At 59.2% G+C, this 66,076-nt stretch overlaps 4 protein-coding genes across 9 annotated transcripts; 2 read left to right on the forward strand and 2 right to left on the reverse strand.

Moving 5' to 3' along the window:
- The first annotated feature begins 15,305 nt into the window (after nucleotides 1-15,305).
- On the forward strand, nucleotides 15,306-23,625 carry PPP1R26 (protein phosphatase 1 regulatory subunit 26). 4 transcript variants are annotated; one of them, XM_061434168.1, is made up of 3 exons: nucleotides 15,306-15,395; nucleotides 17,318-17,438; nucleotides 18,251-23,625. In XM_061434168.1, the coding sequence occupies exon 3, from the start codon at nucleotides 18,686-18,688 to the stop codon at nucleotides 22,205-22,207; it is 3,522 nt and encodes a 1,173-aa protein (XP_061290152.1). In that variant the 5' UTR covers nucleotides 15,306-15,395; nucleotides 17,318-17,438; nucleotides 18,251-18,685; the 3' UTR covers nucleotides 22,208-23,625. The 4 variants fall into 4 exon arrangements, with proteins under 4 accessions (XP_061290152.1, XP_061290155.1, XP_061290154.1 ...); XM_061434171.1 differs by lacking the exon at nucleotides 15,306-15,395 and adding an exon at nucleotides 15,676-15,765; XM_061434170.1 differs by lacking the exon at nucleotides 15,306-15,395 and adding an exon at nucleotides 15,689-15,775.
- Nucleotides 23,626-27,267: 3,642 nt separating this feature from the next.
- On the reverse strand, nucleotides 27,268-33,623 carry PIERCE1 (piercer of microtubule wall 1). Of its 3 annotated transcripts, none has more exons than XM_061434176.1 (3): nucleotides 32,658-33,623; nucleotides 31,630-31,708; nucleotides 27,268-27,569 (listed from the first exon to the last, which is right to left on the reverse strand). In XM_061434176.1, exons 1-3 carry the CDS (start codon nucleotides 32,798-32,800, stop codon nucleotides 27,459-27,461), a joined length of 333 nt encoding a protein of 110 aa, XP_061290160.1. In that variant the 5' UTR covers nucleotides 32,801-33,623; the 3' UTR covers nucleotides 27,268-27,458. The 3 variants fall into 3 exon arrangements, with proteins under 3 accessions (XP_061290160.1, XP_061290158.1, XP_061290157.1); XM_061434174.1 differs by lacking the exon at nucleotides 27,268-27,569 and adding an exon at nucleotides 28,342-28,742; XM_061434173.1 differs by lacking the exon at nucleotides 27,268-27,569 and adding an exon at nucleotides 28,342-28,745.
- Nucleotides 33,624-33,721: 98 nt separating this feature from the next.
- Nucleotides 33,722-36,943, forward strand: MRPS2 (mitochondrial ribosomal protein S2). The gene is made up of 4 exons (XM_061434172.1): nucleotides 33,722-33,846; nucleotides 33,939-34,034; nucleotides 34,459-34,588; nucleotides 35,896-36,943. Exons 1-4 carry the CDS (start codon nucleotides 33,807-33,809, stop codon nucleotides 36,509-36,511), a joined length of 882 nt encoding a protein of 293 aa, XP_061290156.1. The 5' UTR covers nucleotides 33,722-33,806; the 3' UTR covers nucleotides 36,512-36,943.
- A 16,193-nt stretch (nucleotides 36,944-53,136) lies between these two features.
- LOC133257779 (lipocalin-1-like) lies at nucleotides 53,137-56,481 on the reverse strand. Its single transcript, XM_061434177.1, has 7 exons — nucleotides 56,273-56,481; nucleotides 55,835-55,965; nucleotides 55,363-55,433; nucleotides 54,846-54,956; nucleotides 54,165-54,263; nucleotides 53,967-53,993; nucleotides 53,137-53,300 (listed from the first exon to the last, which is right to left on the reverse strand). Exons 1-6 carry the CDS (start codon nucleotides 56,354-56,356, stop codon nucleotides 53,968-53,970), a joined length of 522 nt encoding a protein of 173 aa, XP_061290161.1. The 5' UTR covers nucleotides 56,357-56,481; the 3' UTR covers nucleotides 53,137-53,300; nucleotide 53,967.
- Between the last annotated feature and the right edge of the window lie 9,595 nt (nucleotides 56,482-66,076).

Below are 66,076 nucleotides of genomic sequence, written 5' to 3' on the forward strand. Positions count from 1 at the left end.
GTCAAGCTAAAGTGCTGCAAAAGATATTCCTAAAGCCAAGGTGACTTCAAAATTGTCTTTCAGGAAAAACGCTGCTGCTGTTGCTGCTAAGTCGCTTCAGTCGTGTCCGACTCTGTGCGACCCCATAGACTGGACTATGCAGCCCACCAGGCTCCGCCGTCCCTGGGATTCTCCAGGCAAGAACACTGGAGTGGGTTGCCGTTTCCTTCTCCAATGCATGAAAGTGAAAAGTGAAGTTGCTCAGTCGTGTCCAACTCTTAGCAACCCCATGGACTGCAGCGCAGGACAAATGAGTGCTGCCTAAAAAAAGAGCCAGAACATGGGACTTCCCTGGAAGCCCAGTGGCTAAGACTCTGTGCTCCCAGTGCAGGGCCCAACTTCAGCCCACGGTCAGGGAATAAGATTCTACATGCCGCAGGGAAGACTGAAAATACCACATGCCCACAACTATGACCTGGGGCAACGAAATAAATCCAAATACATATATATATATTTTTACTTGAAAAGCATGAGTTTGAGCGTTTTGCTATGAGAATGGCTGTGTAAACCAGAATTTATGCCTTTGTCTACCTAGGTATCACGTTAAAACAACAAGATCTTTTTCAAAACTTCATTTTTCAGGAAAACCAGGAGCGAAGTGTAAAGCACAGGCTTTGAAAATACATGTGGGGAGGGTAGACATACAGGCAGGAGGAGGGCAGCTCCGCGGCAGTGGGCAGATCCCAGAGTGCAGGAGCCCAGAAAGCGCTGGCAGAACGCAGCCCTCGGCGGTGGAAGGGGGACAGCTGCGTGGAACCAGTGTGGGAGCCACAGGAAGAGGAGGACGTCCAGGGTGGGTAAAGGCCCCCACGCCCAGGCTGCTTCGAAGGAAGGGGACACGCATGGAGCCGCAGACCAGCTGTGTGAGCAGGAGAGGTGCACAGCAGAGGAGCAAGCCTTGGGCTGTGAGGCCGGGAGGTCCACTGAGACTCCTCCAGAGCATCCGCAGAAGGAACAGGGCAAAAATCAACATGAGGATGGCGCCAAAGGTAAGCACCCAGCAAAGGAAACCATCCACAAATGAGAAGGCAACCTCCGGACAGGGAAGGAAGACGTGTAAACCATACGCCTGAAAAGGGGTTAATATCCAACACAGATAAGGAACTCATACACAGTAGCAAAAGACTATCCAAATTTTGAAAGGCAGAGGAGGGGAACTGAGGTTTTTCCAAAGAAGACGTTCAGACGGACGAGAGCTCCATGGCAAGGTGCTCCACATCACGAACCACCAGGGAAACGCAAGTCAGAACCACAGTGAGCGTCACCTCACCCCTCAGGACGGCTGCCGTCAGAGCAGCTAGAGACGGCACGTGCTGGGGAGGATGTGGAGAAAAGGGGGCCTCGTGCACCGCTGGTGGCAGGCTAAACTGGAGCGACTGCTGTGGAAAACTGGGTGGAGGGTCCTCAAGAAGCTAAAGAGGCTACAGTGGCTCAGCAGTCCCACTCCTGGGTGTCTGTTCACAGGCAATGAAACAGGATCGAGAGGAGAAATTGGGTTGTACCTGCAAACCCAATTTTATGCTGCTCACAGAAATACATCTAAAATTACCGTCAAGTTTGAAAATAAAAGGTTGCCAATGGCATGTCAGGAAATGGAAAAAAGCAACTGCAATTGTGTGTTAGAGGATTAGATGTTAAATACTGTCTACAGAAAATGAGGAATAAAGTTTAATATGTAGAGTTATAACAATAAAGGGAATACTAACACAAAAGTTCAAACCTTTCTAAGTATCAAGGCTACTCAAATGGAGGAGGAAGAGATGAAGAAAAACGAAAATGGTAAATATGCAAGCAAATGTAAATGAACGTTAGATGCATAAAACAAAAGGATCGGAAAATACAGAGGGGTGTGAGAGACACAGTGGATGGGGACAGAAATGCACATTTCACTACGACCCCAGCAGAGGAGGAAAGAAAGAAAGAGAAGAAATAGTCAAAGAAGTAATGGTTGAGAACTTTTGCAAAATTGATGCAAGACATCATTCTATAGATTCAAGAAAACTTGTGAATCCCAAGGAGAATCCATCACTTCCGTTCAGTTGCTCAGTCGTGTCTGACTCTTTGCAACCCCATGGACTACAGCACACCAGGCCTCCCTGTCCATCACCATCTCCCAGAGTTTACTCAAACTCATATCCATTGAGTCAGTGATGCCATCCAACCATCTCATCCTCTGTCGTCCCCTTCTCCTCCTGCCTTCAATCTTTCCCAGCATCAGGGTCTTTTCCGATGAGTCAGTTCTTCACATCAGGTGGCCAAAGTATTGGCATTTCAGCTTCAGCATCAGTCCTTCCAATGAATATTCAGAACTGATTTCCTTTAGGATGGACTGGTTGGATCTCCTTGCAGTCCAAGGGACTCTCAAGAGTCTTTTCCAACACCACAGTTCAAAACCATCAATTCTTCAGTGCTCAGCTTTATAGTACAAATCTCACATCTATACATGACTACTGGAAAAACCATAGCTTTGACTAGATGGACCTTTGTTGGCAAGCAATGATTCTGCTTTTTAATATGCTGTCTAGGTTGGTCATAGCTTTTCTTCCAAGTAGCAAGCGTCTTTTAATTTCATGGCTGCAGTCACCATCTGCAGTGATTTTGGAGCCCCCAAAAATGAAGTCTGTCACTGTTTCCACTGTTTCCCCATCTATTTGCCATGAAGTGATGGGACCAGATGCCATGATCTTAGTTTTCTGAATGTTGAGTTTTAAACCAACTTTTTCACTCTCCTCTTTCACTTCATCAATAGGCTTTTTAGTTCCTCTTCACTTTCTGCCATAAGTATGGTGTCATCTGCATATCTGAGGTTATTGATATTTCTCCTGGCAATCTTGATTCCAGGTGGTACTTCATCCAGCCCAGCATTTCCCATGATGTACTCTGCATATAAGTTAAATAAGCAGGGTGACAATATCCAGCCTTGACATACTCCTTTCCCTATTTGGAACCAAAATCAGATTGATTATATTCTTTGCAGCCAAAGATGGAGAAGCTCTATACAGTCAGCAAAAACAAGAGTGGGAGCTGACTGTGGCTCAGATCATCAGCTCCTTATTGCCAAATTCAGACTGAAATTGAAGAAAGTAGGGAAAACCAAGAAGAATAAATCAGAATAAATCTACAACTAGACATTCACAGTATAAACCTCTTTAAAAATCTGCAATAAAGAGAAAATCATAAGAAGCCACAGAAATAAAGAAGGCTGTTGGGTTTTCACACAAAAAACAATGAAATGGTGCCTTTGAAGTGCTAAAAATAATAATAGTAACAGTCTACTAGAATTTTCAGATAGATGAGGTGGGTATTAGGAAACTATATACTCTTTACAAGAAATGCACCTAAAACATAAATATACTTAAAAGTTGAAAGTAAAGAATAGATAAACAGCATAAAATACTAATCGAAGCAAAGCTTGGGTAGCTATGTTAATATCAGAAAATAAACTTTAAAGCAAAAAGCATTACTAGACATAAAAAGAAACACTTCATATTGATAAAGTAACCCATATATCAGGAATAATAATAATTCTAAATTTTTATGTACTTAATAAAGTAGCCTCAAAATACATAAAGCAAACACTTTCAAATAAACGAAGAAAAGTAGACAATTACACATCATGGGAGATTCTGATACACTCTCTCTGGGTAATTAAATAGAGCAGTCGCCTGAAAGTCAGTCTGGATATATAGAATATTTTATCAACATGGCCAACAAAACTGAGACTTGGTTGCTTCTTACAACGCCACACATTCTTCCCAAACGCACTGAGTATTTATAAAAATTAACCATATACTGAGCCAGAAAGGAATTCTCAAAAATGTGAAAGGGCTGACATCATGAAGGGTAGTGAAGCAGATTGTATTAAAAACAAAAAAAAGCTACAACAGTATTTCTGTCTAAGATCACCCAGAACCTGTGAAGAGGTGGAGTCCGGCTCCCCTTACTTGGAACCTGGCAGGTCTTCGCCTTCGAGGACCAGACCTGGTGGGACTGGTGCCGAGACACCCGGGGCTGGGTCGCAGAGCTGACGCCGCCCAGCTGGCTCCTTCTCAGACCGTCTTGCCCTGAGAACCCAGCCTCAGTGTCGTGAGGAAGCGAGGACACGCTGCGAGGACACGCAGCGAGGCCCCGTGACGGTGTTCAGACCCAGCTAAGGCCCTGACTGACGCGTGAAGTACTAGCTGTGCACGTGGATGAGACTTCAGACAATTCCGGGGTTTCCGTGGTGGCTCAGTTGTAAAGAATCTGCCTGCCCATGCAGGAGACAAGGGTTTGATCCCTCGGTTGGGAAGATCCCCTGGAGAACACGTGTGCTGAGTCACTTCAGTCGTGTCCAACTCTTTACCACCCCATGGACGGTAGCCCTCCAGGCTCCCCTGCCTATGGGACTTCCCAGGCAAGAATACTGGAGTGGCTGACCATTTCCTTCTCAGGGGATCTTCCCAGCCCAAGAATGGAACCCACGTCTTTTATGTCTCTTGCCTTGGCAGGCGAGTTCTCTACCACAAGCGCCCCTGGAGAAGGAAATGGCAACTCACTCCGTATTCTTGCCTGGGAAATCCCATAGGGATTGGACAGAGGAGCCTGGTGGGCTACAGTCCTTGGGGTCGCAAAGAGCACACACATACGCACGTCAGCCAATTCCCGCCTCACCCTGGAAAAATCCCCACAGAGCACGACCTGAACTTCAATTCACAAGTGAAATAAATACCACAACAGTTGTCATTTTAAATCTCTATGTTTTGGGGCGGTTTCTCACAAAGCGATATGTGACTGAGACAACTTAAGCTAGAAATCAATAACCAGAAAAATTAGGAAACTTTCATGCTTGGAAATTACCATTAAATTATTATGAGAATATTTTAGAATAATAATCAAATTACAAATTAATGTATCATAACTTGTGCTTAGAAACAGATAGCCTTAAAAGGTATGCAAAATTAATAAGAAATGCTAAAAATTAATAGTTAAGCATCCATCTTAAAAACAGAAAACAGAGAAAGAATAGTAAAGTAAATCCAAAGAAAATGGAAGGAATAATACAGGCACAAACTATTTGCCAAATGAGCAGTGTCCTTCAAAGAGATCACTTTTGTAAGTTTGCTTGAATAATGCTGCTTCGGTCCAGAGGCTTTTAACTTCTCTTTCAGAAATAAGTGCAGAAACAGTTTCTAAGTTGCACTTTGATGGTAACCCAACATGGAAGTGACCCGCTCAGTCCCTCCATGCCCTTCACTGGACTTGGCTTTAAAGCACTCCTAGCTATTCCCAAAATTTGAATCCAAAAAATCTCCAAAACATAAGGATATATGACTACTGAACTTGGCAAAATGCATCCAAGGCACAGAGGCCAATTCCAAGAGTTTCAAAAATTACTCACAGCTGTGTCATTGTAATAAGTGAATGACACTCCACATATGAAAAAAAAAAAAAGAGTACAGCTCAAGGACTTTTCGTGAAGTCACCACCTCGGCAAACATCACGTTCAGTGACTTTTAGTGAAGTCACCGCATGGGCGGCCACCACCACGGCTGACTTTAGGACTCAGCAGCACAGCACCCCAGGCCCCTCAGCCGTCATCCTCCCCCTGTCCCCCAGCTCCCCACCGTGGCCCCCGGCAGCCACCAGTCTACCTGGGTCACTGTGGATTTCCCCATAGGCGACTGGCTGCTTGGCTATTTTTATCCGCTTTCTGAATGAGTGCTGTCACTCTGCCAGGCCCCCCTGGGTCTCCCGGGTAGAGGCAGAGGACGTGCCCTCTGAGCCTGGACACTCCTTCCACATGGCCCTGCTCACACCAGGAGGTATGCCTTCCAGATTCTCGTTGACAGAGGCAGAGCCCACACCTCCCGGGTGTGTCCTCCAGAGAGTCCCAAATGTTGGTCATCAACCCACCCTCGGAAGTCACCATGGGGCAGTGTCAGTAAAGAAGTAGGTGGTTTGAGCTACTCCAGCCTGGCCCCAGAGGTCAGTCATCTGACCAGACAAAGGCCACCTGGCCAGGTTGCATCTGCTGCCTGGGGTAGCTGGGGCGTCTGAGGCCGAGGCCAGACTGGGAGGAATCAGCAGAGAAGGCCTCTCTGCTGGTCACCCAAGCTCCCGGCATCAGAGTGTTCCGGCCCAGCATGGAAGAGCGTTCCCCATAAGGGACTCTCACTCTTTAGATGTCACATCTCCTTGACTTTTTCTCCTCTACTTTGACAGCTTTATAGAAAACCCAATTATTTTCCGACTCTTTGCAACCCCGTGGACTGCAGCCTGCCAGGCTCCTCTGTCCATGGAATTCTCCAGGCAAGAATACTGGAGTGGGCTGCCATGCCCTCCTCCAGGGGATCTTCCCGACCCAGGGATCGAATCCAGATCTCCTGGACTGCAGGCAGATTCTTTATCATCTGAGCCGCCAGGGCAGGAGGAGAAGGGGGTGACAGAGGATGAGATGGTTGGATGGCGTCATCAACTCAATGGATATGAGTTTGCACAAACTTTGAGAGAGAGTGAAGGACAGGGAAGCCTGGAGTCCCGCAGTCCATGGGGTCACAAAGAGTCAGACACGCCTGACAGACTGAGCGACAGCAAGAAAGGAGCAAACGAGAGGGAAAGAGGAAGCGTGGATCCCGAAGGCATGTGGCAGGAGCCGCAGAGGGGCACGTCTGGCTTCAGCTCAGCCCTCAACATGTAGAGCGCTGGGAGGCCATCACCCCATCCTCAGGACGAGGAAAGCTGCACACACAAAGCAACAACTCTTCTTCCATCCCCTGGAGGACTGAGATTCGGGTCAAACGGCCACCTCAAAACCTGCAGAGATGGGAATTCAGAATGTCAAAGCCCAGACACCTGGATGAGAAGGGGCCCCAGCCATGACTGGGGAGGGTGCTGGGATGGGGATGTGGGGGGCTGTGGTCAGAGGAGCATGGGGTCCTGAGTGAAGAACTCCCGGGGGCCACAGGCTGAGGGGCACATTTTCAAGGGCTCTCACTCTAGTACCCCACCAGATGCTCCTGGAGAAGAGCTGATGAGACCCCTGGAGTCCTCAGGGTGGGGAGGAGGGACACGCCAGAGCTTGCTCCCAAGCTGCCCTCTTCTCGCAGCCGACTGGGGAAGACTGGTCTCCCGGCCAGGTTCTCCGCACGCTGGGGTGCTGCCGGCCGCTTCCTCCCTGCGCTCGGTCAGCCAGCCTCCATCCAACGAGTGGACCCCTCAAGGTGGAAGTCTCCATCCCCTCAGCCACCCTTGGGCACAGAAGGTCTGAACACCCCCTCTTAGGAACCAGTGGCTGCCATCCCCATTAATCCCCTGGGAGCTGCAGAACGATGATATACTGTTGGCTCCCCAGGGGCAGAGTTCACTCGGGAAAGGCAGGAAAAACGCTGGATTTCTCCTCTTCACATCCTCAACGTATGGAGCTGATTCTTCTACAAAAGTGACGATTTGGGCTATTTAGAAATCTTAGAGTGAACTCATGGACTTTGACTTATTTCCAAGTTCTACTGAGTTGTTTTCTTTTTGAGTGACCAGCAGGAGGGCACCCGCAGCTGTCCCACCGGTGAAGGAAGACGGCAGGTCCACGTCCCTCAAGGCAGAGGACCAAGTGGGCAGCTCCTGGGTCTGGGAAGGGAGGCGGGTGGGCAAGCGCCCGGGCGCCAGCTCCTGTGAGGGCACGTGGAGTCCAGAACCAGCGCAGATTCTTCCTTTAAAATCGACCCTCGCCTCCCAGGTCAAGGTCTCAGGTTCAAAGGTCAATGTTATTCTGTCCACTTGAGGTCTCCAACTAAGTCTCGACACCAGTGGTGGGAAAAACGAGACGGTACTGTCAAGGTTGAGGCTGCAATACATTTACTAAAATTTTAGCGTATTTACCGAGATGGATGAGTCTGGGTCTTAGACGAAGCTCTCTCTGCCTCTGGCCTGTCCTTAAAGCCTGCGGTCTCCAGCCCCCTGAGCTGGGCAGCCCCAGAAGCAGCCCCGTCTTGTCTTCAGGACCTCCAGCTGAGAGTCGGGGTCTGCCCTCGGACCCTTCTCTGGAAGTGACCTCCGGCACCGAGCCGCTCAGTCAGCTCTGGATTCTTCAGGATAATGCCCCCCAAAGCAGCTCTCTCCTTTTCCAGTCACAAATGTTCCAGCCTCAGTTCCCTGGTCTTTGAGGCCCAAAGCGGGGGTCCCCAGACTACACGGCGGGACACTGTCCCCAGCCATTGCCACCACCCTCTACCCCGATGGCAAGGGCAGCGTTGGGCATGTCGGGAAGATTTAGTCTGCTCATCAGAGACCTCTTTCTCCTCCAGGTCTCGGTGCAAAACCAAGCTCCACCCTTTTCCCCTGAAGTTCAGCCAAGGGCACAAGAGACGACTCAGAGCAGAAACCAGTTGTCAAACATGTGTTCTCTCCTGGGCGTCAGCTTTAAACGCCTGGGCTCCTCCTTCAAGGTTTTAGGTTGAGTCCCTTCTCCAGTCGGCCTGGCGTCCAGGGTGGCTGTCAGAGCAGGGCTGTCACCGTAGAGCCCATGGCAGCCCCTCAGCCCCGAAGACCTCAGGCTGTGCCTGTGTGTTCCATTCCAGGCTCCCAGAGCAGAGCAGTGGCTTCTTAGTCAGAGGGTTTGTACAGCGCTCTGGGCCCTTTCTGTACCTGGGGACGGAGGCTGCAGAGACAGGCAGTGCTGGGGATCCCCTGGGGCCTGGCCGCCCACCCCCCGCCCCAGACAATCCGCTCTGAGCCTGCCTCCAGTGGTCAGACTCCTTTCCCTGAATGCCTTTAAAAGATGCTGAGCTAAACCGAACACGCACACGTCTCCACCATGTCTGTGTGCATTCAGGATGAAGCTAACCCACCGTGTGTGCGGTCGTGTCCAGCTCTGCGACCCCACGGACCTGCCAGGCTCTTCTGTCCTTGGAATTTTCCAGGCAGGAATTAGAGTGGGTTGCCATTTCCTACTCCAGTGGATCTTCCCGACCCAAGGATCAAAGCCGTGTCTCTTGCATTGCCTGCATTGGCAGGTGGATTCGTGGTCGCTGGGAAGCCCAACGCACTGCATCCTTAGGCTACAAGCAAGCGGACTGCCGAGGGTGACAGAAGGTCACCTCTGCCCGTGTCATTCATGTAACCAGCCAGCCCGGCCCCCAGCGAGTCTCTGGTATAAAACCTCAGTGGTGCCAGGTGGCCCAGATTAAAGCTTCCTTCTCCCTGGCTCCCACTCTAAGAATTCTGGTGAGTTTTATGTCTGTCTTACTGGTCAACCTCCTTCTGCCTCCTAGCAGAGGAAACCCTTGTTTGTTGTAGCTGGAGACTGTGGTTTATGCACGTAGGGTAAAGTGCATCAGCTGCTCTTCAAAAAGTGGCTCGTCCTGCTTTATAAACAGAGAGGAACATGCTGGGGGACCTCCTCTGCACACTCGCCATGGTGCCCACCAGCTCCCCCCACACACGCCATCTCCATGGGGGTGGGGAGTCTGCTCGCCTGGCCTGTCTGCTGCCTGGGCACTGCGTGGCCTACAGATGACCTCACCACGCCCCGTCAAGGCTGAAGAACAGGCACACTCAGTGGTCACCCCCAGGGCAGTGAACCATTGCCACTCTAGAAACTAAGAAAGTAAAATCCAGGCTCCCAGGGGAAAGCTGAGTCTGATGCTCTGATTTCAGGGAGGGAAAACTCTGCACTGCCCCCAGCTCCGTGCTCAGCCCAAGAGCCAGCCGACTGGAGCCACCCTCCCATGCAGCTGCTGTTCACCCAGGGGCACTCACCTCACCCGGGCCCCTCCCAGCGGGTCTCCACCCACCAGCAGAGGCCTCGTGTCCTTTCCCCGGTCTGCAGGTTCCTGACATTTTTCCCAACATGTCTATCGCTCTATATACTCCCAAGATGGGCCACACAGGGTGTCGTGGAGGGGATGTTTCTGAAAGTGGCTTTAGTGTGGAATTAGATGGTACCTTCTGGAAGGGGGTGGGGGTGCGAGGGAATGCCCAACTGTCCTCTGATGGCACCAACTAGCTGGGGCCGAGAAACCAGGACACCAGGATCCTTCCTCAGCCTGAGGACACACGTCCCCTCCCACGTCCTAGGAAGGGAAGACGTGATTCAGGACAGAAGGAGATTTCTGTACCGAAAAAGGTCGAGTTTTCCATATTGCCTTTCCCAAACTCAGAGAACGTGCAGTAGGTTCCTCTTCTTTCTGCCAAAAGAAAGCTGAAATAGAATCATTTTTGCAGACTTGGGGAGATTTTTGAGACTGAAGTGTGAACTCTCCCATTTTTACTCTGCGCCAAATCATCTCCCGGGAGCACAGAGGCGTCCTCGGGACAAGCTCCGCCGGAATCGGTTTCCTCTGCGACATCTGCCATCCTGCGCATCCTGACGTTTAACACTCCAGTTCAGATCTGCACGCCCCAGTCTTACCACCTCGTCACCACTTGACCAATTTGGAGCAGCCTCCGCCACTGAACAGAGCTGGAATAAAACTCCTATAAGATGTAACAAGTTAACTGACCCCTGGCCGGAAGCAGGGACAGGCAGCCATGTTTCTGATGTACGGGATTCGAGGAGTTGCTTGTGCAGACACGGAGCCACCGCCCAGATGCCTTCAGGGTGGAGGTACCAGGAGGGGGCCTGCACTGGCCACGCTCCTGACCGAGGTGCCCCCTCCCAGGGGCCCCGTGTAAGGAGTGTAGAGGCCCAGCTGCTTCCTCAGCAGGCACTGAGGGGTCATCTTGCCCCCGGCCTCCCTGTACGCACGTCACCGCCAGCTCCCCTCACCCAGGCCTGTGTCCTTACCTCTGAGTGGACCGTCCTCAGGGGTCTCCGGCCCAGAGCACAGCTGGACCAGAACGTCCGGCTCCTGCCAGCCTCCGTTGCTCTGCCTTTGCCCAGCATGTTTTCCTGCTTTTAAAGGGGTCTCCCCACTTTAATGCAGCCTGAGCCCCAGTCCGACCACCTCCCAGCACCGTCCCGGTGCCCCGAAGCCCCAAGGAGAGGCAAAAGCAAGCTTCCCAGAGTTGTGGAATGAGGGCCTTCATCCAATTTATTTTCTGCAAAGAATCAGAGACAATATCTTTTTTCTCTCAAACCTGGGGTTGGAAATACCCCGCTCTTCTGAGAATAAATTGGAGGTAACATGTCTTCATTCCATTTGGGACAAGCACTGTGCCCTCAAGGGGCTCATTTCTGCCTAGTTTAGCTGCCTTATTAAGGGACAATCTTAAAGTCAAGTTGGTCACTAAGATGGTAAATAATAAATTGGGTGAAAATCACACCAGGAAAACTCTTAAGAAATCTGACACTTGAGAAACAAACTGAATAAAAGTCATTTCTGAGGCAAGAGACTTTTTAATTAATTTTCACTGGAGTTTAGCTGCTTTACAATATTGCTCTAGTTTCTGCCACACAGCAAACTGAATCAGCTCTGTGTATACGCAGATCCGCTCTTTTCTGGTTTCCTCCCCATTTGAATGACTACAGCGCAGAGCTATACAGCAGGTTCTCACCGGTCACCTATTTTATACGTGATAGTGTGTATACGTCAGTCCCAAACTCTTGAGGTGAGTGATTTTAAAACAGTTTTACAGAAAGACTCTCCAAGGCTGAACTGAGTGGGCAGAGTTATTACACGGACCTGGTCTGGGTGCTGTGTGTGTGTGGCTACACTCACACACATGAACTTTCGCACAGCTCCATTCCATACGCTACGAGTTGGTCTTTGTATGTACGAAAGCAATGCTCACGATCAAAGCTGGAACAGTAGGAAGAGGTCAGCAGGGAGCCCACAGCACCCCGGCCAGCCCCCTCGCGGGCCGCTCTGCAGAGGAGGCCCCGCTGCTAACAGTGGCTGGCGCATCCCGGGTGAGACGCCACTCCGTCATCTCTTCTGCTGGCAGGCCGCCCCACGGCCACGGGGAGAGTCCGCCTAGGCTCCATGCAGCCCCGCCCCGTCCTCTCCAGCAGAGGCTCCAGGCGCACTGCGGTCAGTGCCCCCACCCCTCCTAACAGCCGGAAGGCGGGGGTTGCTTTGCTAAATGAAGGATCGTCTTTGCGGCGATTCGCCTGCCTGGACTGTGACGGCAACCTCGGGACAGAGTCCTCGAGCGGGATCAGCAGGCCTCGAGTTTCCGACGTGGCGAGGACACGCCCATCATTGTCACACCAGCTGGCTAGAGTGCTGCATCCCAGGGGCTGTCAGGGCTCCTGGTGTGGGCGGGGGCCCGTGCCTCCTTTCATTTGAGTTTCTCTCATCGTGAAGGCGCTCTTCACTCTTTTAGGGAAAACAGACAAATAAGGGGGCGTCTGGCTTCTGCCACTCGCACTCTGGCCCCAGGGCCCCAGCTGCCTCCCTGGAGGTCACCTCCGTGCGGAGAATAACAGAGACGTCTCTAAGAACTCCCTGCTCCCCTTGACAGGAGGACAAGGGGAGGGCCAGAGGCCAGCAGTGACCACGAGGGGCCCTGGGGCCCGACCAGAAGCCCAGCCACTGCCCCAGCCCCTGCTCCCACCACTCACCCACCTGCGGGACAGGAGAGCTACTGGCTGTCCTTCTAGAAGCATCGGACTGGGCTGAGCAGAGCTGCTCGGGGGGCCCCTGCCTTGGGGAAGGGAGCCTTCACGGTGCCAGGTGGGTCCATTGCAGGAACTGGGGGAAGGTGGCCTGGGGGCTGATCCCAGGAGACCCTGAACCCGCACAGTGAGAAGCCTGACTGGGGAACTAAACGCCAAGCTCGGCACCTCTTACAACAGGAGTTTCGATAAAACCAGCCCTTCCTCTGATGATGACCTAACAACACGCAGGAGACAGAGCTTCCCAAAGGTTAAAGTGTGAACGCGCGCACATGTGCTCTGTGCATCCATACACGTGTGCCTGTGTGTGTGTGTGCACAAGCCTGCGTGTGTACACAGGTATCTGAAGGTTGGTGGCTTCCAACAAGAGGTGAGGAAAGCCTCTCCCTTTCCAGAATTTATTACCTGTCACATCTTGGGCTTCTGATGGCCACAGGAACCTGTAATTCACACCCTCCAGGTCTTCAGTTCTTATTTGTAAGTTTAGCCATTAAATTGGCAAACGGGTTAGGAAACCTCAGCGCGGCGATAGCCGCCCTGGGTCTTATCTCCAAGCTCGAAACCATAAAAGCAACTTTGACAGGTTTGGCTACACAAATTGAAAACTCAAGCATTACCAGCAAAACAAACCAAAAGCTGAACCCAAAGTTCAGAGGAAAATGACAAACTGAAAAATAAGCGTGTATATGATGGAGACGGGCTCAACCCTAATGAGGAAGGCGCTGAGCAAGAAAAAGACACGCGCCCCAACAGAAAAATACTTAAAAATGCACACAGAACACATACCGGCAATTTTCCAAATGGCCAACAGTAAAACGAAAAGATGCTCTATACCACCAGGAGGTAAAGGGATTCAACTCCGAGTGGAAAGGCTTGTTCTACCTGTGAGATTGCCAGAGACAAAGGAGGGCTCGAGCCAGCCCCGAGGGCGGGCGGCACTCAGCCGGGCCTCTCCGGAGGGCATTTTGGCCAAAATACATCCCAGTCCTTGGCCCGGCAGTGTCTCTTCTAGGAATTTACCCTTGGGAAAACTGAGCCGGCTTCCAGGGACACATCAGCAAAGATGTTCATCATGGCAGTCGTTAAACCTGTGAAAACCCAAGCCAAATTATGTGGAGTCCCTAGTTCTGGCTCATTAGATACTTTTCCCAAACTTTCAGTGATAAAGTATTACTCTCCTAATGGGAAGACAGCGTTTATTAAACAATTTACTGAAGGATTAATTCAATGTTTTCATGGGTTTCTTGACACTTGGCCCCAAATCCCCCAGGCAGATAAGAAACAGCCCCCTTCTATCCCTGTAGGAATAAAGCCTCTGATTTGTTTTCTCCTGTCCAATTTCTGGCACTTTCTAGACAGGAAACAAAACCCCAGTTCACCCTGAGAGAGGCCTAGGTCGGGGCCACAGAGGCTGGCACGGGGACAGAAGCACAGTGCTAGTCTTCCTTTCAATGTGCCCCTCGCACGGGTGAGGGTGCCCCTCGCACGGGTGAGGGTCCGCCCCACCAGCCCCAGGACCCTGAGGGGCAGTGGGACACCCCAGGCCTCGAGTGAAGATCTCTGAGCTGTTAGAAAAATCACTCAAACCCTGAGAGAACTTCAGGGCCACACGGTCAGTGAGGACCAGAGACCACCTGCCTTACTGCTGGGGGGGTGGGGCAGGGGTCCTAGAAGACAGTGCTCCCTCCCCCTCTCCAAACTGGCCAATGACAGTGTGTCTGAACAGGCTTCCTCCTGCAGGGACGCCCATGCAGCCAGGCCCGGGGTACCCCAGCCTCCACCCGGCCTCCCCAAGGCCAGCCGGCGCAGACTCAGGTGCTCAGAGACCCTGAGGGGCAGGTGGGCCCTGCCCTGCCCCACCCTCTGCTGCTCTGGCCCTGGGCTTCCACTGCACAGCAGGCCTGAACCCTGCCACCCAGCTTCCCTGCAGCAGGACTCTTGCCCCTGGGGGACTGCTTATCCATCCGCGGCCCCTGTTCCTTCTCCCGAACGTGGAAGTGAAGCAGGAAGCGCAGACACAGCGGCATTTGGCAAAGGCAGCTGGAGGCCTGGGCAGCTTTCCTAGAGAGAAGGCTGGACGCGCAGCCCAGAGCTCGGGGTACTGGTAGGGGCGCAGGGGGCGGGTGAGGGGACGCAGAGGGGCCAGTGGCTTCCCGGGGGCCAGACCGGAGCTCTGTGCAGATTCAAGGAACCCCCTCCGCCAGCCCGGAGGAGGAGAGGGGCACGGTGCTAGGCACACAGCGGCGCCGGGCCGGGCAGGAGTTTCCGGTTACGGCACTGACCACAGGAGCAGCAGCAGCCCCAAAGCAGCCCATCTGCGCGCCTGGCGGGGGCCCACACCCTCCCGGCCTGAACTTCGCACCCGGGACCGCGGAGGCAGGGCAGTTTCTGCCTACCCGGCCACCGACTCAGCGCCCATCAGTTGGGGGCCCCCGGGGAGAGGGGCTCCGCAGCGCCGGAGGGCCCCGCCTCTGGCCGGGAGCGGACGGGGGTCAGACCTCAAACCGACTACTCACTCCAAGCGCCCCGGCGCACTTCGGGGGCCGGCCGGAGACGGGAGGGGTGGGGCGTCTCCGGAGGCTCGGGCCGCCTCCAGGCGGGGCCGGCGAGGGGCGCGGGGCGCGGGCGCCGGGCGGGCGCGGGGGCGGCGCGCGGCTCCTGCGGCTCCTCCGCGGCGCGGCCGGCAGGTGGGCGCGCGCTCGCCGGGCGGGGGTCCGGCCGGGCCGCGCGCCTCCCCCGGAACTCGGCCGTGCCATTCCCATGATGCCCAGCCACCGGGCACGGCTTCCGGAGCGCGGCCGCCGCCGCCCCGCCGCCGCCGGTAGGTCCGGGGATGGGGCTCCGGGGCCGCCCCGCCCTGCGCGCGCCCCGCCCTCCCGCGCGCCCCCGGCGCCCGCTGCCCGCCCCTCGGTCCGGGACCCCGCCGCCTCCCCGGGACTGACGCGGGCGAGGGCTGGGGGCCGGCGCAGGGCCGAGTGGGCGGCGGGGGCCGGCCGGAGGGCGGGCGCGCAGGCCGCACCGCGGCGCCAGGCCGCCGGGGAAGGGGCCGCCGCGGGCGGCGTGGACTCGGCCAGGGCCGGCTAGTCACCCAACCGCGAGGCCGGGGGTCGCGGCCCCAGAGGCAGCTCCTGGCCCGGGCCCCCGTCAGCGCGCGCCCGCGTTCCTCGAAGCCGGCCGGGCGCGGGGCCCAGGTGAGGCCAGGTGAGGGCCGGCGGCGGGGGGGCCCCGCGCTCAGCCCTCCCGCAGAGATTGCGCCCCGCGTCCCGCCCCACGCAGCTTCCGGGAGGGTCCCCCCCGGCTTCCCGTCCAGCCCCTCGCCCCCAAACCACGGAGCCCAGAATATAAAGCCGGGGCGCAGCCCAACCCCTCCCTGCTGGAGGACCGGGTCGCTGCTCCGGGCGCAGGGATGCCTCCTGGCAGAGGCCGCGCTGTGAGTGAGCGCCCCCAGGCCGGGAGCTAAGGGCGGGCAGGGCCAGCCGAGGGTCTCGCCTTGCCTGCGGCCCGCCAGGCACAGACAGCGGCCATGCAGCTTTGCTTGGAGCCGTCCTTGCTGTGTTGTCAAGCCTCGCCTTCTGGCAAGCCCGGCCGAAATTCCAGCCCACGCCCACTTAAGGCCGGCAATCTGGAGAGGCCCTCCTGGGCTTTGTACCCTGACCCTCAGCTCCCTACCCTAGGGGACCAGCCAGGGGTGCACAGCATTGTGGGGAACCCAGAGCTGTGCTGGGCATCCGTGCAGGGAGCCAGGCTTGTCCAGGGATAAGCATTAGTGAGGTTCTGCCCTCCTGGAGACAGGAGGTGTACAGAGAGGCCTAGGGCCCCCCTGCACGGTTCAGACTCTGGCACCACGCGGCTTTGGGGCCCCCACAGTCACCCTCCAGACCTGGTTCTGGGGCTCTTGGGGTGCAGGCTGGCAGTCTGACAAAGTGGGAGCCCCCTGGCTTCAGCCCGGAGTCCCCCAAAGTACAGTTGAGGGGAGTCTTCCAGAATGATTCATCTTATGTAGACCATTGTTTTAAAGCCACAAGCCAAGTTGTCGCTGGAGACACCCTCTGAATTTTTAACCTCATTCTTGGGCTAGATAATCTTGACAGTTCAGAAAACCACTCCCTGGGAGTCCAAACTTGAGACAGCATTTAGAAGCAGTGACCACAGTCAAGGTGAGGAGTAGAGAGGAGCGTTTTTCCCTCCCACGCTCTCTGTTGCCTGGAGTAGAAGTCACTGCAGCCAGGTTCACTGGGATCCATCCCCAGGCTGCTTCTTCAGATGGCACTGCTGTTCAGCAAGTTAATATTCCTGATCTAGACTCTTGAGAAGGCCCATGGGAATGTCTTGTGTGCTGTGTTATTTCACCAGGGCAGCTTGAATAATGACCACAGTGAGGTGGGCACAGGCGGGTGGAAGAGCCCTCCCCCTCGGCGTTGCTGGCCCCCACTGTCCTTAGCAGGGGATCTCCTTGGAGGGTGGTGTTGCGGGAAAGACCACCTGCTGTCGTGGGGGCTCCATCTGAGGACTCTGAAGTGGCTTCTCACGTCCCCAGCTATGCATGTCCTGGTACATCAGACCAATGGCTCAGGGGAGTTGGAACGATTAATTGTTGTGGTTAACTGTATTTGGCCTCAGGGTAAGTTCTTCCAAAATTGAATTTCGAGCCCTTAAATTAATGCACTTTCTTTCCCCCCAAATATTTACCAGCTATAGTTTCAGCCTCTGAATTAAGTCTCTGATTCTCTTTAATCCTGACAGTCAAAAGTCTGTTTAAAAAGTGGGCCCAAGATGCTACAGAGTACACGTAGGGAGATGAAGACCCAGTCCTTGAACCGTTCTGCCAACATTACACTGAACCTGGACTTGAAGAGAATCACAGGTAATTGTAGCAAATCCTTTGACGTTGAAGTTTCACTTTTTGAGCGTAAATATCCATAGCAAAGGACTTCCTTCTGAATTGGTCACACCCTCTGGTTAATCGCTGGTCACACCTGTTTGGGCACGTCTGTGCCTAGGTGGCCGGGCCAGGCTTTCTTGGAAAGGGCTGTGGTATGTAAACACGGGATTCTATGCGTGTCAGGAAGGAAGCTCCTCCGGGAGAAGGATCTGCAGGGAAGCAAAGCAAACCCCCGGGCCGCTTCCGGCCACCCCCACCCCCAGGCTCCCAGGCAGCAATGGCCTTGCCCGGCACCATTTGGGGCTGGAACTCCATCTCCCTGCTTCCGGGAGCGCTGCCAAGCTCTCCTCTTGACTCTCGGTCGCTTTGCGTCCCAGTTTGTGGGGGGTCAGGAGAGGTCGGAGAGACGTGTTCGGAATTGACAGTTAATGGTGTATTTTGCGTCTTTCTGATCCGCTGTGTACAACCTGCGCTATGTCCCCTCCGTGGCAGTGGTCCCAGACCTCCCGTGTAAAGGCCTCTGGGAGCAAGTCCTCACTGTGTTCCCAAGGGCAGCCCAGCGCTTCTGCCGGCCCAGCCACGTTTGGACTGAGATGCAGAAAGCAGAGAAGCCACACACAGTGAGGAAGGGCACGTGACTGGGGCAGTGTCTGTGCTAATTACATGCAAATAGTCATACGGTCCCCTGAGATCATCCGGCAAATACACACTCAACCTTTTCCAATAAAAAGGCTTTTGTGTAAATAACTCTCCAAAGGTGTTAGGTGCTCACGTCATGTAACTTCTCTTTCCAGAAGCTGCTAGTTCGTGTCAAGAGCCAACCAACCCGTGATGTGCCGCTGAGCCTGACTCCCAGTAGTCGACAGTTCCACCCGCCCAGAGGCTTTGCACCTTCGTCCCGTCGCCCCCTCTTGACGACTTCGGAAGGTAAACCCCCCCTCTGCTCCTTCGCCGGAGAAGATGGACAGAGGGATGACGGAAGAAGGACACCCGTGTCAGCTTCCACGAGCTCGGCCCAGGGGACTTGGAAGCATTTTCTCATGAGTCTCCTCGGCCACCCGCCCTGTACAGCTGAGGAAGCTGAGGCCCGGGGGCCCACGGCTGGCCGGACATTCGCCAGGCCTCCGGCTCCCTTGTGACCTGACCCGGGGCACCCGCCCGGCGTGCCCCCTGCAGGATGTGAAGCGGGCAGAGAAGCAAAGCCCCGCCTCTGCGCACTGCCTGCTAGGATGTTTCTCATGAACGCACCTCCTGTGCTGGCCCTGCGGTCCGCGTGGGAGGCCTTCGGCCCGCCCGGGAGCTGTAGGTTTCCCCGATGCTTCTCGGAGCCCAGAGAGGGCGTCTCGAGAGTGGCGGCGAGCGCCCAGGTGCAGATGGCCATCAGCAGGCTTCAGGGTGACGGGGCAGCCCTGGGCATGAGCGGCGACCATGCCCGGCCGGGAAGCCAGAGGGCAGAGAGGGGCCGGGGCTCCCTGCCGACTGCCAGCCCCGCCTTTGCGGCCTATGGTCTTGCCACGGGTCTTGATCCCAAGCGGGAGGAGGAGGAGGCCTCCAACCTCGGGCCTCTGGTGCCGGATTCAGACAGCGACGACTCGGTGGACCGGGACATCGAGGAAGCCATCCAGGAGTACCTGAGGGCCAAGAGCGGGGCCGCCCCGCCGCCTGCAGCCGGGGACGCGGCCCGTCGGTGCAGACCAGAGCCAGCTCTGAGCGGCGCCCCAGCTGCCCCGTGTCCCCCAAACCCTGCAGCTGGCCCCAGCCCTGTCCAGGGCTCCGCCTCCCCGCTCAGCGTGAGCAGTGATGACTCCTTCGAACAGAGCATCCAGGCAGAGATCGAACAGTTCCTGAGCGAAAAGAGGCTGCACGAGACCCAGAAAGGTGACCTCCCTGCTGACAGAAAGGCAGACCCCGGTGACAGCTTGGCCAGAGCGACCTGCAGGCCTGGCAGAGAGCCACCACTGAAGGCACCACAGCAGGACCTGCCGGGCACCGGCAAGGAGTTCGTCTTCCGGAAGCTGCCCAGGTCAGCGAAGGCCAGCGCACTGCCCAGAGGCCTCAGGTGCAAGGTCACCGCCGAGCCGGCTGCTGCTGCCACTGCGGGGCCCCCTGCAGAGGCCGCACCCGGTAAAGGCAGGGTCCGCAGGGGCGCGGGCTCCGCACGGAAGGGCAGGCAGCCGAGGAGCGTGGCCCTGGTACACGAGGAGCCCGACTCGAGCAGCGACGACGGCATCGAGGAGGCCATCCGGCTGTACCAGCGGGAGCGGCGGAGGGAGCTCCGGGGCCACCAGGGGCCCCTGCCAACAGAGGAGAAGGGGCCCGTGGCCCCTGCTCACAGCCTGAGGGGCCCCTGGCCAGAGGCCCTCAGCAAAACCCCCAGCAAGAAGAAGCCAGCGGCCCCCAAGGCCACAGACCTCGGCCCGGGCGGCCCGGACTCTGAGCACCCGCCCAGGCCCCCCAGGGAAACCACAGCTCCCGTGCCTCCGGGGAGCGCGGCTGCTGAGAGCCTGGGCGTGGACGGGTCCCCATGCCGGGCAGACACGTCTGCCGAGCTGATGTGCGCCGAGGCCATCCTGGACATCTCCAAGACCATCCTGCCAGCCCCCGTGGATGGTGGGGAAAGGCCCCCACCCACCAGCCCGCTGCGCCAGGGCCCCGACGGCAACAGCAGCGCAGTGGACAGTGACGACAGCATCGAGCAGGAGATCCGCACGTTCCTGGCCCTGAAGGCGCAGTCGGGGGGCCCGCTGCCCCACACGGAGACCTGCGCCCGGCCCGCCCACAGCCCGCCACTGCCGCCCAGCCTCAGCGCCCCAGCCCCCGACACTCCAGACCCGTCCCCGGGCTGCAGGAGGCGGCGCAGCAGGATGCCCTGCATGCCCAGGCGGCCCAGAGACACGGCCGAGATGCAGGACGCCCAGGACGCCGAGCGCGGCCAGGGCCGGGTGCAGCCTGGCCAGGGGCGAGCCCCCGAGGCCCCCAGAAGGGAGAGCGAGAGCCGCGGGCCGCCTCTCCCCTTCAAGACGGGCGGACCGGGCGATGAGCTCGGGGCCCCGGACCCGCTGGGAGCCGCACCGCCAGGCCCCAGGCAGACGGCCGAGGGGAGGCGCGGGGATGTGCAGGCAAGCTCCGAGGAGAAGAGCAGCTCGCTAGACAGTGACGAGGACCTGGACACGGCCATCAAGGACCTGCTGCGCTCCAAGCGGCGGCTCCGGAAGCGGCACAGGGACCCCCGGGCCGGCTGCAAGAAGAGGGTCCGCTTCAGCACCACAGAGACGCAGTTCCTGGACAAACTAGGGGGCTTCCAGAAAGACTGGAGAGACCGAAGCCCCCACCTGCTGAAAAGCTGTCTCTCCAAGTCCAGAAGAGACAGCAGGGAGACCCCGGGGAGACCTCCGCACATCCCCAGCCAGGAAACATCAAGGGCAAAGGCGGATGGCTCAGGGCTGGAGGATGCGCCCTCGGGCCCCTCAGCCCCCTGGACCCGGGGCAGGGCCGCGCCCAGGGGACTGTTCTCCAGGGAGTCGGAAGCCCGCGAGCCTCCCGGTGCCGCCAGAAGCCCCAGCTCCCTGTCTGATGACAGCAGCTCCATAGACAGCGATGACAGCATTGAGCTGGAGATCAGGAAGTTTTTGGCCGAAAAGGCCAAGGAGTCCGTGAGCGGATCAGAAATTCCAGGAGGGGGCCCAGCCACCCTGGGAACGCCAACTGGGGCCAGGCCGGAGCTCCCGGGCCGGAAAGTACCGCCCCCCGGCCCAGCTGCCCAGCCAGGCATGTGCACGCGGAGCCAGAGGGTCAGGGGGGGCCTGCCGCCGGGGGCCGAGGGACCCCGGGGGCCGGGAAGAGCCCTTGCTCCGGGCGGGGGGAGCAGCCCGCACCCTGAGCAGCCCTGCCCCCCGGCCGCCCTGGCCCAGTGCGAGTTGGCGCCGCCCAGGAGCACCAGCGGGCCTACCCCAGCCAAAGGGTCGCTGGCTCCCAGGAGAAACATCTGTGCCCCTAGAGACCCGGGCCCCAGGGGGCCCGAGGGAGTCACAGGAGAGGGCACGTTCGGCCAGCTCCCAAGCCACGCAGAGGCTGGTGCCCGGGTAGAGGGCCGCAGCTCACTGGCACGGACCCCGGGCTCCCAGCGGGATGGGGTGCCCCGGGCCGGCCTCGCCTTGCCCTGGCCCGACCTCAGCCCCCAGAGCCGGCTGCAGAGCACCTGGGTACTGGGCCCGGAAGGCAGGGACGTGGCTGCGTGGAGAGGGGGCCTCAGCGGCCAGAGGGAAAAGGGGCCGGAGGGCCAGGCCCGGGGCTCACCCAGCCTCGCCACAGACTCCCGGAGGGGCCTGCCCTTCACCGGCTTCTCACCGCTGCTCTCCACGCAGCTGTTCCATTTCGGGAAGAGCATGCCCTGGGGCGCCAAGCAGGCCAGCCTTTTCAGCCCCGGCCTGGGCCTGCCACTGCAGGGTCCATCCTTCTCGGCCTTCCGGGAGGCCCAGGCCACCCGCAACCCGGTGTTTGGAAGCCCACGCCTGCTGGTGAAGGAAGGCGGCCGCTGGCCTTACAGGAAGCCCCGGGCAGGGCTCAGCCTGTCCGACAGGAGGGGGTCGGGGCCGGAAGAGAGTGTCCTGGACCTGCGGTTCGGGCGCAGGGGGCTGGACAGAGACGACGAGGAGCCGGAGGCCTTGGGCAGCGACGCCAGCGAGCTCAGCGACACGTCAGTGGAGGAGGGCGGCGGGCCCACGGCCCAGGGCCCGGTGCTGCAGCTGTGAGCTCGGCGTGCGCGCGCCCCGCGGCCACACTCCTGACGGAACGGGGGCCCTGGAGGTCCCTGTGCAGCCTGTACATTTGTACACTAACGTGAAACCGTGTTTTTATTTAACAGATGTGTCCTGGTAAATATGATTTTTGTAGCCTTTTTGTAAATTATTTAAAGTGCTGTAGAAACTATTTTTGGTGAACGCCGCGGTTGGATCCTGCAGGGCGTTCCTCGCAGCGGTTTTCCGTGGTCTCCGCACAAGTCTTGGATCAGCGGACGTTCGGTTCTGTGCGTCCCCGCACTCGGGGCTGACCGCTGGTGGGCACGGCCTGCTGCGACCACAATGCCAGCCTCAGGAAGGCAGCAGCCGGAGCCCTGCCCGAGATTCACCAGACACCCCAGCAGTCCCTGTCAGGGCGCTGCTGGGCAGCACTTCTCACATGAAAGAGCCCCTGCCTCCCCCACGGAGGCCCGATGGGGTCCTCAAGCAGAAAAGCGTTTCAAAGCACAAAGGCTGGCGAGCAAACCAGCCACCCGGGGCGCACACGGAGACCCCCAGTGAGACCGCCAGCCGGCCGTTCACACCTGGAGCCTCTGTTGTTCAGTGTCCAGGCCTCCTCAGTTCTGACACGAGTCCACCAGCTCAGTAAACCACTTTTTACACGGAAGCTGCCGTTCTTCACGTTTAATCACAGCTCCGGCCGGTCTCAGCCAGCCCATGTGTTTCCAGTGTCCTCACCCTCGTCAGTGCCCATGGAGCGGCTGGTTCCTGGAGTCCTGAGGACTGAGCCCCATGCCTGCCGGGGGCTGGGCGGGTTGTGGGTGGGCTCCATTGGCGGGCTGGCGCGCCCGTCCTCCCCGTGTTCTCCGTGTGTCTGCCTGGCGGGCCGCGCACAGCTGGGTCGAGCCTGGTGCCCTGTGCCTTCTGCTTCACAGCTGCCGCGGGGCCCACAGCCGAGCATGGACGTTCACACACCATTGTCCAGCGAACTTTCACCGGCCGCCCCGAGTGTCACGGCTCGTCGGTGCAGCTGCGGTGGGCCTGGGGCGAGGTTTAAGTTGCAGCTGAAGTTGGTCGTTATTCTAACGTGCAAGTGAATTTTCACAGGCCGTGCCCCCGCCCTGGGTCTTAGCGGGAATACCCACCGGGGACGTGTGTGGCACCTACAGTGTCTGGGGTCAGACGCTGTGATGAGCAGCCCTGTGGATCCCGTGACCCCCTGGTGCCCGTGTGGTGTGCATCTGATGTTTCCATTGGCAAATATTCATTCACTGAAGTGCTTCCCAGGAAATCAACTCATTAATCCATGCTTTAAATTGTATTTAATTTTGAAGGAGTGCTTTTAACACTTGACAACAAAAATCAGCTTGTTTTGTATATATGAACTGGGTTTTTTTAATGCTAATAAATCAAGCGCTGCTCACACCTCAGCTGATGTGGTCTGTCCTCTGCAGAGTGGCCTTTGCAGGATGTGGACGTGAGAACCCAGCGTCCAGGACCTGCCGGGCTTCCACCCTTGCCATCGAGGACTGAGCCGTGGGCACCTCTCTGCTCCTGGCCCCATCGCCGCCCCCCAGGCCCTTCCCACCTTCCTCTGCCCCCGCCTCCCCCTCCCTGTTCTGGCTGCTTCCTGGGCAGTGCAGGCCAGGCCTGGTTTTGACAAACTGGACGTAGCCGTGATAGCGTGGGCCCACCCCTGGATTGCCCACAAGCCAGGCTGCATAAAAGCTCTTGTTTTCCCACCTTTCCCCCCTCTCCACTGACATGGTCAACTCTGGCGCACCCTGGGGCCAAGGTGGGCGGTCCCCTGCAGCCTGTCTGCAAAGGGGGCTGGAGTGGCACTTGCCTGGTGGAACCCAGCTGCCAGTGCAGGGGACACAGGTTTGAGTCCACATGCCTAGAGCCTGTGCCTCCCATCAAGAGAAACCACAGAAACGGGAGGCCCACGCGGGCCCAGCACAGCCAAAACTAGTCGATTTCTTTCAAGAGGGGAGCTGCAGTGGCGGCGGGAGCACGTCTGAGGAGGGACGGCTTCATCTGCAGCCCCAGTCCAGCTCCCCCGTGGTCCCAGCCCCACCACGCGTCCGCAGGTCACAGCGCTCCGGGCAGCCAGTGCACCCCTACCCGTAGGAAGAGGCTGGGAGGGCGTGTGGCCAGAGCAAGCCGAAAGTACTGCGACCTGCAGAGGAGGGCTTCCCTGGTGGCCCAGTGGTCACGAATCTGCCTGCCAGTGCGGGGGACACAGGTCCACTCCCTGGCGGGATCCCACCTGTCACGGAGCAACTTAGCCCGGATTCCACAGCTACTGAGCCTGAGCTCTGGAGCCCGGGAACCGCAACGACTGAAGCCCAAGCGCCCTAGAGCCGATGCTCAGCAACAGAAGCCACACACGGCAAGGAGAGGGCGGCCCCCGCGCCCTGCAACTGGAGAAAAGCCTGCACAGCAACCAAGACCGGGCACAGCCAGAAAGAAATGATTTTTTAAAAAGGGGTGGGGACCTACAGGGAAGTCCGACCCAAAGGGCCCCTCTCGCTTCCCAGTGAAGGGAGGTCGCTGCATGCTGGGGCCACAGGTTCCCTCCCCTTAACGCAAAGAAGGGGGAGAGACCCGGTTTTGGAGGTGTCTGCTGCTCCGGGCTTCTGCAGGAACCACCCCATGTCAGAAGCCCTAACAGCAGGAATGGGGTGGAAGGAGGGGAGAGCCCTGGGGGTGAGCGTCTGATGTTCACCACCCACGTGTCCACACAGAGGACGGGGTCTTCCTCGAGAGAAGTCGCTCCTGACTTTGTCGCTCAGAATCCGAGTTGTCGGCAGGTTTACCCAGGTGCTGAGTTTAGTTTTTCTTTTTAATTCCTGTTGCTATTTCGGCTCTGCTGGGTCTCCCTTGCTGCACACCAGCTTCTCTGGTGGCGGCGAGCGGGGTCTCCCCTTGGTCACAGAGCTCAGGATCCTCGCTCCAGCGGCCTCTCCTGCCGTGGAGCCGGGCTCCAGGCGTGCCGGCTCAGCCACTGCAGCTCCGGGCTTAGATGCTCCGTGGAGCATGGGATCCTCCTGAACCAGGGGCCCAGCCCTTGTGCCCTGCACTGGCAGGCAGATTCTTAACCACGAGACCGCCAGGGACGCCGCAGATACTCAGTTTAAATACCAGCACTTTATCTGCTCATGTAAAAAGCACTGCCACCTTGACCCCACCCCTTCCTCAAAATTAATGTTAGGGCCGGTGTAGACGGGGAGAAACAGCAACCAAGCCCACCCTCGCTGTCTGCAGACCACCTCCAGGGCAGCACCAGGCAAGGCTGCCAGGGAGGGAAACACATTATTTCTATTTTGAATCTTTGAGATCTCTGGTATTTTGTGTGCTGGACAGAGGGATTTGTCTTCCCAACATCAACATATTTTACTATGTACTGGAAACCATTTATTCTAATTAACTGTAAATAAAAGGTGAAACATCACTGAAGAAAAACAGGGAAACAAATGAAAACAGACTTCTAGAGTAAGAAGTTCCTAGTTTTAGGCCGACTCAGCAGCTAAATTAAGCGATGAGCAAAGTGCTGTGAAACTGTCAACGTTTCATTTAAGAGTGGAGCAGAGAGGCCCGATACAGCATCTCGTGACTGGAGACAGGGTTCCTCTATGGCCGTGCAGTTAATGTAATGATCAGTGGAAACTGGTGTTTGTTATCCTAAGTGTTTCGATCGCCTTTCCCGTAACTGCTCTGATTGGATTTAAGATTTTGAAAGATCTCAGCACCACAGTCAGAAGAGTGATGGGTGTGATTTTCTTCCCATTTTTCAACCAGCCATTCCATATGCTGTTACCCTGGGCAGAAGGCACGGTCTTGTGCCGAAAGATTTGCCTGTCGATCCAAACTCTTTTCCCTTCCCCCAGCACATAAAGACTGCAGTATGGTCTGTGGTCACAGAGTCAGACACGACTGAGTGACTAAAAGGATAAATTTCATGATCATCACTGGAGTTCCTGCATGACTCGTGCAAACACTAGGAAGTCAGGGCGGGTCTATGGGGTCCGACGCTGATGACCTCGTCCCTCCCAGGACCCTCCCCCCTCCACCACCAAGGCGGGGGCCCAGGGCCTGCGACAGGGCAGCCCCTCGGGGCCCTAATTCCCCATCCACAGAGGGAGGTGGATGCAGGCACGAGCGTCGATGAGGCGAGGCCGTCAAAGCCCTTTGAAGACCGTGAGACAGCACACGGGTGGGGGACGCGTGGCCAACGGCGTCTGCAGGGGCCCGGCCCCAGGAGGGCATGGGGACTGGTAGCCTGCGCCAGAGGCGGTGGGTGACTTCTCAGGAAGACGGGTATGTGTGTGATACAGAAGGTATTTCTGTCGTCCACCTTTCCAGACATTTATTCAACGTACAAGAGTCTAACTTCCCATTAACTCATTAGCAACTGGTACAGGAATACTGGTGAGCGGCTGCGAGGATTAATGAAAGCACTTCACTGCCTGATTCTGATGCTGGAACTAACTCGCTGAAGCTCACCGGCCCACTTGGCACCTGCTGTGTTTGCGGACGTCGGCTCAACTTGCCGGCCCAGCCTGGGCCCTGACCGTTGCACGCTGTCCCGCCCCGGAGTGCACTGCTCACGGTCAAGGCTGCGGGGCAGACGGTCCCAGGGCCTGACGGCCACGGCCGCCCTGAGGACTCCGTGTTCCTGGCCAGCGCAGAGGAGGCGGTGCTTCTCTTCTGTTGAGTTTCAAAACTGGACTGACGATGCGTCCTTTTTTATCCCCCCTTTTGTATTTCAATAGAGGTAGAATGCAGAAGCATTCTGAGTGTTTTGATACTTCTAGTGATAAGCTGTGAAAAATGCATTTTCAGTTTGATGCCTGGAGCCTGTGCTGGCTTTCCAGCAAAGGAAAAGGACACGACCTATCAGTAGATCCTGGCTCCAGCCTCAGCTTTGTATCACTTCTATTAAAGGGACGGATTTTCTCTAGAAACCGTTTCCATCGCAAACGGAAGCTTAAGAATGTTGCTGGAATGTTTACTTTTGCTTCACAAACTTTTTAATGAAGAGATAACTGGCCACGGTATTTCATTTCCTCCCAAATTAATACATGAGTAAAAACTTTCTTTGGATAAAAACCTCGGTAAACAAGCAGCGTCAACAGCCTCTAACCATTTCGTCTCTCCAGTCCCAACACCTCCCAGGGTTCCTGCAGTGAGCGGTCACAAGGGAAGCGGGACTGATGTCTGGAACATACGTTCTGTCGGAGAAAATGGTTTTAACGTTTAGTTACGCGGCTGCTTCGGGTCTTACTTCTGGTGGGGTTGTTCGCAGAGCTTCCAGTTGTGCTGCGTGGGCTCCGGGGTTGGGGCACGCTGGAGAGAACCCGAGTCCCCTGCACTGCAAAGCGGACTCTTAACGCCTGGACCACCAGGGAAGCCCCCGAAAATGCTAACTGAGGACGGTCTAAATCATGGTAAATGTTGACTGAGAAGTGACTACATAGATAGGAATCCACTTACGTAGCTACCGCTCAGAGGCTCAGTCGTGTCCAACTCTGCAGCCCCATGGACCCTGGCCCGCCAGGCTCCCGTCCGTGGGGTTTCTCAAGCAAGAATCCTTTTTCTCCTCCTGCGGATCTTCCCAACGCAGGGATCAAACCCGCATCTCTCACACCTCCTGCGTTGGCAGGATTTTTTACCACTGAGCCCCACCTGGGAAGCCTCATGTGGTTATCACCCCCAACAGCCTTCCCCGGATGAACACAAGCAGGGAGCCCCCTCGCACACATCGCCCCTCAGCAACGAGCGGCACTCGCCAGCCTTCTTTCTGCCTCCACCTGGGCCTTGTTCATGGCCAGGGAGTGCTCAGGGTCACTCCAAGCCTGGCCTGGGCTCTCCCAGTCCCACCTGGAGCCTTCCCCGCTCCAGGGCGCCCCTGCTCCCTCACCGGCTCTCGTCCATACCCTGGGCAGGGCGTCCAGCCCTTCCCCCGTGGCCCAGCAGGCTACTTGAGAACAGAAAACCCCCACAATGTGTCATAAGCATAAAAACAAAGATGCATCCAGATTAGGATGCAGGTGGAGCGCTGCAGGCCTTCCCAGCATCCAGGCCGAGCTCGGGGTCTCAGGATGCCCAGCGCCCTGCGCCCGGGTTACAGATGAGTCAGGAAGTGAGGCCGTGGCAAGAGTTTTAATGGAAAGTCAAGCCATCAGCTCTTTTTCTTCTCAGGCGTAAAACAGAGAAAGCAGAGCATCGCCGCCCCGTCTGCCTGCTTATCTAGAAAGGAAAAGTGTTTTCGGGAAAAGTGGCCAAGTGCGTCCCTTAACGCCTGGGCGAACCATCGAGGACTAGGGTGGACAGCCGTCCAGAGGAGCCGGGAGGCCCCTCAGTCACAGATGGACGGCCTGCAGACCCTGTAGCTGGGGTGGAAGTTGAGCCGGTCATAGGAGGTGATGTAGTTGTCAGGACCTGTTACAATGCTCTTCTCCATGTAGACATTGAGCGTGTTGTTCTGGAACATTCCGCCCACTGCAACTTGTCTAGAAAACTTATACGAATTTGGATAAAACACCTTCTGGAAGTGAGAAGGGGACACGGGTTAGTGGCACGTGGTGGCACTCGAGCAATTGGTCATCAGGCGCCTGTGAAAGGAAAATAAGGATTTGGGAGAAAACACTGTTCCTAAAACTAGAAAACAGAGAGGGCGGGGCGGGGCGGGGGAGCAGGTTTGCAGGATGGCCTCGTTTGCCCCTGGACTTTCCTGGTGACTCGGTCGGTAAAGAATGTACCTGCGATGAAGGAGACCCAGGTTCGACCCCTGGGTCGGGAGGATCCCCTGGAGGAGGGAATGGAGACTCACTCCAGTGTTCTTGCCTGGAGGATCCCACGGACAGAGGAGCCTGGTGGGCTGCAGTCCATGGGTCACAAGAGTCGGACATGACTGGGCGACTGAACCACCAGCACCGCCCCGGTTTACGCCTAACACCAGGGAGTCATGACGAATGGCGCCTCCCTCCGCCGCTATGGGGGCTGTAACAGCCGGGCGAGGCAGTGCCATCCCAGGTCTGGCTACAGGGCGTCAGGCCGAAGCCATTCCCAGCTCTGCTTCTGCCGTCTGTGCAGCCAGGGCAAGTCAATGCGCCTCTCTGAACCTGAGCTTTCTACGGAAGAGAAGTGGCCTGAGTAGGTTTCAGCCTTGACAGGGAATCAGAATCTTTTGCAGAACCTTAGAACCATTCTGAGGGCCCCAGCGCACCTGCAGAGGGGGCTCAGGAGGGGCTGCCCTTGCAGGGCGGGGTTGCCGTTTGGACATGGGGGTGCTGCCGGTGTGTGCGGGCACCCAGGGGCGGTGGTCATTTCAGCAACCCAGCGTCGCCAGGTGACCTGGGCGCCTCTGACGGAAGGGGCCTGGACCACTGCGGGACAGGTGGCCCATTCTAGAGTGCCCCTGTGTCAAGAAGCCCACCGGATATTCTGTCTCCTCGACAGGAAGCAAATGCAAAGAAAAATGGCCTTCGGTGTATTCTGGAGGGTTTTTTAGATGTTTTGTTGGTCTGGTGTGTGTGTGTGTTTGTTTTTGGTGTTTCGTGTTTTGTTCTGCTTTGCTGGTTTGTGGGCCATGCTGTGCAGCTTGCTGGACCTCAGTTCCGTGACCAGGGATCGAATTTTCGACCCCTGCGATGGAATCATGGAGTCCTAACCACTCGGCCTCCAGGGCATCCCCGGGCACTTATTTTTCAGAGCAGCAGCTCCCACTTGCCTCCCTGCAGCACACAGCTGCCGTGGTGTGTGTGTCTCACAGCGCAGCGTGTAGAGTGACTGAGCCAGTGTGGGCGGGTTCTCATTAACCAAGTCCACACCACACACTCAGGTCCACTTTTCGAGCTGTACGTTCTGGGTTGTAACAACTGAATAAGGAACGACCTGAATCCACCATTACGGTGTCAGGAAGTATAGTTCCCTTCAGTCTATGTTTTAAAGTGCAAAACACGCATTTTTATTTTCTGTTCCCACATGGGAAGGAAACAGTCCTGCTCGATGAGCCCAGCAGCCACACTCAGGCCAGAAACTGGAAACCAGGCTCCTGATAGAGCAGGTGGACAATAAGCAGGAAAGCTCCTGCTAAACCTGCCTCGTGAGAAGCCCGTGCTTCAGGCCCCACTGCCTCCGCCTCGTAAGACCTGTGCACGAAAGCAAAGCGTCCGGGCCTGTGTTAGTGAGCATGGGGGCCCTTTGCATGGAAACACCTGATACCTTGGCTTTGGGAGCATGACCTTTAGTGCTCTGGAAACTTTGTAGGTAAACAATCTCTTTTTTGTTAAGAGCTGTACTCCCTCACGTGAAATAAGTAAAGAAGCGATTATCCAGCTCTTTTTAAATGAGGAGTATCTAGGGGCTCAGTGGTAGAGAACCCGCCTGCCAGTGCAGGAGATGTGGGTTCGCTCTCTGGTCCAGAAAGACCCCACACACCTCAGAGCAATTGAGCCCATGATCCACAACTACTGAGCCTGTGTCTAGAGTCCGGGGCCGCAACTGCTGAAGCCCGTGCGCCTAGAGCCTGTGCTCTGCGTCAAGGGGCCACCGCCCTGAGCAGCCCGTGCTCACCCCAGCTAGAGAAAAGCCCACGCAGCAACAAGGATCCAGCAGAGTTTAAGTCAAAAACATAAACCACGATTTGCTTTAAAAATGAGGGATATTTTGGAAGAAAACCAACGTGGCCCCCCAGGCGGGTGGTCCACTGTCTGGGGTACCCATGGGTGGCTCACACCAGCCCACTGGCCCTTCTCCTAGACGCAGCAGGGCCGTCGGAGGACTCGAGGAGGCCCCCTGCCATGTGAAGTCAATCAAAAAGGACTCAACTTCCCCAAAGGTGCACGGACCCCAGTCCTTTTGGAACCTGAGCTTTCACCACAAGTGCTGCCTCTTAGGGTCACAGGTTAGGTATTACTCCAAAATGAAAGTAGTCCTTCATTTATCTGCCTCAAAACCTACTGCCTATAAGAGTTGGCTCGTCGTAGGAATGAATGGGGCCAGTGCATTGGGATGTTGTAAACCAGTCTACAGGCTTCCCCATTGGCTTAGCTGGTAAAGAAGCCGCCAACCAATGCAGGGGACACAAAAGACCCGGGTTGGATCTCTGGGTTGGAAAGATCCCCTGGAGGAGGAAATGACAACCCGCTCCAGGATATTCCTGCAAGCAAAATTCCAAGGACAGAAGAGCCTGGCAGGCTACAGTCAATGGGGTCCCAAAGAGCTGGACACAACTGAGCAAGCACATACACGCAAGCAAGCCCACCATGCCCCTTTCCCAGCCTTTAAAACGTGTTTGCTAAATTCATTCACTCATTTTTTCTACCCTGTCCTGTTCTAAAAAGATGTGAGGTGATCCCTTTCCATTTGTGATGTTGGAACTCCGGACACACACCCCCCTCCAGAGCCTTTCCTTGCTTCCTCCTTACCGGCATCTCGTGCACAGTGGGGGCTCTGCTACCATAAGCTTGGTTACTGGTCCTGTACACTGAGGGGGGCTCCTTGGTCCTGGCAGATGAAAAGAACACTTTATTTTCCACTCATTTGTTCTAAGTCTGCCCAAGCCACAGCTTTACCGTATTAGGTTGACAGAGCTTTGCAGGCATGCAATGCAGCCGTGAACCTGGGCTCCTTGGGGTGCAGGGTTGGCCTTCCAGGCAGGTTCATTCAGCCTCCCTTGACCCCTCTGCTGACCTCTGCCAAAGCCGTAAAGAACTCCCAGGTGGAAAGTGCTGGCCCTCAGCCCCAGCAAGACCTGGCCCATGCTGTCATTCCTGGGGGGGTGTCCAGACCTGGGGGGCCGGGGGTGTGGTGCCCCTCCACTTCTGAGCCTCCAGGAGAAAATGTTCCTGCTGTCTCCAGCCCTGATATCAGCTGGTGGTACAGCCGTGTAACTGAGGGGCTGTGGGCTCCGACACCCCAGCTCTGCCTCATACTAACTATGGGCAAGAGCATATCTTTCTACCTCCCAGTTTCATTTCCCAGCTGGGAAATGAAGATGCTAACAGAGCCGATCCCGGGGGCTTGTAGAGGGGCTAAGTGGGGGTCAGGAAAGGCACTCAGCCTGTCTTAGAGCCCGCAGGGCGCGCGCCCCTCAGCAGCCCGGTGATGAGTGCATCGCCCGCGCATCTCCAGCAGACCACCCTCTCCTCCTCTCGGACAGGACAGCAGGCTGGCCTCGCCCTAGGGGGTGTGGCCGCGATGTGCCCGCGCGCTGACGCCCCTCGGGGCACGCCCCGCCCACGGCCCGGGCGGGAGGCCCGCTGCCTCCACCTGCCCCTCCAGGGTCCCGTGATGGTGTCCGCTGACCTCGCTTTCGAGTCTGGGGTCAGGCTGGGGCCTGTGGGCTGAGCCGAGCGCAGGCCCAGCTGGGCACCTGGCTGCCCGCCGGACCAGGAGCACTGGTCTTTCCTCTTTGCACGCAAGGCAGACCCTGAGCGGACTCCCGGGTGCTCACCTGTAGCCCCGAAACCAGGCCGGGTTGTTGAACCTGGCCGGCAGGTCCTCGCTCACGCGGTACCAGTCGCTGGTTTTCTCCGGCGGGGGCCCGGCCTTGGGCTCCTCTGGCTCCGCGCACGCTTTGGGGTCCTCCTCCGACATCCCGCCTCGGTCGCCCCGCGCTCTGGGGGCACGGAAGGAGCGGGCGGCGGCGCGGCGTCCTGTTACTAAGCGACGGCCCGGCCACCCGATGCGCGGGTGGGGTCCTTAAAGGCGCCGCAACCCCCGGGCGGGAGCCACCCACCCCCGCCCCCGCCGGCGGGTTGGGCAGAAGTCCGAGTTCTAGAACCTTCCTTGGCAAGCCCCGAGGCCCTGGCCTGGCTGTGAGAATAAGGGATCACTTGCTGGGGCCGCAGTCCGGAGGCCCCTGTGCTCTGAAGCCACCGGCGCGAACGCACGGTACGTTTCCCCAAACGCGGGGCGGGTCTCGGGGCACCGAAGAACCCGGCCCGGGTTCATCAGTGGGGCTCGGTGCTCCGAGGCCGCTCTGCTGCGGGGACCCGGCGCTCACCGCGCGGGCAGGGCTGCGCCGTGACCCCCGCACTCCGCCTGCAGACTCGCCGGTACGCTGCGTCTAAGGCTGGACAGCACACTGGACTGACCTGATGGAGCCCTTCTAAGCCACATATTGCTGTAAGAACTGGCCGGACGGGAGCGCGGCCCCCCTGCCCGGCGGGTACCCCCGGACTGCGTGGGGCTCCTCGGCCGTCCGGCCCCGTGCAGGGAGGCGGCGAGGACGCCGGGACGGGGGACGGGGCGGGGAGACGGGCCTCCAGGCCCCGCGCCCGACCGGACCACGGGCCCTGGACGCCACGCCCTCCCTGCGGCTCTGCCCGGACGGGCCTGGGGTACGGCTCCCCGGGGACAGCGCGCTCGGACTCTGGGCGGTCGGCGGGGCGCGCCGGGCTTCCGGACGAGGCGGCGGCGGCGGCGCAGTGGCACCTCCGGGCCTGCGGGCGGCGCTGCGGCGGGGGCGGCGCGGGACCGGCGGGAGGAGGAGCCGCTCGTGCGGCCGCGCCGCCGGGCCCCGTCCTGCGTGCGTGCGTGCGTGCGTGCGTGCGTCCCTCCGCCCGCCCGTTTCCGAGTCCGTCCGCCCCGGATCCGCGCCATGGCGACTGGCGCGGTGCTGCCCCGGCTGCTTGGAGCGGGTGAGGGGCCCGGGGTGGCGGGAGCGGCGGGGACCCCTCCGGGGCTGGGCGGGCGGGGCGGGGAGCGCGCCCTGAGTCCGCTGTCCGCGCAGGTGTCCGGGCGGCGCCCCGAGGCCGGGCCGCGCAGAGAGGCAGGACGCTGGGGAGCGCCGCGGCCGCCGCCGCCCGCGAGCCCGGGCGCGACAGCGGTAAGTGGGCCCTCGGCCCGGGGGGTCGGGCGCCTGGGTCTTCGTGCGGCCCCGGGGGGCGCGGGCCCGGGCCCGGGAGGGAGAGCCCTACGCGCCGCACGCGCTGCCGAGGTCTCCGAGTCCCCGCCCCGCCGCCGAGCGGGCCAAGGCCGGCCGGCCCCGAACTGCTGCCTTGAGGGAGTTTCTGCGGGCGGCAGTGGGACTACGGGGCCCGCAGACACAGACGTCAGCCGGCTTCCTCTTCTCCGAGTGGGCACCTGGCCGGGTTCACCCGGGAGCGAAGCCATGGTCAGATCCGGTCTCCCCGCCCCGAGCCTCCGCACAAGGCCTCGGGGGCCCCCAGCATCTGCCGCCGCCCTCCGCAGGCCCCAGGCTCTGGGGTGCCGGGACCCAGGGCCTGCATGCTCTCCACCTCCCCGCCCAGATCGCAGCGCCCGGATCCTGAGCGAGCCCCTCAAGCACTCCGACTTCTTTAACGTTAAGGAGCTGTTTTCCGTGCGAAGCCTCTTCAACGCCCGGGTGCATCTGGGCCACAAGGCCGGCTGCCGGCACAGGTGAGATGCCCTGGTGGCCGTGGCTTGTCCAGGGCGCTCGCGCCCCGCCTTGAGGTCCGGGTCCCCCTCTTCAGTTTGTTTTCAGAGAGTGTACCTCCCTTTCCCTCCGCATGGGATCGTAGAGTCCCCGGAAGGGACGGGTGCTTATTCTCAGAATCAGCTTGCTCCTCCCCCCAAAGCCTCCCGTGGGGCTCGTGGTCCTCCGCAGGGGCAGGGCGGCTGGTTGTAAGCTCTGTAAGCCGGCGATGGACGGGCGCTGGCAAGGCCACCCTCTTGGAGGGATGTCCCAAGGGCAGGCTGAGGAGCAGTGACTGGCCGTCCTTAAAGGTGGCCCTTGTGAGGGCCTGGTTGAGAGTGGACTGGGGGGGCGCTGCAGAAGTTCAGGGAAGGGGGTGGCCCAGCTGCTTGGGCAGAGCCACAGCAGTGGCTGGGCCTGGGGTGATCAGAGGGGAGCCGAGCAGAGCGGGTGTCTGCGTTCTTCACATTAGAAGCTTGGGTCCCGAGCGGGGTGATGCTTTGGTCACCCCAGGGCAGTGTCAAACAGGTGCCCTCGGAGGAAGCAGCCTGGACCAGGGGCACCACACCAGGCCCTTCAGAGGACGTGTTGGGCAGAGGGGCGGGGGAGGTCCTGGGCAGGAGCCCGGCGACCGGCACCCCAGAGTCTGGGAGAGGAGGAGGGGCCAGGAAGTGAGAGGGTGTGCTGCTGGGGGTTCTTCCCAGAAGTCTCCCGCGCTGAGGGAGGCTGGGCCTGTGGGGCCTTGGGCGGCGTCTGCGGGGAGGACAGAATCCAGACGGCAGTGAGCAGGAACGTGAATGGGGTGGGAGAAGACGGAACACGAGGGGACAGTCTGGCACCCAGCCCCTCTGTCCAGGCCCGCAGGTCTGGGCCGCAGGGCTCCCCTCCGAGGCCTGGCTGGTTCCTGCTCCAGCCGGCACCCCCGCCCTCCTGGTCCCCCGGCCCTGGGTGGTCTCCACGGTAAAGCCGTAATAACGAGGGTGGCTGCCAGACAGACAGCCCCGGGCAGGACACTGGATGTCAACGTGTGAGCATCCAGACGTCCCTGTTGGGTCCTTTCTGTTAGGGTCGTGGCGAGGTGCAGGTTCAGAGGGTAGAGTCGTCTTGCCCGAGACGTGGACACGGCCTACAGCCCAGCCTGCCCTATTGGTCCAGCCCTCTGACTGCGCCTGGTGGTCACTCCTGGGCCGGGTTCTCACTGTGTCATCACGGGGAAGGCTGCAGATGGTACCGGCCCTGGGGGGTCGGGGGAGGTGGCCCGGGCAGCTCACGCTGGCCGTGTGTCCGGCAGGTTCATGGAGCCGTACATCTTCGGGAGCCGCCTTGGCCAGGACATCATTGACCTGGAGCAGACGGCCACGCACCTGCAGCTCGCCCTGAACTTCACGGCCCACGTGGCCTTCCGCGGGGGCATCATCCTGTTCGTGAGCCGTGCCCGGCAGTTCTCACACCTGATCGAGAGCACGGCCCGGAGCTGCGGTGAGTACGCCCACACGCGCTACTTCAAGGGCGGCCTGCTGACCAACGCGCCCCTCCTGCTGAGCCCCCGGGTCCGCCTGCCGGACCTCATCATCTTCCTGCACACGCTCAACAACGTCTTCGAGCCCCACGTGGCCGTGAGGGATGCGGCCAAGATGAGCATCCCCACCGTGGGCATCGTGGACACCAACTGCAACCCCTGCCTCATCACCTACCCCGTCCCCGGCAACGACGACTCGCCCCCGGCCGTGCAGCTCTTCTGCCAGCTCTTCCAGACGGCGGTCACCCGGGCCAAGGAGAAGCGCCGGCAGCTCGAGGCCCTGTACCGGCTGCAGGGCACCCCGGGCCCCCACCCGGCCGACCCCGCTGCCCCAGGAGCACCTTCCCCTGGAGCGCAGGCCCAGCTGGGCGTGGGCCACTCCCCCTGACCCGCCCAGCCTCCTCCCAGAGGAAGAAGCAGCCTGTCCCGAGCTGGGAGGGCCTCCAGACCTTCCAGGCTTTGGGCCGCTGCTGCTAGGAACTGCACTCAGCAGTGGCCGCCCGGGGGGCTTACCCGGAAATGGGGCTTGTCCGAAAAAGACCCCTCGGAAAACACTGTGTCCCCGGAGCGTGAGGCCCTTGTTTCCACCCTGAGATGAGCCCACGTGTTAGGCGCGTCCGCACAGCAGGTCGACCCTTCTCACGACCCGGGTCGGGGTGTGCGGCCACCTGGTTTCAGGGGCTGTTCTGTAACGTGAGGCTGCAGGGTGAGCACCTCAGAGGATCCCGTCTGGGCTGGGCCAGGCTGGGCAAAGCAGACAACATGGTTGCCGCAGAAATAAAGCTTGGGTCCGGGCAGGGTGGGCCCTGGCCCCGCAGTCTATTCTCTGTCGTCTCTCTGCATCGGTGCCCACAGGGCATGCGAGGCCCTGCCGCCCCCGGGTCTCTGAGCCTCAGGTGGACCCATGGCTTGTGGCCGTGGGCTCAGCGGGGCGTGGAGGCCTGGTGACATCCCCACGCCCTGGACAGGCCTCCTCCGTGTGGGCGGGGTGGGTGGCCCCTGTTCACAGGGACCTCTTAATGCTCCTCATCACGGGACCCCCCTGGGCAGCACTTGCGTTCCTGGACGGGGTGTGGGGCTCCCAGGACCCCTGACGCCCCAGGAGCCTGTCTGCTGCCCAGGGTCTGGTGGGGTGGATGGACACACGCCTATCTGGGAGCCACAGCCGCGCACGGGGGCAGCAGGACGCCCCAGGGCCCACTCTGTCTGAGGCGGGTGTGCACAGTGGAGGTCCCGGTGTCTTCTGGAAGGGTCTCCCATTCGGAAGGTGAGGGAGTCGCGTGGCAGCCTGAAAGCAGCTGCTGGCAGGCGCTGCTTTAATTCGGGAGCAGGAGATGGAGACATTCAGAGGCCGCAGACTGAGGGGCCCTGACGGGCTCTCCCACCGCAGAGCGCCTCCGTCAGAGTGCGGGTGCTCGTGCCCAAGCTCGGTGGTAGAGCTCTGCACAGACAGTGTCTCTGACCGGGGGTGCCAGCCTGCACAGCCAAGGCCCTTGGGGCCAGTGCAACGTGAGGTGGCTCACTGGCCGTAGACAGGCCTCCCCAGGGCAGAGGGTTCCTGCACCCTTCAGAAGCAGGGCATCTAGGGAAGGCGACACGGGGCACGGTGGCAGGGACACTCAGGGTCACGGGCAGCTGAGATGTGGGCCTGGGCCGAGGGGAGCAGCCCAACCGCCCCATTCCCTGGAGGCCCGCACGGCCCCAGGTGCCTCTCCCCTGAGAATCCCCTGGAGCCCGTGTGGGACACAGGCCGGCGAAGATTAGCGGGGACAGTGGGAGTGTCTAGGTTGCCAGCTGTGCCGCCTGCCCTGGGGCGCTGGGAGCCGTGGGCCCGGGTGGTTGCCCTGAGCAGGGGACTCATCTACCAGGCGGACATGGGTGAGCTGGACAGTCTAGGCACACAGGCCCGGCAGGGAGGTGTGGAGCCAGGGTGAGGGCCGGCCCGGGCCCTCCCAGGGGGCGTGGCGCAGGCTCCCACCCCGGTTGGGGGTCGACGTCCCACCAGGCAACACAGCTGGTGGTACTTGTGTCTCCTCACAGCCTCTGCGTACAGAGGCATCCGCCCAGCAGGACGGACCCCAGAGGGGCCGCCTGGAGACAGACCCCGAGAGGCCGGGAGCTCCGAGGCTGACGGTGAAGGCCCTCTCCTCCCGCTGCCCATCAGACCTGCCCTGGCCGGATGGTGTCCTGGGGCCCAGGAGAGCCGAGTCCAGGGGCACCTGGGGCCAGAGTGGGTGAGGCTGGCGCACCGCGCCACCACCTGGGCCACAGAGGCTCGGGCGGGCGTGGGCGCGGAGGGCGGCCAGGCCTGGGGGTCTGGGGCCAGACGCCACCTGGCCCTGCTCCCGGGTCCAGCGCAGACTGCCTCCAGGCCCAGGGCTGACCCAAGGAGCTGGGCTCCTCCTTCACCCCCCGGCGCCATCCACGCCTGGCCCTGGTCGCGTGCCAAGGCAATTCTTCGCATTTCAGGACGTGAGCCCGAGTAGTCTCGCTGTTTGCATTTTGAACTGTCCCGCTTTGTCTAAAAATGAGCCCTGTGTGTAAATGGATCCTCCCCGAAGCTGGATGAGCCCCTCAGGGTGGGGGTGGGCACAGCAGACCCCCTGGAGGAGCCGCTGGAGCACCGGGTGCCCGCCTCCCGGGACAGCAACCCCTCGTAAGTCACCAGCTTCCCACGCACCTACGAGCCTTCCCCCCGCCCGGCAGGTCCTGGACCCGCCTTCTCCCTCCCCCGCCCCCCACAACCCCCTGCCCAGCAGGTCCTGGGCCCGCTGTTCAAGAGGCGAGCGCCCCAGCCCAGCGGCCCAGTGACCAGCTGTGTGGCTTGGGAAAGTCTCTCTACCTCTCTGAGCCGCTCCATACGCGTGGACGGTGCGGCCTCCTGCCTGGCCCTGCAGAAAGGGCTCCCGAGGGATGGGGTGGTTTCCGTTGAGCTTTTCCTCCCCTGTGAAGAAGCTCTCTGCCTCCAGCCCTGGGGCAGAGCCATCTTCCCACTTGTAAAGGAAGTTCAGGATCCTATCTTGGGGTCCCCTCCGGGGAGCAGCCGGAGCAGGGATCACTGGGGGCTGGCAGAGAGCCCCAGGCCACTCAGGTGTCTGTAAGGTGCTGGTTGGGGTTCATTCATTCAGCAAATCCGTATGCAGCACCGGCTGTGTGCAGCACAGCCGGGCCGGAGCAATGAACAGAGCAGGCGCGGCCCTGCCTGCCCTCCCTTTGGTTGGGGGGGAGGTCAGAGTGGGGGTGGGGGGGCCAAGAGTGGGGTGGGGGGCCCAGAGTGGGGCTGGGGGGTGGACAGGAGTGAGTCAGGCTCCCCAGGAAGGGAGAGGTGGTCACCGTGGAGAGAGGGCTTGCTCCAGCTGAGACTGCCTGCCCCTGCTGCTGACCAGGCCTTGGCGTCCAGATGGGCGGGGCGAGCCCAGAAGCCCAGCCCCCAGGGTGTGCCAGGGGAGGGCCGAGAGGAAGGAAAGGCCAGGCCCTGACTCTGCTGCCCGCCCGCCCACCCCCAGTGCCGTCTCCTCCATCCTGGGCACCTGGCTGGACCAGGGCTCGGAGGACTTCTGTCAGCCCCCCAAACCTACCCTGCCTCAGGTGGCTGGTGGCCTACTTGCCGCTCAACATGCCCGGCTCCGACCTGGAGCGCCGGGCCCACCTCCTCCTGGCCCAGCTGGAGCACGCGGACCTTGGCAAGGCAGAGCCGGAGGGGGAGGCGGGCTGGGGGACACAGGGGGAGCAGAGACTGGCCTCAGACCGCCCGTGTGGGCACCACCGTCGGGGACCGCAGTCTGGCGCTTCTGGCACAGGCGGCAGGATGTTCCCCGTCTTTGGAAGGCAGGCTCAGGGACCTCCTGCAGCCTCACCACATCTCAGGATGTGGAACTGCCCCCAGCAGCAGCCCCGACACAACCCGCAGACCTCGATCCGCAGCAGAAGCAGCAGCAGATGAAGCCGCTCCGAGCCGGAGGCGCCCCGTCAGCGTCTGGAGGGACCGTCGAGCAGGAGCACCCAGGGCTGCATCCCGGCGGCGCCTGCTCCCAAGGAGATGCTGACCGCCTGGGCCCACCGCCGCGCCCGGAGACCAGTCTACCCGTCGCCCCCACCCCGGACTTCCTTTCCCTTCCCTGTCATTGTCTCTGTTTTTAGTTTTACTATTTCGTTTCTTATCGTTTACGGTGTCTTTTGTTTTTGTTTTATCTATCTTAATCGAAGAATAGTTACAGCATTGTGCTGGTTTTTCTCCCGCATCAGCGTGAATTGGCCACGAGCACACGTGTGTCCCCCCATCCTGAACCTGCCTCGCGCCTCCCCCACCCCATCCTGCCGGGTCGTCCCAGAGCGCTGGCTCGGGTGCCCCGCTTCACGCACCCAGCTCGCACTGCCCGTCGATTCTGCGTGTGGCAGTGTGCCTGTTTCAGTGCCATCCCCTCCAGTCATCGCACCCTCATCTGCCCCCGAGTCCACAGTCTGCTCTCTATGTCCGTGTCGTCTCTGCTGCCCTGCATGCAGGGTTGGCATTGCCATCTTTCTCAGTTCACACGTAAGCATCAATGTAAGCACGACGTAAGCACGTCTTCACACTAGCGAGTCTTTTTATTTTGAGTTGTGCGCTTCTGGAGCGAGGCAGACGCTCTCAGTCTACAGCCCTCCCCACGGCCTCAGCGGACGGGTTTCCTCCTGAGAAGGGAACCCGAAGCGCTCACTGCCCTCCTCCCCCAGCCCTAACCCACTTTCTCTCTCTGCTCTTCCCCTGCTCTGGGTGTTTCCTGCGAACAGAATCATACAAGGTCACTTTTTGTATCAGCCACATGTTTCAAGAGGGGAGTAGTTAACTTTTGTTTTCTTTTTTAATTGGAAGTAGCCATGGCACCCCACTCCAGTACTCTTGCCTGGAAAATCCCATGGACGGAGGAGCCTGGTAGGCTGCAGTCCATGGGGTTGCTAAGAGTTGGACACGACTGAGCGACTTCACTTTCACTTTTCGCTTTCACGCACTGGAGAAGGAAATGGCGACCCACTCCAGTGTTCTTGCCTGGAGAATCCCAGGGACGGGGGAGCCTGGTGGGCTGCCGTCTATGGGGTCGCATAGAATGGGACACGACTGAAGTGACTTAGCAGCAGCAGCAGCAGCATTTTTGTTACATGAAAGGGAAATTTCGGGTGAGTTAAAGGTAAGATATACAAATTGAAGTCTTTTTTGTAAATATCTGTACAGTCTCAGGGTGGAGACCCATGCTCTAAGTGTGGCCCCAGCCTGGCTCCTCCTGCGGCCAAACAGACAAACATGCAGAGAGCTGGGAGGACAGACCACGGGCTGGGACAACGTCCCTCGCATCCCAGGGCCAGAGAGCGGCTTGACACCCCTGTGGTCCCCGGATCTTGAAAGTCAGTGTTCTAAAAAGGGACAGAGGACAGACCCGTGCACGGCTAACGAGGCGACGCACGTGGTTGGTGCACGTCCGAGACGCTCGGCCTCCGGCGACATGAGAACGTAAATACTGGAGACGGCTGTGTCGGCCCTGCACCGGCGGGTTTCCAGGCTGGTGACGACCAGCGCTGGGGACAACGTGAGGAAGAGAGGCCAGCAGACCCCTGCAGGGAGGTGTGGAGGACACGCCTCTCTGGGAGAACCGTGCGTGGGACCCCAGGGCTCCACAGGTGCATCCCTTTACCTGCAGAGCGACTCCTAGGAGCCCACCCACAGGGACCCTCGCGTGATGCGTGTGCACGTGTGCCTGTGCACTTGGGCTGTCGGGGGGGAGGATCCCAGGGGCGTGTACCTACAAAGCGACTCCTAGGAGCTCACCCTAGGAACCCTCAGTCTTGCACGGATGCGTTGTCAGGAGTCTCCATCAATGCGCTGGTTGAAATAGCAGGGGACCAGAAACACTCATGTCTGTGGAGACGGGATGGGATCCACCAGGCGTGGTCCGCATGGACCAGTGAATGCCCCATGGCTGCTAAAGTGGGTGCTGGCAGAGAGACTCCAGGGTGGTCTTACCTGAGACACGTGGCCCAACCCTCTGCACCCAGGATCCCGGCTATGAGACACATGGATGTGATGTCAACAGGGAGACACACAGAGACGTGCGTGGATCTGCATGTGAGAGATAGACAAAGGAGAGAGAGAGAGCGGAGAGGCCTCCGGGGGGACGCTCACACCACACCTGCTCTGGGTGGTACTTAAACTCGTTATAAAGTGTGTGTGTGTGCGCATGCGTGTCTTTCTGTGTGTGCACAGGCACAGAATTTTGTGCAGACACGTGCTGCATGGCTGTGTGACGTGAGTGTACGTGTGTGCACACATGTAACACGCATGTGAGTGTGTTGTGCTGATGTGTCTCCTGTGCACGCTCACATGTGTACATACATCTGTCCGTGTGCATGTGTGTGTGTGCATGTGAGTCTGTGAGTGTGTGAGTGTGAGTGTATCTGCCTGTGCACAGGTAGGGAAGGCTCCAGGCCGTTCCCACGCTGCACAGCTCTGACTCCAGTGGTGGGTGGTCCCATCCCCCCCAGACCCCAGAACCTTCTATGACCCCTCCCCCTGACCGTGCAGCCACCCTGCTGGGGGCGCATCACCCTGAGGACGAGGCCGGGGCTCCCCTCCTGGGAGGTCCCCCTGCTCAGCCTTCTGTGTGTCCCCCCTCTGGTGGCTCCTCACACACAGTGGCCCCTCCTCGCTGTCGGGTGGCAGGAAGGAACATCTACTCCATGCAGTCAGCCTGGCACGGGCACTGCCCCCTGAGAGGCCCCAGAACCGTCCCTCTCACTGGTCCTGGCAGCGCCACCTGTGTGTGCTTCCCGGCCAGTCGAGGCCCAGGTGAGGCTCGTGGCGAAGACCTGAAGGTGCGGCCGGACCAGGGGGCTGGTCAGCTCAGCGTGAGACGGAGACGATCCTGGTGATCCGGGGCCAGTGCCATCACCCCTGATATGGGGAGGGGGTGGGAGGGGCCGGGCAAGGAGGATGTGGGGGTGGGCCATCAGAAGACCCGTCACGGGGGCTTCATGGGCACCCCCACACTGGTGAGGGGCTTGCACTTGGGGGACCCCCTGTCTGGTGTCTCCTTGTCAGGAGGGAACACAGAGTGCCCGGGGCCTCTCGTCTGCCTGGGGGGCTTGCTGTGTCCAGGAGGGCCCTGGTGAGCTGGCTGCCCCCACTGGGGAGTCGCACTGACCCTGTGTAGAGGGACCCTTTGTCCCTAGTCTCCAGGGAGGCTGGGCTGGGGTCCCCTCCCACCACGAGAAAGGAGACCCTGGTCACCATCAGCTGGCTGTCAGGTGGCACGTTGCCCCAGGGGGATCTGGGGAAATGGCGGGGTCAGCGTCAGAAGAGGCCAGAAGGTCCCTGCTGACACGGTCCCCTGACCAGGGGCAGCGCCTGTGTGCAGCCAGGCCTGGGTGGGGGACCAGCAGTCATCCCAGTCTGGGGCCCAGTGTTGGGCCATCCTTGTCCCGTGTGTCTGGGCCAGCCTGGCCCCCTTCACTCCCACCTCGGCCTCCAGCTTGTGGGGCGATCCCCACCTGCACACGTGTCCCCACCTGGGCCTGGGGCTGACCCTGCCACCCTCACACCTTCCCCCAACCACAGGACCACCCAAAGCCTGTGCTCCTGGGCATCAGACCCCTCCCCCCAACCACACAACCACCCAAACCTGAGCTTGTGGGCATCAGACCTGCAGAGACCCCCCGGGACCTCGGGCAGAGCTGCCAGCACCCACCTCTCCCCGGACCCCCAGGCCCATCGGACAGAGACACACACCATGGGGACCCAGGACGCGAGCGGTCCTCTGGTCCTTCCTGCAAGGCTTCCACCTCCCTGTCCTCCCCTCTCACCCGCCGAGGGGCCCCACAGACAGGCAGAGCCCCTGGGGACGCTGAAGCCTTTTATTTGAAGCCAGAGAGGGGAGGGAGGGCTGGGCGAGAAAGCGGGGCAGGGGAGCAGGGGGTGGGGAGGCCCAGGTCCCAGGGGCTCCTCCCACGTCCCGCAGGATGGTGGGTCCTGATGGTGCTGCCGGGGGCTGCCGTGGAGCCTGGTGCCCCTGCCCTGGAGAGGAGGGGAAAGGTCATGGAGGAAGGGGGCAGACGGGGCTCTCCCTGCCCCCAGGGCTGCAGCGCCGGGGGCAGAATGCACCTTCCGCCCGGTGCACAGCCGGGCAGGCACAGACGTCCTGAGTTACCCAACAGTGAGCCCTGAGCACAGAGCGGGTGCCTGGGCGGAGTGCAGCCCAGGAACAGACCCTGCAGGGCGGGGGCGGCCGAAGGGGCCCTCAGAGCAGAGACGCCGCCTCCTGGCCACGTGGGGTCCCTCCTGCCTGCCCTGGGGAGCCCGGTGGACCCTGAAGCCCCGTTGAACCGAGACCCTCGACTGCTTCAAGGACCACTCACCCTAGTCACTTTCAGGCTTGCAGCTTTCTGTAGAGACCAAGACAAAGCCAGGAGTGAGAAGACGCCCCGCACAGGGGCCCAGACCCCTCACCGCCCGCAGCCTGGACGTGGGTCACGGAGACCCAGAGCGGGGCCCCCCGGGGCTCCCTGTGACCCGTCACAGCACTGATGTCTCCCCACGGAGGGGCCGGGGAGGGGCGGGAGGGGATGGAGGGAGGGACCCGGGGCATGAAGAGGACGCAGAGGGGACCCGGGGGGTGCCATAGGGCCGGGCCCTCACCCGTCTGCTCAGGTGTGAAGACGTCCTCCAGGGAAAAGCCCTTGCGCTGGACGAATTTCTTAAAAGCCTCCAGGGCCTCTGGGTTCACGTCGGGATTCCTACCTGCAGGCCAGGTGCCTGGTGAGTCAGGCCTCAGGGGACACCCAGGAGGGCAGGAGGAGTATGTCTGGAGTGGACGCTGAGCAGGCGCGGAGGAGACGGGCCCCTTCCAGCTGGCAGGTCCCGGGGAAAGTGGGGGGAAGCCCCGGGGGACACCTAAGTCCCTGGGGGTCCGGGGGGACCCAGGCCAGATCCCAGAGCCACCTGCACGGTCAGGCCCCTGACCTGGAAGGGCTCCCCTCCCAGAGGAGCTGCGCTGCCCTCTGACCAGAGAACCCTGGCCTTCACCCGCTGAGAACTCCTCCGTCAGCGCCTCCTGCCTCCAGAAGCAGGACTCAGAATGTGCCCCTGGAGCAGTCTGTTGGGCCAGAGGGCGCTGCTGCTGCACAGACCCCGGGCACCAGCTGACTGCCTGCACAGGCCCCGGGCAGCAGGGCCAGCAGCGGGCCTGTGCGCATCTCGTGCCTCAAGTGCTGCCCCTTCAGAGGCGCTGAAGCCCTGGGCAGAGAAGGGCTGTTGCTGGGCGGGCAGGGCCCCTGGAGCAGAGACGGGGCCAGGCCAGGAGAGGGGACTCACTCAAGAGCTTGGCTGTTCTGAACCTTCCCGCTTCGAACGGCCCTTCATAGTAAAACACGAGGTGGTCCTTTGCGGGCAGCTCCTCCACATCCACGTGCGTCTTGCCCCTCGCTGCGGAGGGCCACGGGCCGGGCGTGTTAGCAGCGAGTCCTGGCACCTGGCTTGGTGGCGGTGGGGGGCCCCGATTGCCATGCCCCCCTGGATCTAGTCACCTGTCCTCTGGTGCCCCCGCCTACCCTGAGCCCCAGCAGGGGGCTCCCCATCCTGACGGCCCCCTTTTGGCCGCAGGACCCAGCCTGGGGCTCCCACTCTGGGGCCCCACCCCGCCGTCCCGGACTCACAGGCGGTGTAAGTGCCGGGCCTGTTGGTCTTCTCCAGGACGACGTCCACGTTGTAGCAGAAGCCCCGGGTCCTGGAGGACACAGCCCCGTGCACAGGGGCCTGAGGTCCCCTCCGCCCTGGGGATGCTCGGGGTCCCCACCCCGACCCTAGAGCAGCGCAGGGGACCCCGACTCCGGGTGGAGCCTTCTGCTGTGCCCCCATCCTGGCAGAGCCCTGGCCCCTTCTGCAGAGTTCAGAGGGCGTTCAGCCTCTCCCCATGCCTACAGGACGGCGGGAGGACCCTGAAGGGGCTGGGCTCGCGGCCTCTGCCCAGCCCGGCCTGATAAAGGGCCTCGGGCCTGGGGCCAGCGGGCGGCCAGGAGCAGCCCCAACACTCACCTGTGTGTTGTGGAGGCCCACACATGGGTGTCACTCAGGACGGAGAACATGACGGGGAACACGCTGTCCCCTGTGTGGCCCTCGGTCTCCACGAAGGCCGTGATGAACCACTTCCCCGAAATCTGAAACACGCGTGAGCCAGGCGGCCGCCTCTCCTCCACCTCGCCAGCCACCCCGCCACGGCCAGCTCCCTCGACCTGATGCCCCCCGGAGCCCCTCAGACACCCCCAGGCTGCCCCCCGGCACATCTGAGGTCCCCTCCTTCCAGCACCTTCCTGGGGCGCAGCGTGGGGCTGAGTGCACGGGACAGAGGCCCCTTGGCCCCCAGTCTCCCAGCCCTGGCGGTCTCTGTCTGTGGGAGGGCCAGGGCCGAGCCCTAAACTGCGTCTCCCTCCTGACCCCGAGACGCTGGCCTCCGTGGACAGGGAGGGCTCAGCCCGGGACCCCCGACCCCCACCCTCCCCCGGAGCCTCACATCCGGCCCCTGGAAGGACAGGCTGTCCCGGGCCTGCAGGGCTGAGGTCAGGCCGAGGGTGACGGTCAGAGTCAGGGCCAGGGTCCTCATCTCGGGGGCTCTGGGCTCACGCCGCCAGCAGGTCCTTCCGCTGAGGCTCCGAAAGGCTCTGTGGGCCCTCCCTCAGCCGCCCTTTGTAGCCCCAGCCCAGGGTCCTGGGGCACTTGGCACAGACCCCCTGCACTCTGCGGCCAGCTGGCAAGGGAACCTGTCATTTCCACCCACGGCTCATTAAGCTGCAGGGCCCCACGCGGTCTGTGGGGGGCGGAGGGCCGTCTTGCAGCTGGGGCGACGGGAGGGGCCTGTGGCCTCGCCTCAGCCTGCTCCCTTCTCTGAGCGCACGTCCCCCGTCCTGCAGGGTCTTCCGCGAGCGCGAGGTCTGACCCGCAGGCAAACAGGGTGGGCAAGGAATGAGAGGCAGGCATCCAGCTCAGCCCTGGCCTTGCCGCCCTGGTGGCCAGTTGCCCCTGCGGCCCCCCGGCCTGCGATCTTCTGCACCGTTTGAGGGTTCGGGGCTCAGCTTCAGCACGGCCTCCTCGGGGAGTCCCCCCAGGTACACCCCAACTGTGACACATTCCCTGTGGGTTGTCTGTGGAGAACAGTTTTCATGTCCTGGGCCCCTAGACTGGGGAGGATGAGAACTGTAGAAGCGTATTCCCTGCCAGTGCCGAGGCCCCAAGTCTGAGATCCAGGCGCCGGTAGGGCCGGCCCCCTGCAGTCTCCGGGGCTGGGCGGGGGGTGGGGGTCCCTCCTGCCTCCTGCAGCTCCCGGCGGCCCCTGGCTTGTGGCCACACACCCCCGACCCTCCACTCCGTCTCCTCACACCTTCTCCCGTGTGTCTGTCTGGACACCAGCCCTGGGCTGCAGGGCGAATCGCCTCACCATTGGTAACCTAGTCCCAGCTCACAGGCCCACTTCCGTCAGCTCCTAGGCCCACTGCCCTGGAGCTCCCACCTGAATGACCACACCGGTGTCTGTCCACCTGTCTGAGCCCTGGGTGGGGAGCCTGCCTGCTTGTCCACAACTGCACGTCCAGGGCACAGGGGGACCCCTGCCCTGAGGGGCCGTCCAGCCTGCTCCTCGTGGTGGCCCCTCACCATGTCTGACCCCCTCTGTGGTGTCCAGCTGTCTGCATTTCACAGCAGCCAGCTCAAGGACACAGCACTGGGCCAGGGCAGGGCCGCCTTCTCTCCCCGGGGACAGAGGAGATTCTGGTCTTGGCACGCTTTCCTGGGACTCAGGGCTGACCGAGAAGGCGGCCAGGGCCACAGGTGGACCCTGGGGCCCCACAAAAGAATGTCTGTGCCGCCCGGGGCAGGGTGTGCCCCTCCCACCACCACGCACTCGCATGACCCTAGGCCCTGGGGGCGGAACTGAATGTTCAGCTGGACCCAGTAATTACCGCGATTGCCATCCAAGGTGCCACTGAGCAGAGCCTGCCCTCCCCAGGTGGTCAGAGGGCAGGCCCAGTGCCCTTTCAGGAGGCGAGGAGGCAGGTCCGGCTACAGGGAGAGGCTCCCGTGTTCCTGGTCTGTGTGACCCTCTCCTGGGGCCTGGCAGGACGGTGCCCCTTGCCACGTCTTGGAGAGACAGGGTGTCCCCTGGACCCGGGACGCCTTGGCTTCTGCAGAGGCCCCTCAGCCCAGCCCACTGTCACAAGACGCCTGGACAGCCAGCCGGGCACCGGGCGCCCAAGAGGCAGGGTTGGTCCACGGCCCAGCTGAGGTTCGCTGGGAAATGGACAGAGGCTGTCAGGCCAAGCAGGCTCTGAGCAGCCACCCCGAGGCCGATAAGAAGCCATTTAGCCAGTGTTTGTAGACGCAGGTCCGTGTGAGTGATGGACAGGCAGGCACGTACGTCAGCAGGAGGCCCGTGGGTTTTTGGACCAAGGTGTGACGGCAGTTCTAGGAGAAAGGATGACCTCAACGGACTGCCGGAGCCGCGGCCGCCCGCCTGCACGTGGAGCAGTTCCGCGCCCCGCACCTCAGCGCCCCTTCCCGAGTTATCTCTGCCTTGACCACAGCCTAATCCGCACTGGAAGCAAACAGACAAAGTCAGCAAATGAACCTGTAATCGACGCGGCCGGCACCGAACCCATGCTCGGCTGCTCGAAAGGCCGATACTCAAGCGCCAAGAGCTGGTCGAGAAGGAAAAGCTGCTTCACTCAGGAGGCCGGCAGCCTGGGGAGACGGCGGGCCGGGGCCCAGCCCGTCCTGAGCTGCTGGTTAGGAGACAGGCTTCAAAGGCCGCGTGGGGAGGGGGCCACAAAGGTGTGAACAGCTTGTGCTCGGCGCTCCGGGTGGTTTCGGGGGTCGGGGGTCTCCGTGCTTGTGGTCACAGTTTGCATCTGGTGGGGGGTCCGCTTTCTGTAAAAGCACCTTCAAAGCGTGTGTCAGGCATAAACTGTCCCCTGTTTCCTGGCCCAACGGTTGTTCTTGGTTTCTCCTCCTCACTTCCTAATCACCACGTCTTTTTTTTTTTTTCCTAATCACCACGTCTTGAGCCAACCCTTCGAGAACCAGGGGAGGCCCAGGAGGCAAAAGCTAGGACACGGGAGCTGGTACGGGGTCTCAATCCCCCCTTTCTTTTATACTTGACCATCTTGAGGGGAACCCGTTCAGAAAAACACAGGGAAGAAAGTTTTGGATGGAGCTTAATTAGAAACTTGACAAAGGGACTCGGTTTCAAACTGAGTGTTCAAATCAGTGCTTAAACCATCACAGAGCAACCCTAAAATAGAGAGGGGGGATTTAGCACAGAGAAGCCAGAATCCTGCAAAGGAGACGTGAGGAAGCGCCGTCTAAAGCCAAGCTGGGCTTCCCTGTGCCTAGTGGGGGAGAATCCGCCTGCCAGTGCCCAGGCACCCGCTGCGTCCCAGGTCCAGGAAGAGCCCACGCACCCAGGGGCCACGCGGCTCCCCGCCCCGCCCCGCCGTGCTCCACGATGAGAAGCCCACCCACCACAACTAGAGACCCGCCCCTGCTCTCTGCAACCAGGGACCACCTTCGCGCAGCAGCAAAGACCCGGGGCAGCCCAGAAATAAGTGAACAAGTAAACGGATGTTAAAAATAATAAGTAAATAAAGCCAACGCTGGTTCTCCAGGAGGACTGACAGACGAGATCAAGGAAGAGGCAAACCCGAGAGGCGCCTGTGAACAGAGGCCACGCGGAAGGTAAAGCTTCAGATCCAGAGAGCAGAGACTCCGCAAGAGCCGGGACCTGGGGCCCCCGCGGGTGGCCTCCTGCCCCCGCCCGCGGTGCAGCTTTTAGGCGGGTGGCTGCTGGGACCACTGGTGGGTAAGACCTGGAGCCCAGAGCAACGCAGGACCAGGCAGGAGATCTGTTGCACCTTCTTGGAGGGAGCACGACCCCCAGAGACCCCCAGGCTCTGTGCAGAAGGGGTGCCTAACCCACAAGCCCTGTGTGCCACCTGGAGCAGGCAGAGCTTTCTTTAATTTCAGTCTGAATTTGGCAATAAGGAGCTCATGATCTGAGCCACAGTCCGCTCCCGGTCTTGTTTTTGCTGAGTGTATAGAGTTTCTCCAACTTTGGCTGCAAAGAATGCAATCAATCTGATTTCAGTGTTGACCATCTGGTGATGTCCGTGTGTGAGTCTTCTCTTGTGTTGTTGGAAGAGGGTGTTTGATATGACCAGTGCGTTCTCTTGGCAAAATTGTTAGCCTTTGTCCTGCTTCATTCTGTACTCCAAGGCCAAATTTGCCTGTTACTCCAGGTGTCTCTTGACTTCCTACTTTTGCATTCCAGTCCCCTATGATGAACCGTCTCCCTGGTGGCTCAGACAGTAAAGTATCTGCCTGCAATGTGGGAGGCCAGGGTTCGATCCCTGGGTCAGGAAGATCCCCTGGACAAGGCAATGGCAACCCACTCCAGTACTCTTGCCTGGAGAATCCCATGGACAGAGGAGCCTGGTGGGCTACAGTCCATGGGGTCGCAAAGAGTTGGACACAACTGAGTGACTTCAGTTTCCTTTTCCTTTCCCATAGGATAAAAAGGACATCTTTTGGGGTGTTAGTTCTAGAAGGTCTTGTAGGTCTTCATAGAACCATTCAACTTCAGCTTCTGCAGCATTAGTGGCTGGGGCATAGACTGGATTTCTGTGATATTAATGGTTTACCTTGGAAACAAAGACAGATCATTGTGTCGTTTTTACCTCCACCTAAGAAAAGACGCTTACTCCTTGGAAGGAAAGTTATGACCGACCTAGACGGCATATTCAAAAGCAGAGACATTCCTTTGCCAACAAAGGTCTGTCTAGTCAAGGCTATGGTTTTTCCAATGGTCATGTATGGATGTGAGCGTTGGACTGTGAAGAAGGCTGAGCGCCGAAGAATTGATGCTTTTGAACTGTGGTGTTGGAGAAGACTCTTGAGAGTCCCTTGGACTGCAAGGAGATCCAACCAGTCCATCCTAAAGGAGATCAGTCCTGGGTATTCTTTGGAAGGAATGATGCTGAAGCTGAAACTCCAGTCCTTTGGCCACCTCATGCGAAGAGTTGACTCATTGGAAAAGACTCTGATGCTGGGAGGGATTGGAGGCAGGAGGAGAAGGGGACGACAGGGGATGAGATGGTGGATGGCATCACTGACTCGATGGACGTGAGTCTGAGTGAACTCCGGGAGTTGGTGATGGACAGGGAGGCCTGGCCTGCTGCGATTCACGGGGTCACAAAGAGTCGGACACGACTGAGCGACTGAACTGAAGAAGAGCAGTGTCCACAGCACGGGGGGTGACTAGGTTATCTGAGCAGCGTAAGGGGGGCCGTCATGTCAGGGCCCCCAGGACCTCCAGACCCGTCCTTCCTGGCACAGAGGCAGCCCTGACCACAGGCCCCCAGGACTGCTTCCCCCAGGGCTTCCTCTGGGGCAGAGGCTCGCTCGGAGCAGCGCAGGGACGGCCAGGCTGGTCCTCAGCCGACCGTGCCCCACACTGGGGTGGGCGGACCAGCTGAGTGAGCCCCGTGCAGGGTCTGGCTCTAGGGAAAGCCCACCTAAGACACTATGCTGCTTTCTCCTTGCAGCGCCTCTGTGTGCAAAACCGGGTGAAGATCGCGAATGAGCAGCGACACGCAGCGCTCGCCGTCTGTCAGTGCGCCCTCTTCTGTCGGGATTGTGAAGTGCGACTCCTTTAGTAAATGTGAGCCGCTTCCAGAGGATGAGATGGTTGGATGGCATCACCGACTCAATGCACAAGAGTCTGAGTAAATTCTGGGAATTGGTGATGGACATGGAGGCCTGGCATGCTGCAGCCCATGAGTCTCAAAGAGTCTGACACGACTGAGCGACTGAATTGAACTGAACTGAGCCACTTCCAGCCTGGCCAGGCAGCTCCCAGGGCTCCACACCTCCCCCAAGGAGCAATTATTAACTCTGGACAAAACGTGAAAACACCCATTTAAGGTGCTGGGGAGCCACCAGCAGCAGACCAGTGGACCAGTGCTACGGATCAGCCAGCCCCTGGAGGAAGGTAACGAAGGGCCTTGGACCTGATGCCTGGGCTCCCTGCTGCTCACCTGAGGCCAACCGTGTCCGCCGCCGGGAGCAGGCAGAGTTCTGATAGGAGCCCTGTGCTCTCGCAGCTTGAAGAACCTGCCCCTGAGCTCCTGGGCTCCACCCTGGGGTGATGCCATCGAAGAGCCACGGACAAGAGGTGCCGGCAGACCCCCAGGGGAAGGGGCTGCAGTGCGACCCCTCTGGACCCCTCCCCAGGTGAACCGTCTGGGAACCCCATGCCCGCAGGCTGCCCTTTGGAGCTGAGTGGGCCCCTGTGAGCCCCGAATGCGGCCAAGCCAAGTGACCGTGCCCGAGGGGCACCCACACCCACCGCAGATGGGCTCAGAGCTGGCGCTGCGTCCCCAGCTGGGCGTCCGGAGGGCCTGCCGCGTGGAGACCCTCAGACTCTGGGTAGGACCCCGACTCCCTTCTGAGACCAGGGAGCCAGGCCCAGGTGTGGTGGGTTGGCTTGGTGCCATCCTGGCCACTGAGAGCCGCGGCCGGGCTCAGGCAGTTCCCCTTCCTGAGCGGCCGGTCACGGCCGCACTTAACACCTGCCCATCGGGCTATCCCACTCAGGGCCTTATGACTCCAGCCCCTGTCCCCGGCGCAGCCCCAATGCACCCTGCCTGGCAGCCTCTGTGCTCAGGGCCATCAGAGCCCTGCCTCTCATCTCCAAGGCTCACTGCCTCGTGGACTCCATCAGAGAGTCTCTAAATCTTATAGAAAACACCAAAAATCCCCCCAAAGATGTCTGAACAAGTTGACGTGTGGTGATTCACCCCCAGGGCTGTAACTCACCTTCCCAGACCTGCCCAGGCACAGACCTAGGGTCCTTCCCACCACAGGCTGGGGGGTCCCACCCCAGCCCCCACATCCCTCCCTGCCCCAGCCCCCTCCGAGGGACCCCATAGACAAGCAGAACCACCAGGGATGCTGAAACTCTTTATCTGAAGCCATAAAAGGGGTGGGGAGCTGGGAGGGAGGGGGTGCAGCGGCCCATGTCCCAGGAACAGGGCTCCTTCCTTGTCCTGCAGGGCGGACGCTCCTGAAGGCGCTGCCCGGGGGCTGCTGTGGTGCCTCAGTGCCCCCTGCCCTGCAGAGGAGGGGGCGGGTCATGATGCCAGGACAGGGGAGGGGAGCGTGCTCCAAGTGCTGCAGCGGGGGAGTGGGGCCCTCAGGGAGCTCTGGGCAAGCAAAGGGGGACCCTCCACTAGGCTGTCTTCAGACCTCCAAGCCCACGTGTGAAGGTGTGACAAAGGGACTTCAAGCCAGTGAGGGCAAAGGAGGAGCGTGACAACGTTCTGGACTCTGACTCTGCTCACACCTGGGCGGGTAATCTTGGGCACGCTGCTGGAACTCCACCCTCCCAAGGGACCTGCCGCCAGTGAGGGACCCGGGGGTCGGAGCTTTCTGCGTGGGGCGCCCCAGCTCCGACCCTTCTAAGCAGCTCACTGGGAAACAGTCACTGTGACGCCTGGGGGTGAGGAGGGACTTCACATCTGCTGGGAAGCACGCGGGTGCCGGGGGCGCCAGGAAGCCTCCCCCTGAAAAGGGGCTTCCCCACTGCCCAAGACTGACACCCTGCACCCACCTGAAGGCGCTGCCAGGGGCCGGGTGAGCCCAGGAGCAGACGCCCCGCCTGCCTGGCCCAGGGAGGGTCTCCTGCCAGGCGGGAGCAGGCCTGGGGGGTTGACCACACGGTCTCTCAAAGCCCCAGGGGCCCCAAGCCCCCAAGTGTGCTCTACAGCTGTTCCCTTACCCTAGTTTCCTCCGGGAGAGCAAGTTTCTGTAGAAAAAGGAAGCACATTTCAGAAGACCCAGGGAATCCCTTAGCCCAGGGCCCCTCCATCAGCCAGCATGTCACGTGACCCCAGCGAGGATGGGGCCTGTCCTCATCAGCCCTGCCGATGGCCCGCCGCAGGCACCAGCCGGCAGCAGGGGCCTATGGGCTTCTCACCGCTCTGCAGGGGCCTGAAGATCTCCAGGTTCAACCCTTTGGCTTTTGCGAACTCCGTGAACTCCTCCCAGGCCTCTGGGCTGTTCTCCTGGTTTCTTCCTGTCGGTGAAACCAGGAGATGGATGGGAGGGTGAAGGGCAGAACCAAGAGTGACCACGACTCTGTCCCGGCCTGGGGGAGTGAGCGGCCGCCTCGGCAGGGTAGGAAGTGCCCTCAGCAAACGTCCCGAGGATGGAAGGTCTGCCCAGGAGGGAGTCCACGCCGACCCCTGGGCTGATGCTCATTCTGCTCCTGGCCACAGAGACCCTCCGTGACCCTTGGGGCCTCCTGTCCGTGGGCAGGAAGGTCCTGACGCTCCGAAACCTGCCTGAGCCTCATGCCCGTAATGAAGCCCCAGGAGCTGGAATTTCCTTCCCACTCGGGCTCCGTGCAGACACCGCTCTCCCCGCAAAAGCGCCCCCTCCAAGGAGCGGAGCCAAGGGTGAGGCCACAGGGAGCTGCCTGGTGAGCGGCAAGGCCCGCCCCAACACTGACATGGGCGTCCTGTGCCCACCGCATCCCCTACGGACACCAAGCCGTGATGTGGGACCTGCTGCTTCCTCAGGGGCTTCTCCTGAGCAGAAGGCACGGGGGAAAGGGCGCAGGAGGGGCTTTGCGGGGGCTAGGATGCGGGACCCTCACCCAGAAGCCGCGCCACGCGGATCTGCCGTCCGTCCAGCTCGCCATCACAGTACAGGATGAAGTGGTCTTGCGCCCGCAGCGGTAAGACGAGCACCTCACGCTTGCCCCCGTCTGCAGAGGGCGGCACATGGTCCTGAGCAACCCAGGCCCCTCCAGGACTGCCTGCCCAGGGTCTCCACCCCGGCCGGACCCCCAGGCCCTGGGGAGGCCCTGCCTGGGAGGTGGGCACCCAGTGGGCGGATCCCAGGGATTTCAGGGGCTCCAAAGAGGCCAGAGCGGCGGGGAGCTTCAGCTCTGCTCCAGCCGGAGCTCGGACCGGCCAGCCCCTCTGGACGAGTCTGTCACACCTGTACATGGCGTCAGCTGTTCTCACCTCTCAGGCAGACTGACCGGTGGAGGAGTCCCCAGGTACTTAAGGGGGTCAGAAAGGAGTGGGGCTTCTCTGGCTGAAAGCTGACCCCCAGGAACGTGCTGGGATCCACCTCCCCACCCCCCAACTTGGAGTTCCAGGACTCACAGGCTGTGTATCTGCCAGGATCGTTGGTTTGCTCCAGGACCAGGCTCGTCTCCTGGCACTGACCATCAACCCTGGGACACAGAAGCCATGCTCTGCTGATGCCTGGGGTGTGGCCACCTTGGAAACCCAGCCCAGCCCGGGCACCGCGTGCCCCGCTCCACCACAGCCGCCGCAGGCCCGGGCCTGAGGCAGCCCCGGGAGCGTGGCGCTTCTCTCGCCGAGTCCAGGCACCAGCGGGGACTTCAGCATCTCACGCAACAGCTGCTCGGGTCTCCCAGCCCTGCCCCGCCACTCACCCATCTGGGTCCTGCCCCTGCACAGGGTCCCGAGTGAGGCAGTGGCCCCTCAAAGCTGTCCAGGGCTGAGCGTGATTCGAGGGGTCGGGACGGTCCCCACTGTGGGCTGCCCACCCCCTGACGCCGCTCTCCTGCTGTGGGGAGGGGTCAGCGGGGAGGCAGGAGGCGGCTCTCACCGCGACGTGACTTTGGCCTCCAGGTCGCCCCCCTCCAGGACGCTGAAGGTCATGGCTGTCACCGACTCCTGATTCTTCCCAGGAACGTCCTGGTCTGTGGTCACGGCCTTCAGATACCATTTTCCTGACACCTGGAGAGAGCTGCCTGCCGTCAGGGCTCAGGCTGAGCACCCCTGCCCCGCTCAGCAGCCCCAGACTCTGCCCCACCCCCGGGCTGGAGCACCGTCCGTCTCCCACCCCCACCCTCAGCAGATGCCCAGCACCCTTGCCGGACCCACCCCAGGTGGGCTCCAGCCCCACAGGGCCCCCGGGACCGTGGGCGCCTTGGGCCCATTTGTCTCAGACCCCCGTCGCTCAGTTTGACCACAGCCTCGGGGGCAAGGGTTGGTGCCTCTCCCAGGGGCCCCTCCAGCTGCCCCAGCTCCATCCGAGCCTCACGTCCTCAGTCCAGCTGTCCGAGACCAGAGTGTCCTGGGCCTGCAGGGAGGCAACGAGGCCGAGGGTCAAGAGCAGGGCCCTCATCTCCTGGGATCTGCACGCACGGCCTCCGACAGGTCACTTGCTGGGTGCAGAGAGGCTGTGCCGGCCACTCAGGCAGCGGCCCTTTATGTCCCACGGCCCAGGGTCCCTGCGGAACTTGGCAGAAACCATCAACCAATCCCTTCCTGGCCATAAACCGTGGCCAATTCTGCAGTGGAGCAGATAAAGGTCTCTATTGTTGATGTTGCTGAACAACCCTTGCTGAGCCCCGAGAGTCATGACCACGCTGCCCAGGCTGGAGGCCAAGCTTTGCAGGTCCGTCCACGGAGGTTGGGGGGCTGGGTGAGGGAGCCTCACGATGCCATCACCAGGGTGACACCCTCACTGCCAGGGAGGATGTGGCTCGCGTCAAAGAGTGTCCCTGAGTGGCTTCTAAACCTCAGATTCAGCACCAACCCCTGCGTGAATACAGCCATGAATCTAAGGGGGTGCGTGCACTCCTGACAAGATGCGCTGGAAGCGGGCACTTTGACGTGCCCTCTCTGCTCCACACACAGAGCAGCGGTGGATCAGACGTGAGGAGGGGGACCAAGACAGACACACACATGGACACACATACACATGTATGCACTCGCACACTCATTCAGACACATTCAGACACACGAAACCAGTTCAGACACACACTCATTCAGACGCACACACCAACACACAAGTCACTCAGATAAAGACCTCACTCAGAAACTCACTGAGACACACACACACACACAGTCACTCAGACACACACATGTAGGCACACTCACACACATGCGCACACACATATACTCACTGGGACACGCAGACCCACATACAGACACGGTCACTCAGACACGCACTTGTACAGCACAGGGACACACACTGATTCACACACAGGCAGACACGGAGACACGGTCACATTCAGTCAGATGCACACATTCAGACACACATCCTGACACGCACACTCTCAGACATACATTCACACTCAGACACCCTCACCAGATACACGCGCTCAGACAAAGAGAAAAGTGGAAACATTAGTCGCTCCGTCGTGTCCAACTCTTTGCAACCCCATGGACTGCAGCCCACCAGGCTCTTCTGTCCATGGGATTCTCCAGGCAAGAGTACTGGAGTGGGTTGCTAAGCCTTCCTCCAGGGGATCTTCCTGACCCAGGGATTAAACCCAGGTCTCCCACATTGCAGGCGGATTCTTTACCAGCTGAGCCACCTGGGAAGCCCCAGACATAGATACACACACTCAGTGGACAGTGTGACTGCAGCCACGAAATTAAAAGATGCTTGCTCCTTGGAAGAATAGCTACGTCAAACCTAGATAGTGTTTTTAAAAGCAGAGACCTCACTTTGTCGACAAAAGTACATACAATCAAAGTGATTGTTTTTCCAGTGGTCAGGTATGGATGTGAGAGTTGGACCATCAAGAAGGCTGAGTGCTGAAGAATTGACGCTTTCAAACTGTGGTGCTGGAGAAGACTCTTGAGAGTCCCTTGGACAGCAAGGAGATCAAACCAATCAGTCTTAAAGGAAATCAACCCTGAATATTCTTTGAAAGGACAGATGCTGAATCTGAAGCTCCAATACTTTGGCCACTTGGTGTGAAGAGCTGACTCGTTGGAAAAGACCTTGAGGATGAGAAAGATTGAGGGCGGGAAGAGAAGGGGACGACAGAGGATGAGATGGCTGGATGGTATCACTGACTCAATGGACACGAGTTTGAGCAAACTCCAGGCGATAATGAAGGACAGGGAAGCCTGGTGTGCTGCAGTCCTTGAGGTCGCAGAGAGTCAGACACAATTTTGCAACTGAACAGTCGAGTACAGGTGGCAACAATATTTGCCAAGAGAATATTGGATAAATGGAGCTTGTTATCTGTATGGAGAAGACACACAAGTGTAGCTCGCTGCCTCACACCACACACGACTAAGTCCTGGTAGGTTAGCAGGCGTAAAGAGGAAAAGTGAACTCACAGAACCTACGAAAGGGAGGAATGGTGAGGCCTCTGCGCTGCAGAGGAGGGTCCGGCAGGTGCAAGACACAGACAGAGGAAGGGCAGCCCCAGAAGCTTATGGCAAAGCATCCCCCACGGAGTCCACAGAGAGCCCTGCGATCAAGCCAGAAAAAGACAACCAGCCGGACACACGCGGAGCAAAGCGTGTAGACGGGATGATGGCAAGGGTGTGAAAGACGGAGGCAGCAAGGAGCCCAGGGCCCGGGCGTCGCCCTGGGCATCGTGGGCTGCCAGGGCGGATGACCCAGGCCCTCACCCAAGGCGGCCGGGGGACGGTGCTCCCTCGGGCCCGTGGTGCTGCCACAGGGCCCCTCCTCGCCCCAGCAGGGCTCCAGGGTCACAGGGCTCTGTGAGTTGGCAGAAGCTGTCCGCCCACATGCTGGGGGCATGGGCAGTGTGGGGTTCACAGGGCTCTGTGAGTTGGCAGAAGCTGTCCGCCCACATGCTGGGGGCATGGGCAGTGTGGGGTTCACAGGGCTCTGTGAGTTGGCAGAAGCTGTCCGCCCGCGTGCTGGGGGCATGGGCAGTGTGGGGTTCGTGGGGCACGTTAAGGTCACAGTCGCTTCGCTGTGGGGCTGAGCTCAGCCGACTCCTCCTACACTCTGGGCGGGAGCACCGGCTGCCTACTCCAGCGGCGCCGGCCAAGGGCACAGCGTGTGAAGGTGGGCAGGGGGGACTGGGGGACGGGTGAGTTTTGTTCTGCCTGAGGCCGGAAGTGAGTCTGGGATCGAGTGGTCCACATCCCTAACGTGAGGAGTGCTCGTCGAAGTCCAGTCTAAACGCCAGCCCTCGCCGTCCAGAATTTCTTCACAATGGGACCTGTGTAAACTCGCCATGCAGTTTTATGCTTTTTTTTTAATTAGAGACGTTTACACAGCTGATCTGCAATGCTGTATTAGTTTCAGATGTACAGCAAAGGGATCGCTACATATATGTATTCTTTCTAGCTTCTTCTCCATTATGGGCTATTGCAACATGCTGAATATCGTTCCCTGTGCTGTGCAGGAAGAGCTGCTGTTTATTTTGTATCTAGCACTGTGTGTACTGTGACCCCAAACCCCCAGTGTACCCCCTCCCCACTCTCCCCTTTGGCAGCGTGACTTTCTTTTCTGTGTCTCTGAGTCTGTGTATGTTTTGTAAACAAGATCACTTTACCGTTCATTGTGGATTCCGCACACGTGTCTGACTGACTGACTGAGCACGGTCATCTCTCCGTCCGTCCCTGTGGCTGCAGACGGCGTCCTTCCGTGCTCTCTGCGGCTGTGCAACGCTCTGTGTGTGCACGGACCTCTTCCTCATCCATATCTGTCGACGGACACAGGTTGCTTCCTTGTCTTGGCTATTATAAACAGCGCTGCATTGAACACTGGGGTCCCTGTATCATTCTGAATTATAGTTTTCTCCAGATACATGCCAGCTTTATGCTGTTTTGATGGTGACCACACCGTCGATCAGAATCCGTGTCTTACAGCAGAACCACAATAAGCAACAAGTCTGTTTCACAGGAAGTGGCCGTCGGAGCAGTGGCTAAAACAGGCAAAAGAAGTTTGACGAAAGTGTGCCACGGGGTAGCTCATCACATTTTATGGCTTTTCTTGAAGTTGGTACTTAGCAGCTTTTTTAATGTGTGAGTTTGTGGGTTGCTTCTCCCTCCAACGAATGTTCATTCTCCTGTCCAACCTGGACTCATCATTCTTATTATTTTTGCTCTCTGTCCATCGCATCCATCTGTCCCTGCTGGCAGCCTCCCCAAAGGCTCCAGGCTTGACGCCACCCCTGCCTGCCTGAGCTTGGGCCTGTCTTTGTCCCGCTGCTGGCCTGCAGGGGAGGGATCCGGAGGTTCAGGTGTCTGCCTCCCCATCCCAGGGTCCCTGGCTCTCCCAGGGCTGGACTCCCACAGGCCCTGTGCCCACAGCCCGCCCTGCCTGAGCAGGTCCAGCTGGTGGCTGGGCTGGTCTACACACGTGGCCGCGGGCAGCCTCCAGGAAAGGTCATGCGTGTTTGCGTTCCGGGTGCTTCTCCTCCTCGGGCTCCGGCAAGGCCCCCAGCCTGTCTGAACAGCAGGTGGCTTTGTCCACCAATGAGCCGCATGTCACGGTGAACAGACAGAAATGCCTGGAGGCCACTTGGACCCACATCCTCCCGTCTCCTCTGCCAGGTCCAATCCAGCAGACGTGATTTCTGGGAGGTTTGCAAGCCTCCCCTCCACGGCCCAAGCCTGGGGGGCGCCTCCTCTGCTCCTCACACCTGCGTCCCAGAGCAGATCCGGGAAGGGGCTTCTGGAAGCGGGTCTCTCTGGGTCGTTGGCACTCAGGGGTCACATTGGACCCTCTGGTGCGGTCAGCTTGGGGGTCTCAGCTCTGCGAGGAGCTGTCCCTTCGTGGATGCCCCGTCAGCCGCCCACACCACGGCCCTCGTCCCTGGCTCACCGGGGACTCACCCGGATGCCCAGCAATTCGGTCTCATTTCTTCCCTTCTTCGGTTTGGCAAGCCCTTGGCTGGAACTGCCCGTGGGATGGCCCCACCACATACCAAGTACCAACAGAAAAGCTGCCCTCTGGACAAAAAGAGGATTTTTTTAACTCCTACTTTTGAGTTTTCAGCATTTTCTGATTTTCGTGTCATCAGAATAAAAAAAAAGGCTATTCACATTAAATAGAAGGCAAATTGTTTGCATTGTAGTTGTATATTTTTTAAGGAAAAAGTAGAAATTGCCTAGAATCTCTCCCCTTACGTGTTCCCCAGGAGTGTGACGGGGCTGTCGTCCGGCACACATTTAATCTGGGCTGATCAAATCACTGGGGCGGCTGGGCGTTTCCTGTCAGTGATGAACACGGCTCTTCAGGGTTTCCCTGGGCACCTGAGTGGCCAGTGAGACAGTGTCCTCGGGCCACTGCACGTGGCGCGGAGGAGAGGGACCGTGTTGGTGCCAGGAGTCAGGGCCTCCCCATCCCAGGGTCCCTGGCTCTCAGGTCACTGCTGTGGGGCTGGTGGCAGACTCAGGCCCAGCCCCCCACCCCAGGATGCTGACCGCCCCCTGCCCCCATCTCCAGGGTGAGCCTGATGGGTCTACAGTAACCCATCCCTGGGCTGTGTCATCGTTCGGGACCCTGGAGAAAGACAGGGAAAGTGCCCAGGTGCCTAGGGGTATCACGAAAGGCTGCCCAGGGCTTAGGGTCCAGCCATGCAAGCTGGCACGCTCCTGGTGGATTCAGCGGGGTGAGACGAAGCATGATGATGGCGCAGACACTGAGCATTCGGGGCATCCGACACCGTGGACCAAGGTCAGTGAGGGGGGGTGACACAGGGTGGGCACTGAGGGTGACGGGGCCGCCAGGCAGCCAGGGGTCGCGGCGGGCAGGGCTCCACACAGGTCAGCCAGGGTCGGGCGGGCAGGGCTCCACACAGTTCAGCCAGGGTCAGGGCGGACAGGGCTCCGCACAGGTCAGCCAGGGTCAGGGCGGGCAGGGCTCCGCACAGGTCAGCCAGGGTCGAGCGGGCAGGGCTCCGCACAGGTCAGCCAGGGTCGGGCAGGCAGGGCTCCGCACAGGTCAGCCAGGGTCGGGGGGGCAGGGCTCTGCACAGGTCAGCCAGGGTCGGGGCGGGCAGGTCTCCGCAAAGTTCAGCCAAGGTCGGGGCGGGCAGGGCTTCGCAAAGTTCAGCCAGGGTCAGGGCAGGCAGGGCTCCACACAGGTCAGCCAGGGTCGGGGGTGGGGGCAGGGCTCCACACAGGTCAGCCAGGGTCGGCGGGGGGCGGGGCTCTGCAAAGTTCAGCCAGGGCAGCGCTGATTTGGGTTCCAGCCACAAGGAAGCGGCCGTGAACAAAGAAACAGGAAGAGCCTCTGCAGCAAGTGACCTTTGCAACCGCACAGGAGCCGAGACTTCTCTCCCAGCGTCGCCGCCTTCCCTCCAGCTGCAGCTCACCGCGCCCGTGAGGGGGCAGTGCCTGCATCCGTGTGCAGCGTGAGCTGGCAGCCGTCCTGGGTGGGCTGGAGTTGGGGGCTGACCTGCAGCCCCTCACTGACCCCCAGAGCGGGCCAGGCGGACCACTGGCTTCCCAGAGCCAGTTCAGCGACCACCGCCTTTCCATACTAAGAAAGCTGGAGCTCTCTCTGCAGCCCAAGTTTCAGGGTTCCGTCTCTTCTGCTTGGGGGAACGGGCGATGTTGTAGGTTGTGGTCGAAACCACCCCAGACAGAGTGAGACGGGTGCAGTCTGGTGACGTACCTCACCTTGAACCCTGCTCCAGTCGCCAGCAGTGGGAGCCCGCTTGTAAAAACTGCCGGTTCGGTTCTGGAGATATGAGTAAGTTCTCTCCTTCCTTTGCCTCTGACGAGGGCTAGAACCACTCTGCGGTCAAGTCTGATTCCTCTGTTACGTGTACATTAAAACAGCTTTCTACACACACTTTACACGTCATGCTTACTCATGCCATGATATTGCTCATCCACGTGAACAAGTCAGTGATTTTTAGTACATTTCAGGTGCTGTGCAGTTCAGTTCAGTTCAGTCGCTCAGTTGTGTCCGACTCTTTGCGACCCCATGCACTGCAGCACGCCAGGCCTCCCTGTCCATCACCAACTCCCAGAGTCCACCCAAACCCATGTCCATTGAGTCGGTGAGGCCATCCAACCATCTCATCCTCTGGCATCCCCTTCTCCTCCTGCCTTCAATCTTTCCCAGCATCAGGGTCTTTTCAAATGAGTCAGCTCTTCGCATCAGGTGGCCAAAGTATTGGAGTTTCACCTTCAACATCAGTCCTTCCAATGAACACCCAGGACTGATCTCCTTTAGGATGGACTGGTTGGATCTCCTTGCAGTCCAAGGGACTCTCAAGAGTCTTCTCCAACACCACAGATCAAAAGCATCAATTCTTCGGCACTCAGCTTTCTTCACAGTCCAACTCTCACATCCATACATGACCACTGGAAAATCCATAGCCTTGACTAGACAGACCTTTGTTGGCAAAGGAATGTCTCTGCTTTTTAATATGCTTTCTAGGTTGGTCATAACTTTCCTTCCAAGGAGTAAGCGTCTTTTAATTTCGTGGCTGCAGTCACCATCTGCAGTGATTTTGGAGCCCAGAAAAATAAAGTCAGCCACTGTTTCCCCATCTATTTGCCATGAAGTGATGGGACTGGATGCCATGATCTTAGTTTTCTGAATGTTGAGCTTTAAGTCAACTTTTTCACTCTCCTCTTTCACTTTCATCAAGAGGCTCTTTGGTTCTTCTTCACTTTCTGCCATAAGGGTGGTGTCATCTGCATATCTGAGGTTATTGATATTTCTCCTGGCAATCTTGATTCCAGCTTGTGCTTCATCCAGCCCAGCGTTTCTCATGAAGTACTCTGCATATAAGTTAAATAAGCAGGGTGACAATATACAGACTTGACTTACTCCTTTTCCTGTTTGGAACCAGTCTGTTGTTCCATGTCCAGTTCTAACTGATGCTTCCTGACCTGCATACAGGTTTCTCAAAAGGCAGATCAGGTGGTCTGGTATTCCCATCTCTTGAAGAGTTTTCCAGTTTGTTGTGATCCACACAGTCAAAGGCTTTGGCATAGTCAATAAAACAGAAATAGATACTTTTCTGAAACTCTCTTGCTTTTTCCATGATCCAGCAGATGTTGGCAAGTTGATCTCTGGTTCCTCTGCCTTTTCTAAAACCAGCTTGAACATCAGGAGGTTCACGGTTCACATATTGCTGAAGCCTGGCTTGGAGAATTTTGAGCATTACTTTACTAGCGTGTGAGATGAGTGCAATTGTGCAGTAGTTTGAGCATTCTTTGGCATTGCCTTTCTTTGGGATTGGAATGGAAATTGACCTTTTCCAGTCCTGTGGCCACTGCTGAGTTTTCCAAATTTGCTGGCATATTGAGTGCAGCACTTTCACAGCATCATCTTTCAGGATTTGAAATAGCTCAACTGGAATTCCATCACCTCCACTAGCTTTGTTCGTAGTGATGCTTTCTAAGGCCCACTTGACTTCACATTCCAGGATGTCTGGCTCTAGGTCAGTGATCACACCATCGTGATTATCTGGGTCATGAAGATCTTTTTTGTACAGTTCTTCTGTGTATTCTTGCCACCTCTTCCTAATATCTTCTGTTTCTGCTAGGTCCCTACCATTTCTGCGCTTTGAGCCCACCTTTGCATGAAATGTTCCCTTGGTATCTCTAATTTTCTTGAAGAGATCTCTAGTCTTTCCCATTCTGTTGCTTTCCTCTATTTCTTTGCATTGATCACTGAGGAAGGCTTTCTTATCTCTCCTTGCTATTCTTTGGAACTCTGCATTCAAATGGGTATATCTTTCCTTTTCTCCTTTGCTTTTTGCTTCCCGTCTTTTCACAGCTATTTGTAAGGCCTCCCCAGACAGCCATTTTGCCTTTTTGGATTTCTTTTTCTTGGGAATGGTCTTGCTGCCTGTCTCCTGTACAATGTCACGAATGTCCATCCATAGTTCATGAGGCACTCTGTCTATCAGATCTATTCCCTTAGATCTATTTCTCACTTCCACTGTATAGTCATAAGGGATTTGATTTAGGTCATGTCTGAATGGTCTAGTGGTTTTCTCCAGTTTCTTCAATTTCAGTCTGAATTTGGCAATAAGGAGCTCATGATCTGAGCCACAGTCAGCTCCCCGTCTTGTTTTTGCTGACTGTGTAGAGCTTCTCCATCTTTGGCTGCGAAGAATATAATCAATCTGATTTCCGTGTTGACCATCTGGCGCTGTGCAACCTTCAGCAAAATCTACTTTTAGGACATTCCCGTCATGCCAAACAGATTCCCCTTGCCCACCAAGCACCAAACGTCCATCTGGGTCCCACACCACCCCAGGAACCAGCCATCCCCTCTCCAGCACTGAGGATTCTTATTGTGGATGTTTCAGAGAGAGGTCTTGGCGCAGCACGCGGCCTCTCACCAGCACGACCACGGGGTCGCCTCTCAGAGCTGTGTGCTCTTTGTTTCTTTTCAAATCAGTGTCTTCACAGAGTCTGAGGCCCACAGAGATGTGCGCGCTCATCTGTCCGCAGGACTCTCCAGGCGAGAACACTGGGGCGGGCTGCCACGCCCTCCTCCAGGGAATCCTCCCGACCCAGGGGTCGAGCCCACGTCTGCGTCAGGGATGTCAGATCTTTCTCTGGCCCCGGGACGTGAGGGATGGGGCTCCAGTTCACGGTCTGTCTTTCCCACTTGCTACATTTTGCCCATTTTCATTTTGGCCCAGGCAAAACCAGAACTTCTGTCCCTGGTTGACACCGAGGACAGGAGGGTCAGCCCGGAGCCTACACATACGCTCACCAGAAGGACTTCACTTTGTACATGTCATCTTTAATCCATCTGGGATTTCCTTTTCAAATAACAGAAATGCTATTTCAAATTAAAAAAAGAAAACAAAAAGCAGCTACTCCCCTCTTAAAAATGTGGCCGACACAAAAAGTGACCTTGTATGAGTCCATTCGTAGGAAACGAGCAGAACAGTAAAGAGCAGAAAGGAGACCAGAGGTGGTCAGGGGCTGGAGGACAGGCCAGGAACCGGGCGCTCTGGGTCAGGGTCTGCCTCTGCGGACTGAAGGCTGCACATAATCGGAAACGGACTTAACACTCATGTGCGGCTCAGTTTAAATGATGCAAGGTGATATTATATTAGTTTTAATTTAGAGCCTAAAATATAAAACACTATACAAAATGCGAGAGAATAAAATTTTTTTCTAAAGTGGGGGA

Source organism: Bos javanicus, chromosome 11 (genome assembly GCF_032452875.1).
Source record: "Bos javanicus breed banteng chromosome 11, ARS-OSU_banteng_1.0, whole genome shotgun sequence".
Taxonomy (NCBI): Eukaryota; Metazoa; Chordata; class Mammalia; order Artiodactyla; family Bovidae; genus Bos; species Bos javanicus.

What these genes read in the sequence shown, in the direction of transcription:
- LOC133257779 (XM_061434177.1), bottom strand. Translation starts at nt 56,356, where the DNA reads ATGAGGGCCCTGCTCTTGACCCTCGGCCTCGTTGCCTCCCTGCAGGCC. An exon ending in CGGACAGCTGGACTGAGGAC is followed by an intron (nt 55,966 to 56,272) that starts GTGAGGCTCGGA and finishes AGCTCTCTCCAG; the next exon opens with GTGTCAGGAAAATGGTATCT. An exon ending in CCGCGTGGCGCGGCTTCTGG is followed by an intron (nt 54,264 to 54,845) that starts GTGAGGGTCCCG and finishes TTTCACCGACAG; the next exon opens with GAAGAAACCAGGAGAACAGC.
- MRPS2 (XM_061434172.1), top strand. Translation starts at nt 33,807, where the DNA reads ATGGCGACTGGCGCGGTGCTGCCCCGGCTGCTTGGAGCGG. An exon ending in CGAGCCCGGGCGCGACAGCG is followed by an intron (nt 34,035 to 34,458) that starts GTAAGTGGGCCC and finishes CTCCCCGCCCAG; the next exon opens with ATCGCAGCGCCCGGATCCTG. An exon ending in AAGGCCGGCTGCCGGCACAG is followed by an intron (nt 34,589 to 35,895) that starts GTGAGATGCCCT and finishes TGTGTCCGGCAG; the next exon opens with GTTCATGGAGCCGTACATCT.
- PIERCE1 (XM_061434173.1), bottom strand. Translation starts at nt 32,800, where the DNA reads ATGTCGGAGGAGGACCCCAAAGCGTGCGCGGAGCCAGAGGAGCCCAAG. An exon ending in GCCTGGTTTCGGGGCTACAG is followed by an intron (nt 31,709 to 32,657) that starts GTGAGCACCCGG and finishes TTCATCTGCCAG; the next exon opens with GACCAAGGAGCCCCCCTCAG. An exon ending in CCACTGTGCACGAGATGCCG is followed by an intron (nt 28,746 to 31,629) that starts GTAAGGAGGAAG and finishes TCTCACTTCCAG; the next exon opens with AAGGTGTTTTATCCAAATTC.
- PPP1R26 (XM_061434168.1), top strand. Translation starts at nt 18,686, where the DNA reads ATGTTTCTCATGAACGCACCTCCTGTGCTGGCCCTGCGGTCCGCGTGG.